General features: G+C 46.8%; 3 protein-coding genes and 1 pseudogene across 3 annotated transcripts; 3 read left to right on the top strand and 1 right to left on the bottom strand.

Annotated features, from left to right (window-relative positions):
• The first annotated feature begins 30,310 nt into the window (after positions 1 to 30,310).
• LOC123068616 (putative disease resistance protein RGA3) lies at positions 30,311 to 34,521 on the top strand. The gene is made up of 4 exons (XM_044491231.1): positions 30,311 to 30,580; positions 30,677 to 30,782; positions 31,082 to 32,878; positions 33,221 to 34,521. Exons 3-4 carry the CDS (start codon positions 31,210 to 31,212, stop codon positions 34,519 to 34,521), a joined length of 2,970 nt encoding a protein of 989 aa, XP_044347166.1. The 5' UTR covers positions 30,311 to 30,580; positions 30,677 to 30,782; positions 31,082 to 31,209.
• Positions 34,522 to 38,293: 3,772 nt separating this feature from the next.
• On the top strand, positions 38,294 to 44,521 carry LOC123068615 (putative disease resistance protein RGA4). The gene is made up of 4 exons (XM_044491230.1): positions 38,294 to 39,368; positions 39,466 to 39,565; positions 39,939 to 43,037; positions 43,159 to 44,521. The coding sequence occupies exon 3, from the start codon at positions 40,067 to 40,069 to the stop codon at positions 43,031 to 43,033; it is 2,967 nt and encodes a 988-aa protein (XP_044347165.1). The 5' UTR covers positions 38,294 to 39,368; positions 39,466 to 39,565; positions 39,939 to 40,066; the 3' UTR covers positions 43,034 to 43,037; positions 43,159 to 44,521.
• A 1,004-nt stretch (positions 44,522 to 45,525) lies between these two features.
• Positions 45,526 to 48,337, top strand: LOC123067324 (ubiquinol oxidase 1c, mitochondrial-like; annotated as a pseudogene).
• Positions 48,338 to 53,159: 4,822 nt separating this feature from the next.
• On the bottom strand, positions 53,160 to 55,012 carry LOC123064807 (WUSCHEL-related homeobox 10-like). Its single transcript, XM_044488213.1, has 3 exons — positions 54,396 to 55,012; positions 54,024 to 54,211; positions 53,160 to 53,545 (listed from the first exon to the last, which is right to left on the bottom strand). The coding sequence occupies exons 1-3, from the start codon at positions 54,973 to 54,975 to the stop codon at positions 53,528 to 53,530; spliced, it is 786 nt and encodes a 261-aa protein (XP_044344148.1). The 5' UTR covers positions 54,976 to 55,012; the 3' UTR covers positions 53,160 to 53,527.
• Between the last annotated feature and the right edge of the window lie 17,077 nt (positions 55,013 to 72,089).

The raw sequence follows: 72,089 nt of genomic DNA, 5'->3' as shown, positions 1-72,089 counted from the left end.
GATCCTTGTACGCACCGCGGAAGAGGATGCAGTCATTAGGGCATGCATGTATCTTCTGCACCTCCAATCCTAGAGGGCATACGACCTTCTTTGCTGCGTATGTACTGTCGGGCAATTCGTTATCCTTTGGAAGCTTCTTCTTCAATATTTTCAGTAGCTTCTCAAATCCTTTGTCAGGCACATCATTCTCTGCCTTCCACTGCAGCAATTCCAGTACGGTACCGAGCTTTGTGTTGCCATCTTCGCAATTGGGGTACAACCCTTTTTTGTGGTCCTCTAACATGCGATCGAACTTCAGCTTCTCCTTTTGACTTTCGCATTGCGTCCTTGCATCGACAATGACCCGGCGGAGATCATCATCATCGGGCACATCGTCTGGTTCCTCTTGATCTTCAGCAGCTTCGCCCGTTGCAGCATCATCGTGCACATCGTCTGGTTCCTCTTGATCTTCAGTAGCATCACCGTATTCAGGGGGCACATAGTTGTCATCGTACTCTTCTTCTTCGCCGTCTTCCATCATAACCCCTATTTCTCCGTGCCTCGTCCAAACATTATAGTGTGGCATGAAACCCTTGTAAAGCAGGTGGGTGTGGAGGATTTTCCGGTCAGAGTAAGACTTCGTATTCCCACATATAGGGCATGGACAACACATAAAACCATTCTGCTTGTTTGCCTCAGCCACTTCGAGAAAATCATGCACGCCCTTAATGTACTCGGAGGTGTGTCTTGAACCGTACATCCATTGCCGGTTCATCTGCGTGCATTATATATAATTAAGTGTGTCAAAAATCATTACAGAACATCATGAATAGATAATTAAGTGACCAAATTAATAGAAGTTCATCATCACATTAAAACCAAAGTACATACATAGTTCTCATCTAACAACATAAAGCTCTGCAGAGCATCTAAATTAATTAAACCATACACTGAAACTATGTAAAACATTTCAATGCGAAAACAAATGCGATCATAATCGCAACCAATGTAACAACTGATCCAACGGCATAATGATACCAAGCCTCGGTATGAATGGCATATTTTCTAATCTTTCTAATCTTCAAGCGCATTGCATCCATCTTGATCTTGTGATCATCGACGACATCCGCAACATGCAACTCCAATATCATCTTCTCCTCCTCAATTTTTCTAATTTTTTCCTTCAACAAATTGTTTTCTTCTTCAACTAAATTTAACCTCTCGACAATAGGGTCGGTTGGAATTTCCGGTTCAACAACCTCCTAGATAAATAAAATCTATGTCACGTTGGTCGGCATAATTGTCATAAACAATAAATGAACCAATAGTTATGAAAAGATAATATATACCACATCTGAATCATAGACAGGACGAGGGCCGACGGGGGCGGATACCAAAACCATCGCACTATATAAGATGCAATAATAAAAGTAAGAAAATTATACAAGTATCTATATAAACATACAAGTAAGAGTTTTTTTTCCTTTCAGAAAGAAGATAAGAACAAGAGGCTCACCACGGTGGTGCCGGCGACGAGATCGGCGCGGGCGATCGACGGCGGTGAAGACGGGGACGGGACGTGACAGACCGCTAAACCTAGACAAATATTGAGAAAAATGGAGCTTGGAGGTGGAGCTTGGAGAGGAGAAAGCTTAAGTAGTGTGGCTCGGGCATTCCATCGAACACCTCGTGTGCATAGGAGGTGAGCTAGAGCACCACAAAGCTCTCTCCTCGCCGGCCACGAAAAACAGAGCAGTGAGAGTGCTCTGCTCGCGGGGTATATATAGGCAATTAATTGGTCCCGGTTCGTGGCTTGAACCGGGACTAAAGGGAAGCCTTTGGTGCCGGTTCAGGCCACCAACCGGGACAAATGGTGGTGGGCCAGGAGCAAGGCACATTGGTCCCGGTTCGTCCCACCAACCGGGACCAAAAGGTCCAGACGAACCGGGACCAATGGCCCACGTGGCCCGGCCGGCCCCCGGGGCTAACGAACCGGGTCCAATGCCCCCATTGGTCCCGGTTCTGGATTGAACCGGGACTAATGGGCTGACCCGGCCTGGACCAATGCCCCCTTTTCTACGAGTGTATACTGCCCTTCAGCCCAGTTTCTTCATGCGTCGGTTTATCATACTAACCTTTGTTTGATATTGAAGTGCGAAAGCCCGACTGAGCAAGAAGGCCAAAACTAGTATCCCTATTGATGAAGTTGAACCGGAGAGGACCCTAGAAGGCCGTGGTGGAGATACTGACTTTGTCATGGATGATTCTGCCCCACAAGGTCCAAACACTGATGCTGATCCGCCGGAAGCTGACCCGGTTACTCATGTTGATCCATCGAGCCCACGTGCTACTCCTCCAAGTCCAGCTGCTAATCCGCCGAGCCCAGCTGCTGATCCGCTGAGCCCAGCCAGGGATGTTGCCAATCCACCGAGCCCGTCAAAAGGTGGCGATGATGATGTTATTATTACTGGTACTGGCCACACTGACCCAGGCAATCCGGTTGCCCTGTCAAAGCATACTGCCAAGGAAGAATTTGTTGCTATGGGCAAAACAAAAGAGAAAACAGATTTATCCAGCTATATTAACCTTACTACCCAGGAGCTTCATTCCGGATTCCTAAATCGCCTATACACAAGCCGAGATTATGAGGCCGGTTTGGTGAATATGATGAAGGAGCGCTATGAGGTAATTTTCCAAACACTTTAATCTTGTCTTGTTCTGTATATCAACTCCATTGTAGCCCCCAAGGGCCGGTTTGTCTCTTGAAGATAAACCGGGACTTTTGGAATGAGGAACATTTCAACTAAGTAGCCCCCAAGGGTCGGTTTATCTTATCAAGATGAACCGGGACTTCATGCTCCAAACTACATATTGTCAATGCATTTGCCTTTTTACTTTCTGATCAAATACACATTAGCCCCCAAGTGCCAAGATTAATACTTGTATTGAGCCTTGGGACTTTAAATAATCAGCAGTAAAGAAGTAATCCGCATTAGCCCCCAAGTGCCAAGTATATAACTAGTTATATGCTTGGAACTTTGAGAAAATATTAACATCTGACTGTTTGCAGGCTGATATAAACAACAAAGATTCGCAAATTTTCGATCTTCAAGAGAATATCAAGTCCCAGCAATCAGAGACCTCCAAGGGCAAAGATGAACTAAAAGGTGCTTTGACAACCATGGAACAACTGAAGGAAGGGTTCAAGAATGAACGTGCCAGCTGGGAAACTGAAAAAACTGCGCTGTTCAAGCGGGCTAAAGACGCCGAGTCAGCTCTTAAACCGGTGGCGGAAGAGCTAACTGGGTTAAAGCGTCAAGTAAATGCCATGACTTCTAGAATATTTGGTAAATACTCTTTGTCAAAATTTCTTGAATAACCATCTTTGAATTGTCGGTTTAACATCAAATTCTTAAACCATTATAGGTAGTCGTGTTGCTCATCGGGGTGCTGACATGCGGATGAAGCTGAAGGCAGCGTATACGTTGATAGAGCAACTGTATACTGGAGCCCAACGAGTTATCTGTGCAGCCTCATACAACAAACCGGCACCAACGCTGATCAAAGATACACTAGCCGAATTGTCAATGACGCCGGCGCAGATAGAAGAAATGAAGCAATCTGCTGCCAGGGCTGGCGCTTTGTTAGCATTGACTCGGGCCAAAGCGTGGATAGATGACCTAGATCCAGTTGATATCGCTAAGGGCTTTCCGGATGAACAAGAAGATGGGTCAGCATTTGATAATGAAGCCCTAAAAGCCCTGATAAAGGAGATGTGTCCGCTGTCAAGCCAATTGGCTGAAGAGGCTAACTTGACTGTTCATCGGTCCTTTTATGATGAAAAGAACCAACGGGTTGACACTACTGTGAAAGAAGTGCAGAATCTTATCCCGCCAATCCGTAAGCACACTTATGCCCCTGACGTTGAACCGTCCAATCTTATAAGTGAAGAGGCTGTCTTTCAAGCTTTAACCCGGATTGACTGGACCATCGTTGACTTCCAGCCACTGGGTGGGGAGGAGGAGGTTGAACCAGCGCCAGAAGATCCATCAACCTCTCGTCAACCCGGCGATGAGTCTTAATCCGGCGACCGGGTTGATTTTCACAGATTGTGTTCTGTGTAAAGAACAATCACTTATTTTGGGCCTTAAAGCGCCTTGTAATAGGATAGTTGGCATACTTTGATCTGCTGCCATCATGTACTAATATATGACTTTGTTTAATCCGTCATGATATTTGTGGTGTTGGCTTATATATCTTCATACTATTATGCAATCCTTGTGTCTGCATAAAAAAGATTCGTCCGGGCGGTTTACCGCCGGACGGGTCATAATATCCAATACAAGACCTGGCAGGTAACCAAGGTTGCAAAAATAGCAAAAATAGATCATACCTGTGATATGAAATTATGATGTTGGTTTACCAACTTGATTGCAGTAAGGGTGAACACCCAACTCTTTGAATGTTCATAACTTCCACCATGCAGTGTTGGTGTGTATTAAGTCACACCGGGTTGTGATGAACACCGGATGATCATACTGGCGTCATGTAGTCAAAGCCAGACCGGATTATGAAATATCGGTTTAATAATGAATATGAGCTGACAACTTGTAATTGACAGCCAAGCTGGGTTAACAAACACCGGGCTATTTAGAATGACTGATAGCCATACCGGGTTAATAAACACCGGTTCAACATAAAATATTATCAAAGAAAAAATCTTGACAAAAGCAAATAAAATCGTGTAGTCGAGGCTTTTCAAGGGCTGCCAGACCCAAATTCGAGGCTTTTCATGGGCTGACGGGCCGCTGAGTTAAACCATTTGACAAAGCCTTTTAAGATGAACCTCCAACTAACCAATCGTCGTTTTAACTTTGACAAGTTCAGGGTCTATATAAGATTGACTTGTCAAACGTTCGGCGGGTCATGCCAGGATTACCTCGATAGGAGTGGCTTACTTGATGAAGGCAAGTTAACCCGGGGTTTTAGGTGAATACACCAGGCTTCCAAGCCATGCTTGATAGCATATTACAAGGGTCCTTTCAAACTCTTTGTTGCAGTGCACAAAGAGCCCCCAAGTAACTTTTGTGAGCTGTGCTCAATGGGTGCCTATGTTTGAGCTGGGCATAGCATCCAAACTCTCTTTGGCCCCTTGGGTGTGAAACTCCCAACCTGTATTGTGGCGTGATAGCCGGTTTAACAGGTATAACTCTGCTTTGTCAGTTGAAGCCCCCATGTAATCAAAATATATTGGAAAAAACGGCAGAGGCCCTGCTTATAGCAAGGATGCCGGTTTATTATATTGATCATAATATATACATTGTCGAAATATGTACATAAGAGGAGCCTATAGCTTAGGTGTAGTAAGGCCGACGGAGAGCTATGTTCCATGGCCGTCGGGTCTCCTCCTCAGAACTGTGTGAGTCTTCTCGAACGTCAATGAGGTAGTATGATCCGTTGTGTAGATTCTTGCTGACCACAAAGGGCCCTTCCCAAGGTGGGGATAACTTGTGCATATCAGTCTGATCCTGGATGAGCCGGAGTACTAAATCGCCTTCTTGAAAGGTTCTTGTTTTAACCCGACGACTGTGATAACGCCACAGGTCTTGCTGATAAACCACCGAACGAGCCAAAGCCATGTCCCGCTTCTCATCTAACAGGTCCAGTGCCTCTTGGAGTGCTTGCTCATTGTCCGCTTCAACATAATTGGCAACCCGGGGCGAATCATGATGAATATCACTTGGGAGGACTGCCTCTGCCCTGTAAACCATGAAGAAAGGTGTATAACCCGTAGATCGGTTTGGGGTGGTATTTATGCTCCATAACACAGATGGTAATTCTTCCACCCAACAACCCGACGTCCGCTTCAAAGGGACCATAAGCTGGGGCTTGATACCCCTCAAGATTTCTTGATTAGCTCTCTCAGCTTGACCATTAGACTGGGGGTGAGCCACGGATGCTACATCAAGCCGGATGTGCTCTTGTTGACAAAATTCCTCCATCTCACCTTTAGAAAGGTTCGTGCCATTATCTATGATGATGCTATGTGGAAAACCAAAACGGAAGATCACCTTCTTGATGAATTGAACCGCCGTGGCTGTGTCACATTTGCTTACTGGCTCCGCTTCAACCCACTTAGTAAATTTGTCAACCGCCACCAAGAGGTGGGTCTTCTTATCCTTGGACTGCTTAAAAGGACCGACCATATCAAGCCCCCAAGTAGCAAACGGCCAAGTTATTGGAATCATCCGTAGCTCTTGAGCTGGAACATGAGCTCGGCGTGAAAACTTCTGACAAGCATCACACCGCTTTACCAGGTCCTCAGCATTGGCATGAGCTGTCAACCAGTAAAAACCATGACGAAAAGCTTTAGCAACCAGGGATTTTGAACCAGCATGGTGACCACAATCGCCTTCATTGATTTCACGCAAGATGTCTTGGCCCTCCTCAGGAGAAATACAACGTTGGAATACGCCTGAAACACTGCAGCGGTGTAACTCGCCATTGTGAATAATCATGGACTTGGATCGCCGGACTATCTATCTGGCCAAAACTTCATCTTCTGGTAACTCGCCCCGGTTCATATACGCCAGATATGGAACCGTCCAATCCAGAATTATATGTAAAGCGGCAACTAACGGTGCCTCTGGATCAGGAATAGCCAAACCCTCCTCTGTGGGCAACTTTACAGACGGGTTATGTAGGATATCTAGAAAGGTATTGGGCGGCACCGGTTTACGTTGAGACCCCGTCCGGCTTAAAGCATCTGCTGCTTTTTTGCGCCGATCAATGTGCTCAACCTGAAACCTTTGAAGTGACCAGCCACAACATCCACCTCTCGCCTGTAAGCCGCCATGAGGGGATCCTTAGAATCCCAAGTGCCAGAAACTTGCTGAGCCACCAGATCAGAATCTCCAAAGCATCGAACCGGCTTAAGTTCATTTCCTTGGCCACACGGAGACCGTGGAGTAAAGCTTCGTACTCAGCTACATTGTTAGTACAAGGAAACATTAAGCGGAGAACATAACAAATTTTATCACCTCGAGGGGAAGTAAGGGCAACTCTAGCCCCCAAGCCCTCCAACTGTCTGGACCCATCAAAGTGGATAGTCCAGTATGTGTTGTCCGATTTGTCTTCTGGTGCCTGCAACTCGGTCCAGTCATTGATGAAATCCACAAGAGCCTGGGACTTGATGGTTGTGCGAGGCATGTACTTCAAATCATGTGGTCCAAGCTCAATAGCCCACTTAGCAACCCGGCCAGTTGCCTCCCTGTTCTGGATTATATCCCCCAAAGGAGCAGAACTGACCACTGTGATGGGATGGCCTTGAAAGTACTGTTTAAGCTTCCGACTTGCCATAAAAAACCCATACACTAGCTTCTGCCAATGCGGATACCTTTTTTTGGACTCAATTAACACCTCACTGATATAATAAACCGGCCTTTGAACCGGATACTCCTTCCCAGCCTCCTTGCGTTCCACCACAATGGCTACACTGACAGCCCGAGCATTAGCAACCACATATAATAACAGGGGCTCCTTATCAACCGGAGCAGCAAGGACTGGCGGTTCAACCAACTGCCGCTTCAAGTCCTTAAACGCCGCATTAGCTGCGTCACTCCAGACAAAATTGTCTGTTTTCTTCAACATCTGATACAGAGGGATCGCCTTCTCTCCCAAACGGCTGATAAACCAACTTAGGGCTGCAATTCGACCTGCTAGTCGCTGAACATCATTGATACACTTCGATTTAGCCAAGGATGTAATCGCTTTGATCTTTTCCGGATTGGCCTCAATGCCTCTGTTAGACACTAGAAAGCCTAAGAGCTTGCCTGTCGGAACACCAAAAACGCACTTGTCCGGATTGGGCATCATTTTATAAACCCGAAGATTGTTAAAGGTCTCCTTGAGGTCATCTATCAATGTCTCCTTCTTCCTGGACTTTACCACAATGTCATCCACGTAAGCATGAATGTTGCGCGCAATCTGAGTATGAAGACAATTCTGCACGCAGCGCTGATAAGTTGCCTGGGCACTCTTGAGTCCAAAAGGCATGGACACATAGCAGAAGGCTCCAAAGGGAGTGATGAAGGTTGTCTTCTCCTGGTCCTTAACTGCCATTTTGATCTGGTGATAACCGGAATAAGCATCCAAAAAACTCAAACGCTCACAACCCGCCGTAGCATCGATGATCTAATCAATACGTTGGAGAGCAAAAGGATCAGCTGGACAAGCTTTGTTCAAGTCTGTGTAATCCACACACATACGCCAAGTGCCGTTCTTATTAAGCACTAGCACCGGATTGGTCAGCCACTCCGGATGAAAAACTTCAATGATACACCCAGCAGCCAACAGCCGGGCTACTTCTTCCCCAATGGCCTTGCGTCGTTCCTTGTTGAAGCGGCGAAGAAACTGCTTGACCGGTTTAAACTTGGGATCAATATTGAGAGTGTGCTCAGCGAGTTCCCTCGGTACACCTGGCATGTCAGAAGGCTTCCATGCAAAAATGTCCCGGTTCTCACGGATGAACTCGATGAGCGCGCTTTCCTATTTTGGATCCAGATTTGTGCTGATACTAAACTGTTTGGATGAATCGCTAGGAACAAAATCAACAGGTTTAGTTTCATCAGCCGGTTTGAACTTCAGGGTTGGGTCATGCTCTGTGGTGGGCTTCTTTAGAGGAGTCATATCTGCCGGATCAACATTGTCTTTGTAGAACTTCAACTCCTCTGTTGCACAAACCGACTCAGCATAAGCCGCATCACCCTCTTCACATTCCAAAGCAATCTTACAACTTCCATGCACCGTGATGGTCCCCTTATGACCCGACATTTTGAGCTGCAAATAAATATAACAGGGTCTTGCCATGAACTTTGCATAAGTCGGCCGTCCAAACAAGGCATGATATGGGCTCTGGATTTTCACCACTTCAAAGGTCAATGTTTCGGACCTGGAATCATGCTCATCACCAAACACAACCTCCAAAGCTATCTTGCCAACAGGATATGCCGATTTACCTGGCACCACACCGTGAAAAACAATGTTCGACGGTTTAAGATTCTTATCCGTTAACCCCATGCGGCAAAAGGTTTCATAATACAGGATGTTGATACTACTTCCTCCATCCATAAGCACCTTAGTAAATTTATAACCTCCCACCTGAGGTGCCACCACTAGAGCCAGCTGACCTGGATTGTCAACCCGGGGCAGATGATCCTCTCTGCTCCACACAATGGGCTGGTCGGACCAACTTAAGTAACGGGGCACTGCCGGTTCAACAACATTAACTACCCTCTTCTGAAGCTTTTGATCGCGCTTACATAAGCTAGTGGTGAAAACATGATACTGCCCGCCATTCAACTGCTTTGGGTGACTTTGAAAACCTGATTGCTGCTGATTCCCCTGATTATTCTATTGGTTGTTACCACCTTGGTTGTTACCCTGATTATTCTGAAATCCAGAGTTTGAACCGCCGCCACCGTGAAAACCTAGACCTGAACCCCCCGACGGACCCTGATCATACCGGAAGAGATCCGAATTTTTGAACTCCCTCATAATGAAACAATCCTTCCAGAGATGTGTTGCTGGAACCTCCTTGGTCCCGTGCTTTGGACAGTGTTGGTTTAACAGTCGCTCCAGATTCATATTTCCACCGTGCTGAGGCGGTTTACCTTTACGACGTTGCATATTGCCCTGCACATTGGTGTTAGCCACAAAATCTGAATTATCTGCTTTGCGCTTACCATTGTTCCCATGGCTCCCTTGGTTGTGCTGCTGTCCCTTCGCACCGCCATTCTTCTTTCCGTTCTCCAGTTTCTCTCATTAGAATCGGGATCCTTGGTACTATCAGAATCGGCATACTTAACCAAGGCTGCCATGAGTGTTCCCATGTCATTGCAGTGACGCTTAAGCCATCCCAACTTCATCTTCAATGACTTAAACCGGCAATTACGCTCCAATGTTAGGATCGCCGTGCCAGCCGTAATGCGGTCCGACGAATGTAAAACTTCTGAAACCCGGCGTACCCAATGGGTTGTTGACTCGTTCTCTCCTTGGACACAGGCATCTAGATTCACAATGGACATGGGTTGTTTGCATGTGTCCTTGAAGTTTGCTATAAACCGGGCCTTCAATTGGTCCCATGATCCGATGGAGTTGGCAGGCAAGCTCTTTAACCAGGTGCGGGTTGTTCCTTCCAACATCATGGTGAAGTATTTTGCACATGTCGCTTCATCCACATCCAGCATCTCCATTGCCATCTCATAACTTTCAACCCATGCCCAGGAGGTTGATCAGCATATAATTAGGCACCTTACGCGGACCCTTGAAATCCTTGGGCAATCGCACATTACAGAGAGCCGGGATGAGACACGGCACTCCCCAGGAGCTGAAGGCAAGTCCGGTCCCTCGTTCTACTGACGCCGCTGGCTGAACCGGGGCGGGTTGGTGATGACCCGCGTGCTGCGCTGCTAATGCGGCCTCCCTTCATGCTCTGCCATTATCCACTATATCCTGAGCATTCGTCCCACCGTGCGCCGAATTGGGCCTTTGAGGAACATTACGGCGCTGCGCACTGCTGGATACCTCCGGTTCATCTATGTGTCTGCTATAACTTTTGCTCGGACGGGGGGGTGAATGAATTCTATCATGGCTATAGGAATAAGCCTGCTGTTGCACAACATCAGTCTGAAGAAGATCCCTGGCCCGCCGCGTCTCAACCGCCGCCAGCGAATCGCCCTCCATCGGTATAGCCGCCAGGCGAGATGCCGCAGCAATCATGTTATCCAAAGGGCTAGAAAAATGACCCGGTGGTGTTGATACGTATTGCGGCGGGTTGTCCGTTCGTCGAGGTGGGTCTGTCATCCGTGGTTGATCTGGAGCTGCCTCAGGTGCCACGGTCCGGTTTGCTGCTGCCGGATTACTTGGTCCAACCCCCGGCGTATTGAAGAGGTTCAGTCCTTCGTAGACCGGCGGTAGACGAGACCGGTACTTCCTTCGCAGTACTTCGTTCGACGCATTCTGGTCCAACATAAGCCAGTAATTTTGCGCCTGGATCTGCTGTGACTGGGCATCTAAAGCGGCCCATTCTTTAGTCATCCTTACTTCCTCAGCTACCAGGTCTTCCTTGGCCTGTGTTATCTGGTCCTTAAGCTTGGTAACCTCCACATTATGTTGATCCTGCGTCTCCGGGGTAACTGCCGTGGTTAACAAGGTCGCCCAGGCATCCAACAAAACGGAGAGAACTTGAGCCGGTCGGCGCGCCGGGCCTCCTGCCACGGCTGCTGATCCGGACATCATTGCTGCTGTAGATGAAGATTGCGAGGTGGGTTGTGTTCCGGCCATGAAGACTGCAACCCGGTTCGGTGGTTCAAAGGGGTCCGGAATACTATTGCCATCGGAATAGCCCCCAATCCGGCCATCTTGCAATTGGTACAGCGATTCGGTTTCACCAGTGGACGACTCGCCATCTGAGTAGATGGCCATCTCACCATCGGACACCGGTTCATATTCCGTACCATGGATGAATCCTACGAACGCACGCTTTATGGCATGCTGAACCCGGGCAGGACTCGCACGCTGAGCCGTTTCGACGAGGTCGGTGGAGATGTCCGTCTCAGGGCCCGGTTCGCCGATCTTGCCGATGAAAACGTGAATTCCGCCAAAGGGGACCCGGTATCCGTACTCGATTGAGCCGGTCTCGGGGCCCCATCCCGCGTCGTTGATGTAGAGCTTGCCGCGATGACTCTTGGTCATCCGGCCAACCGCGTACCCTTTGAGTCCTTCAAGTTGCCCTTCAAGAACTCGAAACCATCATGCGGTAGCCCCACGGTGGGCGCCAACTGTCGTCGAAATATCACGTCAGATGTCCTAATGGAAGGACTTAGTCATGGAGCCATCGCAACGAGATTAGCTTGAAGGGGTTAAACCGGACAAGGGACACGAGAGTTTTATACTAGTTCGGCCCCTTACGATGAAGGTAAAGCCTACGTCTAGTTGTGATGGAATTGATTGGGTTTCGATGACCAGGGAGCGAATACGCTTTGCCTGAGTCTTGAGTTGTTGTTTCTGTTGGAAATATGCCCTAGAGGCAATAATAAAAGTATTATTATTATATTTCCTTGTTCATGATAGTTGTCTTTTATTCATGCTATAACTGTATTATCCGGAAATCGTAATACACGTGTGAATACATAGACCACAATATGTCCCTAGTGAGCCTCTAGTTGACTAGCTCGTTGTGATCAACAGATAGTCATGGTTTCCTGGCTATGGACATTGGATGTCGTTGATAATGGGATCACATCATTAGGAGAATGATGTGATGGACAAGACCCAATCCTAAGACTAGCACAAAAGATCGTGTAGTTCATTTGCTAGAGCTTTGCCAATGTCAAGTATCTCTTCCTTCGACCATGAGAGCGTGTAACTCCTGGATACCGTAGGAGTGCTTTGGGTGTATCAAATGTCACAACGTAACTGGGTGACTATAAAGGTGCACTACAGGTATCTCCAAAAGTATCTATTGTTTTATGCGGATCGAGACTGGGATTTGTCACTCCGTGTAAACGGAGAGGTATCTCTGGGCCCACTCGGTAGGACATCATCATATGCGCAATGTGACCAAGGAGTTGATCACGGGATGATGTGTTACGGAACGAGTAAAGTGACTTGCCGGTAACGAGATTGAACAAGGTATTGGATACCGACGATCGAATCTCGGGCAAGTAACATACCGATAGACAAAGGGAATTGAATACGGGATTGATTAAGTCCTTGACATCGTGGTTCATCCGATGAGATCATCGTGGAACATGTGGGAGCCATCATGGGTATCCAGATCCCGCTGTTGGTTATTGACCGGAGAACGTCTCGGTCATGTCTACATGTCTCCCGAACCCGTAGGGTCTACACACTTAAGGTTCGATGACGCTAGGGTTATAAAGGAAGTTTGTATGTGGTTACCGAATGTTGTTCGGAGTCCCGGATGAGATCCCGGACGTCACGAGGAGTTCCGAAATGGTCCGGAGGTAAAGATTTATATATGGGAAGTCCTATTTCGGCCACCGGAAAATGTTCGGGATTTTTCGGTATTGTAGCGGGAAGGTTCTAGAAGGTTCCGGAGTGGGGCCCACCTGCATGGGGGGACCCACATGGACGTGGGTAGTGGGGGCAAGGCCCCACACCCCTGGTCAAGGCGCACCAAGATCCCCCCTTAGAAGGAATAAGATCATATCCCGAAGGGATAAGATCAAGATCCCTAAAAAGGGGGGATAACAATCGGTGGGGAAGGAAATAATGAGATTTCTTTCCTCCCACCTTGGCCAACGCCCCAATGGACTTGGAGGGCAAGAAACCAGCCCCTCCACCCCTATATATAGTGGGGAGGCGCATGGGAGCTATACACGAAGTTCTGGCACAGCCCTACCTCTCTTCCTACTCCTCCTCTCCCATGGTGCTTGGCGAAGCCCTGCTGGATTGCCACGCTCTTCCACCACCACCACGCCGTTGTGCTGCTGTTGGATGGAGTCTTCCTCAACCTCTCCCTCTCTCCTTGCTGGATCAAGGCGTGGGAGACGTCACCGGGCTGTACGTGTGTTGAACGCGGAGGTGCCGTCCGTTCGGCACTAGGATCATCGGTGATTTGAATCACGACGAGTACGACTCCATCAACCTCGTTCACTTGAACGCTTCCGCTTAGCGATCTACAAGGGTATGTAGATGCACTCTCTTTCTACTCGTTGCTGGTCTCTCCATAGATAGATCTTGGTGACACGTAGGAAAATTTTGAATTTATGCTACGTTCCCCAACAGTGGCATCATGAGCTAGGTCTATTGCGTAGATTCTTTGCACGAGTAGAACACAAAGTAGTTGTGGGCGTTGATGTTGTACAATATGCTTACCGTTACTAGTCCAATCTTGTTTCGACGGTATTGTGGGATGAAGCGGCCCGGACCGACCTTACACGTACTCTTACGTGAGACAGGTTCCACCGATTGACATGCACTTGGTGCATAAGGTGGCTAGCGGGTGCCAGTCTCTCCCACTTTAGTCGGAACGGATTCGATGAAAAGGGTCCTTATGAAGGGTAAATAGCAATTGGCATATCACGTTGTGGTTTTGCGTAGGTAAGAAACGTTCTTGCTAGAAACCCATAGCAGCCACGTAAAACATGCAAACAACAATTAGAGGACGTCTAACTTGTTTTTGCAGGGTATGCTTTGTGATGTGATATTGCCAAGAAGAATGTGATGAATGATATGTGATGTATGAGATTGATCACGTTCTTGTAATAGGATTCACGACTTGCATGTCGATGAGTATGACAACCGGCAGGAGCCATAGGAGTTGTCTTTATTTATTGTATGACCTGCGTGTCATTTAACAATGCCATGTAAATTACTTTACTTTATTGCTAAACGCGTTAGCCATAGAAGTAGAAGTAGTCGTTGGCGTGACAACTTCATGAAGACACGATGATGGAGATCATGATGATGGAGATCATGGTGTCATGCCGGTGACGATGATGATCATGGAGCCCCGAAGATGAAGATCAAAAGGAGCAAAAATGATATTGGCCATATCATGTCACTATTTGATTGCATGTGATGTTTATCATGTTTATGCATCTTGTTTACTTAGGACGACGGTAGTAAATAAGATGATCCCTTACAAAATTTCAAGAAGTGTTCTCCCCTAACTGTGCACCGTTGCTACAGTTCGTCGCTTCTAAGCACCACGTGATGATCGGGTGTGATGGATTCTTACGTTCACATACAACGGGTGTAAGACAGTTTTACACAGCGAAAACACTTAGGGTTAACTTGACGAGCCTAGCATGTGCAGACATGGCCTCGGAACACAGAGACCGAAAGGTCGAGCATGAGTCGTATAGTAGATACGATCAACATGAAGATGTTCACCGATGATGACTAGTCCGTCTCACGTGATGATCGGACACGGCCTAGTTGACTCGGATCATGTAATCACTTAGATGACTAAAGGGATGTCTATCTGAGTGGGAGTTCATAAGATGAACTTAATTATCTTGAACATAGTCAAAAGACCTTTTTGCAAATTATGTCGTAAGCTCGCGCTTTAGTTCCACTGTTTAGATATGTTCCTAGAGAAAATATAGTTGAAAGTTGACAGTAGCGATTATGCGGATAGTAGAACGCTTATGTCCTTAATGCACTGCTCAGTGTGCTGAACCCCAAACGTCGTTTGTGGATGTTTCGAACATCGAACATACACGTTTTGGTAACTATGTGATAGTTCAGTTAAATGGTTTAAGTAGAGGCACCAAAGACATTTTCGAAACATCGCGGAACATATGAGATGTTTCGAGGGCTGAAATTGGGATTTCAGGCTCGTGCCCACGTCAAGAGGTATGAGACCTCCGGCGATTTTCTTAGCCTGCAAACTAAGGGAGAAAAGCTCAATCGTTGAGCTTGTGCTCAGATTGTCTGAGTGCAACAATCACTTGAATCAAGTGGGAGTTAATCTTCCAGATGAGATAGTGATGTTTCCCCAAAGTCATTGCCACCAAGCTGCTAGAGCTTCGTGATGAACTATAACATATCAGGGATAGATATGATGATCCTTGAGGTATTCGCGATGTTTGACACCGCGAAAGTAGAAATCAAGAAGGAGCATCAATTGTTGATGGTTGGTGAAACCACTAGTTTCAAGAAGGGCAAGTGCAAGAAGGGATACTTCATGAAATGGCAAATCAGCTGCTGCACCAGTGAAGAAACCCGAGATTGAACCCAAACCCGAGACTAAGTGCTTCTGTGATAAGGGGAATAGCCGCTGGAGCAGAATTACCCTAGATACTTGGTAGATAAGAAGGCTGGCAAGGTCGATAGAAGTATATTGGATATACATTATGTTAATGTGTACTTTACTAGTACTCCTAGTAGCACCAGGGTATTAGATACCGGTTCGGTTGCTAAGTGTTAGTAACTCGAAATAAAAGCTACGGAATAAACGAAGACTAGCTAAAGGTGAGCTGACAATATATGTTGGAAGTGTTTCCAAGTTTGATGTGATCAAACATCGCACGCTCCCTCTACCATCAAGATTAGTATTAAACCTGAATGGTTTATTAAATCTCGATCGTAGTGATACACATTTTCATGCCAAAAGATATAAGATAGTAATGATAGTACCACTTACTTGTGGCACTGCCATGTAAGTCACAATGGTATAAAACGCATGAAGAAGCTCCATGTTGATGGATCTTTGGACTCACTCGTTTTTGAAAAGTTTGAGACATGCGAACCATGTCTATTGGTGTATATGCATGAAGAAACTCCATGCAAATGGATCGTTCGGACTCACTTGATTTTGAATCACTTGAGATATGCAAATCATACCACATGGGCAAGATGACTGAAAAGCCTCATTTTCAGTAAGATGGAACAAGATAGCAACTTGTTGGAAGTAACACATTTTGATGTGTGCAGTCGAATGAGTGCTGAGGCATGCAGTGAATATCATTATGTTCTTACTTCACAGATGATTCGAGTAAATGTTGAGTATATTTACTTGATGAAACACAAGTCTGAATTATTGAATGGTTCAAGTAATTTTAGAGTGAAGTAGCAGATCATTGTGACAAGAGGATAAAATGTCTATGATATGATCATAGAGATGAATATCTGAGTTACGAGTTTTGGCGCACAATTAAGACATTGTGGAAATTGTTTCGCAATTAATACCGCCTGGAACACCATAATGTGATGGTGTGTCCGAACATCATAGTTGCACCCTATTGGATATGGTGCGTACCATGATGTCTCTTATCGAATTACCACTATCGTTCATGGGTTAGGCATTAGAGACAACCACATTCACTTTAAATAGGGAACCACGTAATTCCGATGAGATTACACCGTATGAATTATGGTTTAGAGAAACCTAAGTTGTCGTTTCTTAAAAGTTTGGGGCTGCGACGCTTATATGAAAAAGTTTTAGGTTGATAAGCTCGAACCCAAAGCGGATAAAATGCATCTTCATAGGAAACCCAAAACAGTTGGGTATACCTCCTAATTCAGATCCGAAAGCAATATGGATTGTTTCTAGAATCGGGTCCTTTCTCGAGGAAAAGTTTCTCTCGAAAGAATTGAGTGGAAGGATGGTGGAGACTTGATGAGGTTATTGAACCGTCTCTTCAACTAGTGTGTGACAGGGCACAGGGAGTTGTTCCTGTGGCACCTACACCAATTGAAGTGGAAGCTTATGATATTGATCATGAAACTTCGGATCAAGTCACTCCCAAACCTCGTAGGATGACAAGGATGCGTACTACTTCAGAGTGGTACATAATCCTGTCTTGAAGGTCATGTTGCTAGACAACAATGAACCTACGAGCTATGGAGAAGCGATGGTGGGCCCGGATTCCGATAAATGGCTTGAGGCCATAAAATCCGAGAGAGAATCCATGTATGAAAACAAAGTGTAGACTTTGGCAGAACGGCTCGATGGTCGTAAGGCTAATGAGTACAGATGGATTTCAAAAGGAAGACGGACAATGATGGTAAATGTCACCATTAAGAAAGCTCGACTTGTCGTTAAGATGTTTTCCGACAAGTTCAAGGAGTTGACTACGATGAGATTTTCTCACTCGTAGCGATGCTAAGAGTCTGTTGGAATTATATTAGCGATTACTGCATTATTTATGAAATCTTGCAGATAGGATGTCAAAACATTGTTTCCTCGACGATTTTAATGAGGAAAGGTTGTATGTGATACAACCGGAAGGTTTTGTCAATCCCGAAAGATGCTAATAAGTATGCAAAGCTCCAGCAATCCTTCTAAGGACTGGAGTGAGCATCTCGGAGTTGGAATGTATGCTTTGATGATGATCAAAAATTTTGGGTTTGTACAAAGTTTATGAGAAACTTGTATTTCCAAAGAAGTGAGTGGGAGCACTATAGAATTTCTGATGAGTATATGTTGTTGACATATTGTTGATCAGAAATGACGTAGAATTTCTGGAAAGCATATAGGGTTATTTTGAAAGTGTTTTTCAATGGAAAGCCTGGATTAAGCTACTTGAACATTGAGCATCAAGATCTATAAGGATAGATCAAAATGCTTAATAATACTTTCAAATGAGCACATACCTTGACATGATCTTGAAGGTGTTCAAGATGGACCAGTCAAAGAAGGAGTTCTTGCCTGAGTTGTAAGGTACGAAGTTAAGACTTAAAGCTCGACCACAGCAGAATAGAGAGAAAGGACGAAGGTCGTCCCCTATGCTTAAGACGTAGGCTCTTCAGTATGCTATGCTATGTACCGCACCTGAAGTGTGCCTTGCCATGAGTCAGTCAAGGGGTACAAGAGTGATCCAAGAATGGCTCACAGGACAGCGGTCAAAGTTATCCTTAGTAACTAGTGGACTAAGGAATTTTCTCGATTATGGAGGTGGTAAAAGAGTTCGTCGTAAAGGTTACGACGATGCAAGCTTCACACCTATCCGGATAGCTCTGAGTAGAGAGACCGGATACATATAATGGAGCAATAATTTAGAATAGCTCCAAGTAGAACAGTTGTTTGGAATAGCTCCAAATAGAGCGTGGTAGCTGCATCTAGGAGATGACATAGAGATTTGTAAAGCACACACGGATCTGAAAGGTTCAGACCCGTTGACTAAAACCTCTCTCACAAGCAACATGATCAAACATAAAACTCATTGAGTGTTAATCACATAGTGATGTGAACTAGACTACTGACTCTAGTAAACTCTTGGGTATTAGTCACATGGCGATGTGACCTGTGAGTGTTAATCACATGGCGATGTGAACTAGATTATTGACTCTAGTGCAAGTGGGAGACTGTTGGAAATATGCCCTAGAGGCAATAATAAAAGTATTATTATTATATTTCCTTGTTCATGATAATTGTCTTTTATTCATGCTATAACTTTATTATCCGGAAATCGTAATACACGTTTGAATACATAGACCACAATATGTCCCTAGTGAGCCTCTAGTTGACTAGCTCGTTGTGATCAACAGATAGTCATGGTTTCCTGGCTATGGACATTGGATGTCGTTGATAACGGGATCACATCATTAGGAGAATGATGTGATGGACAAGACCCAATCCTAAGACTAGCACAAAAGATCGTGTAGTTCATTTGCTAGAGCTTTGCCAATGTCAAGTATCTCTTCCTTCGACCATGAGAGCGTGTAACTCCTGGATACCGTAGGAGTGCTTTGGGTGTATCAAACGTCACAACATAACTGGGTGACTATAAAGGTGCACTACAGGTATCTCCGAAAGTATCTATTGTTTTATGCGGATCGAGACTGGGATTTGTCACTCCGTGTAAACGGAGAGGTATCTCTGGGCCCACTCGGTAGGACATCATCATATGCGCAATGTGACCAAGGAGTTGATCACGGGATGATGTGTTACGGAACGAGTAAAGTGACTTGCCGGTAACGAGATTGAACAAGGTATTGGATACCGACGATCGAATGTCGGGCAAGTAACATACCGATAGACAAAGGGAATTGAATACGGGATTGATTAAGTCCTTGACATCGTGGTTCATCCGATGAGATCATCGTGGAACATGTGGGAGCCATCATGGGTATCCAGATCCCGCTGTTGGTTATTGACCGGAGAACGTCTCGGTCATGTCTACATGTCTCCCGAACCCGTAGGGTCTACACACTTAAGGTTCAATGACGCTAGGGTTATAAAGGAAGTTTTATGTGGTTACCGAATGTTGTTCGGAGTCCCGGATGAGATCCCGGACGTCACGAGGAGTTCCGGAATGGTCCGGAGGTAAAGATTTATATATGGGAAGTCCTATTTTGGCCACCGGAAAATGTTCGGGATTTTTCGGTATTGTAGCGGGAAGGTTCTAGAAGGTTCCGGAGTGGGGCCCACCTGCATGGGGGGACCCACATGGACGTGGGTAGTGGGGGAAAGGCCCCACACCCCTGGTCAAGGCGCACCAAGATCCCCCCTTAGAAGGAATAAGATCATATCCCGAAGGGATAAGATCAAGATCCCTAAAAAGGGGGGATAACAATCGGTGGGGAAGGAAATAATGAGATTTCTTTCCTCCCACCTTGGCCAACGCCCCAATGGACTTGGAGGGCAAGAAACCAGCCCCTCCACCCCTATATATAGTGGGGAGGCGCATGGGAGCTATACACGAAGTTCTGGCACAGCCCTACCTCTCTTCCTACTCCTCCTCTCCCATGGTGCTTGGCGAAGCCCTGCTGGATTGCCACGCTCCTCCACCACCACCACGCCGTTATGCTGCTGTTGGATGGAGTCTTGCTCAACCTCTCCCTCTCTCCTTGCTGGATCAAGGCGTGGGAGACGTCACCGGGCTGTACGTGTGTTGAACGCGGAGGTGCCGTCCGTTCGGCACTAGGATCATCGGTGATTTGAATCACGACGAGTACGACTCCATCAACCCCGTTCACTTGAACGCTTCCGCTTAGCGATCTACAAGGGTATGTAGATGCACTCTCTTTCTACTCGTTGCTGGTCTCTCCATAGATAGATCTTGGTGACACGTAGGAAAATTTTGAATTTATGCTACGTTCCCCAACAGTTTCTTGTCCCTGAACCGCCGCCGGGTCGTCCCTTTATATACACAGGTTGACGCTCGTCCGGTTTACAGAGTCCCAATGCCGGCTCATACAAGTGTCCGGCTCGGTCTCTCCCTTTCCTAACTTACAATACAAGTTATACAGTTATGGCGGTTTACCACTATGGGCCCTAATCCGTCTCTGGGCTCTGGGCCTCTAAGACTTATCCCTAAAGCGCCATCTTCTTTGTCTTCATGGGCTTCAGTATAGTTGAGCGTGAACGGGCCCCTCCTGGGCGGTTTACACTCAGTAGTTATATCCTCAACACCCCTCCTTACCCATTCATGCCTTGGACCTATATATAGCCTCCTTCCTCCTCCATTTAGGGATAGCTAAGATTAGAACTAGACATTAGAGCTTAGCTCATGTATCTCCCCTTTGTGGGATTCCTCTTGAGAGAGAAGACTCCACTTGAGTGCAAGGCCTTCTATGGAGAAGATCCCTAGTGGATGCAAGACCTCCACATGTGGAGAGGATTCCCAAGTGAATCATCAAGACCCATCTCTCCTACAGATTTGAATGAACTACACTTGTATCTTTATTTCGCTTGTTGTTCTTGGATCTTGATGCACCTCTTGTATTTGCTTGTGATTTGAGGAGTATTTGTAGTGAACCTTATCCATTAGAGTGTTCTTCTTGTGTTTTCCCCTTGTGTTCTTCCTTAAATCCACCTCCAATTCGTAAACATCGGGCCACCTAGGGTTTTGCCCTACATCAGCTATGGTTTGTGAATGACTTCTGGTGGTGTTCAGCGATCTTTTCCGGACTCCTCCTCCTTCTCCTTCACGAATTAGGCCTGGCCCTTTTTATAAAGTGTATCTGGTAGACGTTAAGGAGCTCATGTATGACCACTGGTATGAGCGGGCACGGTCGTGCCATGCGCCATCTTCTGCTCTATTGGTCTTGTGACGCCTCCATTTGGCTTGGCTTGACCCCCACACTTGTTTTCTTTCTATATGAAGATTTTCATGTTTGGCTCCATTTTCTACATTTTTTAGAAAAGGAGGAAGACGCCTGGCCTCTGCATATGTCGATGCATGCAGCCACTTTATTAATTATTCACAAAAGCCTTACAATGTAATACATCAGTACGTCTGAAGTCACCATCTTGGCAATATCAGTCGCTACTCCTATCCGGTTGATGAAGGAGTGCCGATAGTCCGAGCCGAATACCAAACAGACCTTGCATCACAACCTAACATCTAAAACCTGAGGCCCCAACCAAGCCACTATGGGGTCTGGGGCGCACCGGTCCGACACACTCTCAAAGGCCGCCGCCGCCGTCTTCCACTGATCCATCTTCAGAGTTGTACTGACATATCGACCTTGCCAGGTCTATCTGTCGTCGATGCCACCACGACGCCAGGCAACGCCACCATCCCGCGCTTGTCCATCATCACGCGCCCACCGCCGAGACCCGACGTTGTCAACGTGCCAGATGCCACGCCGCTCCTCCTTCGGAAACATCACATGCTGCCACTGGGCCCATCACCTTCGCCTACCGTTCCTCTAACCGAGCAGGCGGCGCCTCCAAGAAGGGCACGACACGCAGTGCCGCCGCCCAATCTGAGGAGATTTTGGTCTTACCCGGGCATGGGGTCAGGGTGGAGGGCAGGGACCTCGACGGCGCTTGCAAGGAGGAGAACGGCGACCTTGGTTGTCGCCACCGCCGGGATGAGCGAGTCATCCAGAGTTTCCTCCGATCCGATGTCAACTCAACCAGCCCCCGCGAACGCACCGAGGCCGATGACCGGGATCGCAAGCCACCAAGTGCTACGAGGAGAAGGACCACCGGCAATTCGCCGACCATGCGGTCAAGACGTCGTCCATCCACCACCCACGAGCGCCGCCAGCCGAGGGCGCCGTCGCCATGCCTACCGAGGCCGCCACCCCAGTTCCAGATTCCTCTGCGATGACCGGACCGACGAGACCCGTCGCCCTAGCCTGCCGCCGCCGGAAGCCGCCACGCTGCCGGAAGACCCACACCCCATGGATCTAGGCGCCCGTGCACCACCTCAAGCCTGCCATCGCCGGGAATCGTCGCGCCGTCAGTAGGGTTGTACCCCGCCGGTCTGGATGCCCGTGCCATCCGCGGATCTGGGGGAGGGAGGAGAGGCCCACCACCGCCGCCATCGCACACATGGGCTTTAAATTTGCTCGGCGCCGACCACCGGCACCGGCTGAGACCTCCCGTGTCGCCCGTGATGGGGGCGACGCGAGAGGCGGTCCTGCTCCTATTACTTCTCGAAAACAAAAAGACTTGTCTTTTTTTCTACATAAACATATTAAACAAAGGATTTCACAATTTCTTATATTCATTAGTCATTAATGATAATATCAAAGTAATCCTCATAAATATTTCAGAATTATCCGGTTTAACCAATGGTGGGATGAGTTCAAAAACAAAAATGCTACACTTACGGCATTCTAGTACGGACTGGCTTCACGGACTGCTCTCTCGCCAATCAACCCCCCCTTGATTTTCGCTGGTGGGACCTCTCCTCCTTAATCTTCTCCAACCACAACTCTTCCGTGCGTCCGTAACCGAAATCCTGCGGGAATACGTCCGTAAGTCTAGCATCTCTGGTTCAAAAATATCACTCATCAACCTCTCTAAGCTTAAACTTTTGATCCTCCTTGAGCAAGAAACAAAAGTCAACCGTAAGAAACTCCGTCGTTTAAGCCAAAATAATAAGAAGATTTTGATTCACTAACGATATAGCCATCCGCGAGAACTTTGTATAGCGGTAGCGTTTCATGTCACACGCGTTCTACTCCTACATGGCAGAAGTTTTTACTGTTTCTCCAAGAAAGTATATAATATATTGCGGTGGCAGGGTTATTGGTCAAGTTTAGTTAATCAACGCAATTTTTTTGGCAGGGTTAAACCTCGCCGTGGTGGGTTGTCGGCGTCGGCATCCCCGGTCCCCGGCTGGCCAGCTCCAAACTGCTATCGCCGCCTCCCATCTGCTCGTGCCGCGTCACCCCGATCTAGTACGAGCAGGTCGCTGCCTCAGACTTGCTGGCTGCCTGGCTCATTGTTCCGGGCCAGCTGTTCTGCTCTGCTCGTTCGTTCTGCGTCCGGTTCATGGGAGAAGGACCAACCGCCATGTGATTGTGGGTGTTTAAGCGGCTGCGGAGGCGGATTTGGAACCCCCTCCTTGGTCGGTGTCGCCGCTCGCCGGCCGGCTTGCCCACCGACTGGTGGTTGCCGCTTTAACACTGTATGTATAAGCCCCTTCTAGCATTCCACTGAATACAAATGTTTGGGAGAACAAATGAGCGGATGCATACGAGCTGTTCGACGAAATGCTCACTTGCGCTTCCTAATCTCACTAGCTAGCTGCTCCTCTGTTTCTTGGTTTAAACGAAATTCGCTGTGCTAATCAAAATCTTGCAGCTTCGTATCGTAGGAAGCCAAGCCAAGTTGGCACTTGCTATATGATATGATCGCACATCGCAATTTCCAATCCTTGACCGGTCTCGCCGGCTTGCTTGCCCACCGCCCCGGTGGTTGCTGACTGTAAACCCCTTCTAGCATACTCCCTCCGTCCGAAAATACTTGTCATCAAAATTGATAAAAAGAGATGTATCTAGAACTAAAATGCATCTAGATACACCCCTTTTTATTCAGTTTGAAGACAAGTATTTCCGGACGGAGGGAGTATAACTTCCATCGTTCTGTTTTCTTATGACTAACTCTGATTGGCTCCCTGATTGCTTCGGTGACTCGTGAGACACAAGGAGAGCAGGAACGGAAATGGTTGGATGCCAGCATTCCGTTGAATATTTGCTTGGGACAACAACTCAGTGGATGCATGCGAGCTGTTCGACGAAATGCTCAGGTGCGTTTCATAATCTCACCCGCGGCTACGTGTTTGCTGCGTTAAAAAGTCATTATCCTAATCAAAATCTTGGAACCTTGCAGGTGACAAGCCAAGTTGGCACTTGCTATATAATGATTCTACACCTAAACTGAGGCCTTGCCAGTGCAAGTAGATGAGGACAACCATACTATATTATGGCTGAATAAAATAAACGGACCGAACGACTTCAAGTGCAGCAATGATTGTCCTTTCCTGGCTAATTTCGTATTAAACGAAACCGGTGCAAATATTATAAGAAATTGATTAGGTGACCGGTTCTGCATTTGACGTTCTGATGAGCAACCAACCAGCAAGAGCTATTTGATCTCACCTAAGCAACAGACCCCCTCTACCATTTCCCAGCTGGAGCAGGGCCACCGCCGCCGCTTGTCTACACCGAGGCCGGATCTTCTTTCTTACCCTGAATTTCATATGCTACATCGTCCTGGGCTCCTGACTTGCAAGAATCCTTTGGTTGTTCATCCCAGCAAGAGACCACCACTGCGCTGCCGCCTTTTCCTCTGCTCCTTCTCACATCTTGTTGTTACAATCGAAAGGTATGATCTTCTTTCATTAAAAATGCAGTACTATATCTGGGTTCCACGCTTTCTATGGCTTTGCTTATGAATTGTTTGCTGAAATGTCCAAGTAAACATGTGTAAATTTTTTGCAACATATTTGCTCCTGGTTGAAGTCTCTGGCGTATGGATCAGAGAAAGAGCTTCAAACTTGCAGATATGGAATCTCAATAAAATCAAGAAAAGGATAGATACTGAAAAGGTGTCATGTGGGGCACGTCCTACAGGCGTGGGCCACGCGGCCAGGAGCAGCAGCCGTCGGCCGCATCAGGCGAGGCGTAGGTTGGGCAGGAGTCCTGGTCCTGATACATTAGTTCCTAGAATAAAAGACTAGTTTGTTACGTATAGGTTTCTAGTTTGTTAGCAGCCCATGGGGCCTTTATATATCGTATAATCAGCACCCTTTGAGGGCAAGCAATAAAGTTATTATCTCCTACCTCTTCCTCCGTCTCCTATCCTCTCCTCCCGCACCATTGAGCAGCCAGGCAAAAACCCTAGCGCTCCTATCCACCGAGACTACGAACTACGTAGTCGAGGCCCCGCTGTCTTGGGCACTGAGGCCCTTGACAACTTGGTATCAGGTTCCAGCCGCTCCTCGGCCTCCTCCACGCTGCACCCGCCGCCCCGCCCACCTCCATCGCCGCCATCCGCCGCCGCCTCGGTTTCTTCCGCCATGTCGGAACCCACCACCGCTGATTTGGCCAAGATGATCGAAGCCCTGACTGCAACCGTGACATCCCTGCAGTCGTCCGTGGCAGCCCTCCAGAAGGAGAAGTCGGCCTCCTCGTCAGCCGCCGATATCAGCCACGACGGACAGCACCACAACGATCGGCCCCCGCGGTTTCAGAAGATGGACTTCCCCAAGTTCGACGGCAAGTCCGACCCGCTCGCTTTCCTCAACAGATGCGAGTCCTTCTTCCATCAACAACGGATCGCCGAGGAGGAGAAAGTCTGGATGGCGTCATACAACCTCGAGGGTTCTGCCCAGCTGTGGTACATGCAGGTCCAGCGTGACGAGGGCACTCCGCCGTGGCGCCGCTTTTCCGAGCTGCTCAACCTCCGCTTCGGGCCTCCTCTGCGCGCGAACCCGCTGGGCGAACTGATGGCGTGCAAGCGCACGACGTCCGTCGTCGACTTCCAGGAGCGGTTTGAGGCGCTCCTTCCCCGGGCAGGCTCCTTGTCGGAAACGCAGAAAGTTCAGATCTTCACCGCAGGCCTCCAGCCACCCCTTAGCCTCGACGTGGAAATCCATAACCCGCAGTCCCTCGCCGTCGCCATGAGCCTCGCCCGCAAATTGGAGCTGCGCGACCAGTGCACGCTTTCCGCCGCGCCACCGGTGCGTTTTCCGCAGAAGGGCATTCTGCCGACGCCAGGACCACGCCTCGCGCCCCCCGCACCGGCCCCACCAGCCGCACCCCAGCATGGCCACAGTCTGCCGGACGGGCGCCCAATCAAACGTCTCTCCCAGACAGAGATGGAGGAACGCCGTCGCCTGGGCCTATGCTTCAACTGTAACGAGAAGTTTGGCAGGGGCCACAACCGCGTGTGCCAGCGCATCTTTCTCCTCGACTTAGCGCCGGACGACGACGACGACGACGCGGCCTCCGCTACTGATGATGCATCGCGGGCCGACCCTCAGATCTCGCTCCACGCAATCTCCGGGGTGCGCACGAGCGAAACCATGCAGATGCATATTACTCTCGGGGGTGTCTCCCTCCTCGCCCTGATCGACTCAGGCTCCACCCACAACTTCATCGCCGAGGAGGCGGCCGCTCGTGCTACGCTGCCATCCCCCACCACCGAGAAGATGCGCGTCACGGTGGCCAACGGCGAGCGCGTTCCGTGCCAGGGCGCGTACCGCGTCGTGCCCTTCCGCATCGGCCAAGAGGAGTTCTCGGAGGATTTCCTCGCCTTGCCGCTCGCGGGCTACGACATCGTCCTGGGCACGCAGTGGCTGGCGACGCTCGGACCGATCCTGTGGGATTTCCGCGCCCTCTCCATGACATTCTGGCGGAGGGGCCATCGGGTGTGCTGGCGCGGCATTGCAGGACCGGACGGGCCAGCCCTGAAATCATGCAGCGGCCGCGACTTCCTCGACGCCATCATCACCGAGTTCGACGGCATCTTCGCCGAACCCTCCGGCGTGCCACCGCCCCGCAGCCGCGACCACGGCATCACCCTGCTGCCCGGTTCCGCCCCGGTGGCCGTCCGTCCGTATCGCTACACGGCCGCGCACAAGGACGAGCTGGAGCGTCAGTGCGCCGCCATGCTCGCTCAGGGCATCATCCGAGCGAGTTGTTCCGCATTCTCGTCCCCGGTACTGCTGGTCCGCAAGGCCGACGGGTCCTGGCGCTTCTGCATCGACTACCGCACCCTAAACGCCATTACTGTCAAGAATGCGTTTCCGATCCCGGTGGTGGACGAACTCCTCGATGAGCTCCGGCACGCTCGTTTCTTCACCAAGCTCGACTTGCGCTCCGGCTACCACCAGGTGCGGATGCGTGCGGAGGACATCCCGAAGACCGCCTTCCGTACTCATGACGGCCTCTACGAGTTCCTGGTGATGCCGTTCGGCCTCTGCAACGCGCCGGCAACGTTCCAGACCCTCATGAACGATCTGCTGCGGCCGTACCTGCGCCGTTTTGTTCTCGTCTTCTTTGACGACATCCTCATTTTCAGCGAGACATGGGCTGACCATCTCCGACATGTGCGCACCGTCTTCACCGTCCTGCACCAGCACCGGCTCTTCGTCAAGCGATCCAAATGCGCATTCGCCGTCGAGTCGATCTCATACCTGGGTCACACCATCTCCGCTGCAGGAGTGGCCATGGATCTGGAAAAGGTGCAGGCAGTGGCCGAATGGCCGCAACCACGCTCGGCGCGCGCGGTTCGGGGGTTTCTCGGCCTTGCGGGGTACTACCGCAAGTTTGTCAAGGAGTTTGGCGTGGTTGCCGCGCCACTAACGGCCCTCCTTCGCAAGGATGGTTTCTCCTGGTCGCCGGAGGCGGCAGCAGCTTTTCACGCCCTCAAGACGACAGTCACCACGGCTCCCGTCCTCGCGTTACCGGATTTCACGCGGCCGTTCATCGTCGAGTGTGACGCCTCGACATACGGCTTCGGGGCCGTCCTTCTTCAGGACCAACACCCGGTGGCTTTCTTTAGCCGGCCAGCCGCGCCACGTCACCGTTCCCTGGCAGCATATGAACGGGAACTCATCGGCCTGGTGCTCGCGATTCGTCACTGGAGACCGTACCTCTGGGGGCGCCAATTTGCGGTAAAACCGGATCACTACAGTCTCAAATTTCTACTTGACCAGCGTTTGGCAACCATCCCGCAGCATCATTGGGTCGGCAAACTACTGGGGTTCGACTTTACCGTGGAGTACAAGGCCGGTAGTACAAACACGGTGGCGGATGCCCTTTCCCGCCGCGACACGGAGGAGACGTCGATCATGGCGATCTCGGGTCCTCGCTTCGACTTCATCGATCGCCTCCGGCAAGCGACGTCCACAGATCCGGCGCTCGTCACGCTGCGTGAGGATATCACGGCGGGTACGCGGCAGCAGTCGTGGGCTCTCTCCGACGGCCTCGTCACTTTCAACGGCCGCCTCTACATTCCGCCGTCGCCCCCGCTACTCCAGGAGATTCTCAGTGCCGTGCACGATGATGGGCATGAAGGCGTCCTGCGCACCTTGCATCGTCTCCGCCGCGACTTCCACGCACCTAACCTTCGCAAGACGGTGCAAGAGTACATCCGCACTTGCAGTACTTGCCAGAGGTACAAGTCCGAGCACTTGCACCCCGCTGGGCTGTTGCTGCCGCTGCCGGTGCCCACGGGCGTGTGGACTGACGTCGGCATCGACTTCGTGGAAGCGCTCCCTCGCGTGGGCGGGAAGTCTGTCATCCTCACCGTGGTGGATCACTTCAGCAAGTATTGCCACTTTGTGGCGCTGGCCCACCCGTACACGGCAGAATCAGTGGCGCAGGTGTTCTTCGCTGAGATTGTTCGTCTCCATGGCGTGCCGCAGTCCATGGTCTCTGACCGCGACCCCGTCTTCACCTCGGCTTTTTGGCGGGAGCTCATGCGCCTCACCGGGACAAAGCTGCACATGACGTCAGCGTTTCATCCACAGTCGGATGGCCAAACGGAGGCTGCTAACAAGATCATTGTGATGTACCTACGTTGTCTCACCGGGGATCGTCCCAGGCAGTGGCTCCGGTGGCTTCCCTGGGCCGAGTACATCTACAACACCGCCTACCAGACAGCGACCCAAGAAACTCCGTTCAAGCTTGTGTATGGTCGTGACCCTCCCACTATTCGCTCTTACGAGCCGGGCGACACGAGGGTAGCCGCAGTGGCCAGGAGCATGGCGGAGCGCGACGAGCTTCTCGAGGACGTCCGCTATCGTCTACAACAGGCACAGGCGGTCTACAAGTCCTACTACGACAAACGCCATCGGGACATTCGGCATGACGTGGGCGATTGGGTCTGGCTTCGCCTTCGCCAGCGCGCCGCGTCCTCTCTCAACTTGCCAACCAGGGGCAAGCTGAAGCCACGCTTCTATGGGCCGTACCGCATTTCAGAGGTCGTCAACGACGTGGCTTACCGCCTTGAGCTTCCGGCACGCTCGCGCCTCCATGACGTGTTCCACGTGGGCCTCCTCAAGAAGTTCTTCGGCACGCCTCCAACTGCACCGCCGGGTTTGCCTCCGATCCACAACGGAGCGGCTGTTCCAGAACCGGAGCGCGTGACTCGTGCGCGCCTAGCACGCGGCGTTCGCCAGCTACTCGTCCACTGGAAGGGTGAAGCAGCATCATCAGCTACATGGGAGGATCTTGACAGTTTCGTCGAGCGCTACCCCGCTTTTCAGCTCGAGGACGAGCTGCTCGTCGAGGGGGGGAGAGATGTCATGTGGGGCACGTCCTACAGGCGTGGGCCACGCGGCCAGGAGCAGCAGCCGTCGGCCGCATCAGGCGAGGCGTAGGTTGGGCAGGAGTCCTGGTCCTGATACATTAGTTCCTAGAATAAAAGACTAGTTTGTTACGTATAGGTTTCTAGTTTGTTAGCAGCCCATGGGGCCTTTATATATCGTATAATCAGCACCCTTTGAGGGCAAGCAATAAAGTTATTATCTCCTACCTCTTCCTCCGTCTCCTATCCTCTCCTCCCGCACCATTGAGCAGCCAGGCAAAAACCCTAGCGCTCCTATCCACCGAGACTACGAACTACGTAGTCGAGGCCCCGCTGTCTTGGGCACTGAGGCCCTTGACAAAAGGTCTTCACCTTGCAAGTGGGACGGTGGGATGGAAAATGAAACAAAGATATGTTTGATTGTGGCTATGACAGGGACGGATCGGTCCTAAGACAAGCTTGACAAGAGACTGACCGGCTGGTCTTCCCACCTTCCATATAAATGAAGCAGCCATGAGGTGGGAGCAGGCAGCCAAGAAGCTAGCGTGTGCAGCCAAGCAAGATCTCAGCTAGGCAGGAGATTCTCCTTCTGGAGCAGGGTCAAAGCTGCTCCTCTATACTGTGGTATGACTGCTTCTTTTATCCCCCGTGCTTGAATTGTACATATGGCCTCTTTTATGGTCCTGGCTTGGGGCAACCATTCACCATTTATTTATTCAGATGTCTCCACAAGACCACAACTGATCGTGGCTTCAACCACAAAATCCTAGGAAGGGCCGCCATCATATGCTGTGCTCCTTTGTTCATCTGTCAATAGAGGAGAAAGGTACAATCTTAAGTTTACCTTCATTTTCTGTCACTGCAAACTTCTGTGTTGCTTCTTTCAAGATCCTGATTTCTCAAAATTTGATATGTTATTCGTTATTGATTTAGAAAATCTGCCACACAAGTTTCACTTTGTCGATTATAAAGGATATTTTTTGAAATGTGACGAGCCTTATTTATTCTACAAAAAGAACTAGAGTATTGCCCATTGTTTTTCTCGTATGAATTTATGTCTTCACTGGGGGGGGGGGGGGTTCTTGAGCATGTTGTGCTGACATAAATTATCACTGACTTATGCAGAGAAGAGCATTGTTTGGACAATAATCCTGTGATGAACGGAGGAGGGTAGAACTTACACAGCACAAGGCCCGCAAAACATCAAAGCAGGCACACTTGCATCAAAGTCAGAAACCACTGGTTTGGGCACCATGGGCACAGTTTTGGATGCTCTCACTTCGAAATTTTTGACAAGGCTGGGTCGGCTTATTGAAGATGAGGTTGTGATGACACTAAGCGTGAAAAAGGACATCAAAAGGCTGAAGAAAAATCTGGAACACTTCAGCGCAGTTCGCGAGGATGCGGAAGCTCTGGCCATGGAAGATAGACGCATAGAGGCGTGGTGGAAGAACATGAGTGATGTTATGTTTGATGTTGATGTCATCATAGACCTTGTTATGGTTCATTCACAAAAAAATTTGCTGCCAGCAAGATCGCTCTGTTTCAATCAGCCTATGGTCTCTTGTTTTGAAAATATTTTATTTGATAACAAGGTGGCTAGAAGAATTAAGGACATAAATGAAAAGCTTGATGAGATTAAAATGAACACAGAGATGTTCAGCTTGGATAGATCCCTTCATCAACAGTTCCAGGTAACAAGTGTGGACAGAAATCAGACATCTCCTATAGATGAACTAGAGGTTGTTGGAAGAGAGATCAAGCAATCGGTTGATGACATGGTACAAATAATTGTCAGTGGCTGCCATGAGAATAATACAAGTGTTCTGGGGATTCAAGGAATGGGAGGCATCGGTAAGACAACGTTAGCTCAGAAGATATATAATCATCAGATGATAAGAGAGAAATTCCAAGTTCATATATGGCTGTGCATTTCGCAGAGCTACACAGAGACCGGGTTGATAAAGCAGGCAATACGAATGGCTGGAGAAAAGTGTGATCAGCTAGAGACCAAGACCGAGCTTCTACCACTTTTAGTGGACACTATCAAAGGAAAGAGTGTTTTTCTTGTGCTGGATGATGTGTGGAAGTCTGATGTCTGGATTGATCTTCTTCTATCACCTTTCATGAGAGCTTCGAACTTCCAGATCCTTGTGACCACAAGAGACCTGTATGTTTTGTCAGAAATGCATGCAACATATATCCACCGAGTAAACAAAATGAATTACAGTGATGGCTTAGAACTGCTTATGAAGAAGTCCTTTCAATCATCCGAGCAAATATGTGAATTCAAGAATGTTGGCTATGACATTGTAAAGAAATGTGATGGTCTTCCTCTTGCCATCAAGGTTGTTGCTGGTGTCCTATCCACCAGAAGAACAGTTGCCGAATGGAAGAGCATCCGAGATAGTAAATGGTCCATTCATGGACTCCCCAAAGAACTTGGAGGTCCCCTGTATTTAAGTTACAGCAACTTACCCCCTCAACTCAAGCAGTGCTTTCTCTGGTGTGCTTTGTTGCCTCCTAATTTTGCAATAGGTCGTGATGATGTTGCTTACTGGTGGGTTGCCGAAGGTTTTGTGAGGAAAGAGCATGACCACTCAATACATGAAATTGCGGAAGAGTATTACCTTGAGCTAATCAGGAGGAATCTTCTGCAACCGATACCTTTTTTTGTAGATAAAGGTGAGTCAACGATGCATGATTTATTGAGGTCACTTGGGAAATATCTGACAAAGGATCACTCCCTATTCATGAATGCGGAAAGTAAAAATTCCATGCCGAATCTGCGCCGCTTAGGTATCAGCCATGCTATAGAAGAAATCCCCCCTCTAGGAGAAAACAAGTGCTTGAGGAGCCTCCTACTTTTTAATAACAAGAATTTCAAGTCAATTCGCAAAGATATTTTCAGAAAGCTTGAGCATATCCGTGTCTTGGATGACCCAAGCTGATGCACAAAGGACTTACATCCGCGACGCTGCTGATCCCTTGGATGACCTGGAAGCATCGCAACGATTGTGTCTTCAATGCAGCCACCCCTTCGACTAGCGTCTTGGTTGCAAAGATCAAAGAAGAAGCTGCGCTCTGGGCGACCGCGGGTGCTCGAGGCCTGCGTGTCATCCTCCCACAGACCTGGGATGTCCACTGAAGTTATTTTGTGTTTCTCGCCTGTAATGGTGCCTCCTAGGAGGATGTAACAAACTATCTCTCTCTTTTCAATATAATGAAACGCAAAAGCCTTTTTGCGTTTTCTCAAAAAAAATAATATCCGTGTCTTGGTTCTCAGTGGGACAGGCATCAAGGACATACCAGACTCAGTGGGAAACTTGGTGTTGTTGTGGTTGCTAGATCTGAGCTATACCGAGGTTAACAAACTTCCGGAGTCCACGGGAAGGCTCATCAGCCTCGAATACCTCTCTTTGCTTGGTTGCAATCAATTAGATAGCCTGCCAGCTGGTCTCATGAGACTGTCCAATATAAGTTTTTTGCAGCTAGAGCAGACTGCAGTTAATCATGTTCCAAAAGGAATTGCAAAGTTTCAACAGCTCTATACCCTAAAAGGAGTTTTCGAGAGTGGGACTGGATTCAGATTAGACGAATTGCGATGCCTCCCCAATATCCACCGTCTGTGGGTCCAGAAGCTAGAGAAAGCGGCACCAGTGGGTGAACTTGTTCTGAAGAACAGTCATAATCTAAGGGAACTGAGACTGGGTTGCACAATGGCCAGTACTAAAGAGAGAACTCGTTACCAGACTGGTGTGGTTGAGAGAATCCAGCAAGTCTATGACATGCTTATTCCATCACCAAGCCTAGTATATATTTATCTTGATGGGTTCCCGGGCGTAAGGCTCCCAGAATGGCTATGCTCAGAACCAGAGCTTAATATGCCAAGTTTGTGTCATATGCACCTCAATGACTGCATATCATGTTCAGAGCTTCCACCAGCAGGTCAGATGCCAGAATTGCTAGTTCTTCAGATTAAAGGAGCAGATACAGTTGTAACTATTGGCACAGAACTCCTGGGGAAAGGTGTGAGAAGTGCAGCGGCTTTCTTCCCAAAACTTGAACTGCTTCACATCATTGGCATGTGTAATTTGGAAAAATGGTCACTGTACATAAGAAATATGTGCGATGACATGGAGGACAACTCTCAGCAGTTCTCTCTGATGCCTTGCCTTAAGCGTGTGCTGCTTCTTGATTGCCCCAAACTGAGAGCTCTGCCTCAAGACATGTACATGATTGTCAATTTGAAGAGAATCCACATTGAAGGTGCTCACAAGCTTCATGAAGTTGTCAATCTTCCCGCTGTTGTGTGGCTCAAGGTGAAGAACAACGCGTGCTTAAGGAGGATTTCTAATCTTTGTAAGCTGCAGGACCTGTTTGCACAGGACTGCCCAACGCTGGATCAGGCAGAGAACCTGTACGCACTGAATAGGGTGTACATGATTGACTGCCAACACGCCCAAGAGTTCAGGAATTGTCTCGCAGTAGAAGAACAAGGCATCCTAGTCCATGTTGCAGCAGATGGGCGTAATATCTTCCCAGATGAAACTCTCTATAACTAGACAGGTCAGTGAAATAACTAAGAAAAACTTGCTCTGTTTCTACTGCTTTATTATTCTGAAATTCATTTCATTATTACCAACCAAAGTGACCTTCAACATGTTGCTCTTCTCACATGCTTACGGTACAAGAGCAGGGCATAATGAAGACATGATGGTTAGCTGAAAATACTCGAAGATTTTGTTGAAGCGCAATGGAGCTCTTTGATCGGAGCAGGGCAATGGGAGGTATCTGTTTGTCAAATGCTGGAGTGTAATGTTGTTGCTTTTTCTACCTTTTTCCTTTTGGTGTGGTTGAGAGCAAAAACGGCATGACAAACTTGAAGCAGATTATAGCCAACTGTCATTGCTGCACTGTTATTACCATAGCAAGTTGTGCTCTGAAGGACAATTTCATTGTTTTTTTTAATTCTTTTGGTTCATTGGTTTCTGGATTGATCGAGTAATAATAATGGTGTAAATATGGTTGGTTCTCGCATGTTTTTTGTACTGTTACTTTGAGGAACGTGAGTATAAAATGTCATGGAAAGTTGGATAGATGTCTGCTTAACCTGTTTGCTTAAGCATGGAGCTGCACCTTTTTAATTCTTGTTTTTGGGCAGGCACTCGTCTGAATTTTGTTCGGGACTTGTGGTTATTATCTTTGGAGTGAAAATTTATCATGATCCAAAATACTACTGGTATTATTTTGATTTTGTAGCTACTTAGACCTCTTCGATTCAAAAAGAAGTTGTATGAATTTTAGTGGATTTGAATTCTAAAGAAAAACAAATTTTACATTGTTTGTCTGTTTTTTTGGATTGAACCTTCTAGAAATTTTTTTCTCAAGATTCGCTTGCACTACATTTTAAAAGTTCTTCCAAGAGGTTCATGTGATAGAAGTTTTATTTTGAAATATAGTCTAAATAACCCCTTGGTAAAAATTCCTACATGATTCAATCGTATAAATCAAATGACTAACATAAGGAAAAAAAATACTATAATCCTTCAATATTTCTATAAATAACACTTTTGTATCAGAGAAAACCTCTTTTCTAGGGATGTTTGTCTCAGTTTCGCGCATATCATGATGATCTTCGTGTTTACACACGAAATATTGGAAATTTGGCTCATACGGAATAGAAAATGAGCTAGATATTGATTATAAAGAAGATGTGCATTCTAATGTTTCATAGAAACAAGTAAACTACTACTACAAAACAGGCTAGCAGTGTCTTTTGTATCGCACTTCCGGCGAGGCTCCTCCAGCGACGTTGTTCTGCGTAATGCATTTCTATTTATTTAATGGACATGAATCAAATCTAGACTTACATTAAAAAAGGCCTAAATTTTGGTGAAATGTGTTGTTAAAGTTCTTGAGTATGTATTTATTAGGTCATATATGCAAGTTTCATAGGTTTTAGACAACATTATTATTTTCTGAAAATTCAAAAATAATTTTACATAATTAAGTATGTGTATTTGAAGTTTCACATATACATATTTGAAAGTACCAGAGTTTTGTTTCATAAGACCTAAATATATGCTAACTAGCTTATTAGGATCTTTTTTCCAGTATTAGAAAATTTTAAACGTATTTATAGTTCAAATTTGAATTTTATTTATTTAAATATAAATTTATTAACTAAAATGTCTAAAGCATAGCAAATAATGAAATCTATAAAGTTCAGACCATTTTCATACAATACCATGATCATAAAAACATAATACACTAAAATATAAAAAGACAGAAAACCAAAATACCAACATAATTGTGGAGTGTCGGGCACCACTAAAGCCCGCCACTATTGTTGTAACCCACGGCTAACCTGTGACCATATAATAGTAAGTCGCGGCTAGTTGTATTGGCCCGCAATGTGGCGGGTTCCTGAGCATGCCTGGTCTCACCTATCAGCAATTTCTTAATAAGTAACACTAAATTCAAACACGATGTGCTAAGTAACTACATCGTATTAGGTGGTTTTGACTTCTCTCGAAGTTCGCCTATCATGAATTCTCTAAATTGGACGCTTATTTTTTTTTATGAATATGACTCTGAATTTATATTAGAAACTTTCAATGATAGAAGACACTTTAAAAACTAGATGATGCTCCGCACGTTGTGGTGGGAAAATTTTGCAATATTTCAATGAGGTTTTGTTTATATGAAACATCAATATTTGAAATAATAGTTTCTGAAAGTATATAAGATTAAATGTAAATAGCATAATAGAATGAAATTTTACATGCATGCATGTTCGCATGTTGAAGTGGATTTCAAAGAGGTTTTGGTTATATGAAACATCAATATTTGAAATAATAGTTTTTGAAAGTATATAAGAATTAAATGTAAATAGCATAATAGAATGGAATTTTACATGCATGCGTGTTTGCATGTTGAAGTGGATTTTTAATATGCATAGTTGCATGTTGAGGTGGGTCTTTTTCTATGCATGTTAAATGATGAGATGGCATGCTTGCATATTGAGAGAAATATGTTAGTGGAGACTAGTTATGTAGATATAAAAGATAAGCCCTTCCATTGATTCCTAGCTCCATCTCTCCGCGTATTACAATCAAAAATATGACCTCCGCTCCAAGCTTACAACGCTATGGTTGATACATATTGCAATTGCAATGTAACCACGATTATCTTTCCTTACGGCTTGCCGCTCATCTGTACTATGTAATCACTATCTTTTAGAAAATACTTTTTAGGTGAAAAACCTCCTGCAATTGCTATTTTTCTTTTAAAATGTGTAAAACCAATAGGTAGTAACGTAAACTAATGTTGTATCATGTACATGATACCCGTCTATATCGTCATCGTACCTTCTGATCCATAGTAGGATACACTGGTATCATATTATCATTTCATTTATTTATTAGCTGAATCTTAATATAAAGTTGTAGCTACTATTTACTTTTATTTGTTTTCTCGTTTAACGTGGTATGATATTGTATTCTAATGTGGTATTAGAATATATTCTAAGGGCCTGTCTAGGGCATATGTGCCCTGGTTATTGCACATCTGAGTGACTCAATCAAATTAGAAAAGAAAAGATAATAGATAATAGAAAATATCTGCACGAATCTCCGTGTAAAATCAATAATATATAATTTAGATGTGCAATACTTTGGACACATCTAGATGTGCTTTAACAAAAATAATATTTTAAATAAAGACATCCAAATGGCATCTTAGATCTATTAATATTAAGGAAAATAAAACATAATACAACAGATAGACAAGCGGACATAAAACGACCAGTAAAAAAGTAAAATTACATCAAAAATCATAGTACTCCATCGAACATAGATTGAAAATTACATCAAACTAACAGTAAAGAAAATGGACACATGCAAACACCCTTGTCATACTATTCTTTGAAGACCATAATAGTCACTCGCCCTTTGAGACGAGATCTATAAAGCGATGACGCATCACCTGTAATCCATCACCACCAGATCAGAGGTTGGAAAAATTGAATCATGCTACAAAACGACCTGAAAGAATATGTCGAAGTCGCTACACCAATTATCAACCAATAGCTCTTCTTAAAAGACACATTAACTTTCAAGATCTGAAGAGAAACAACAGATGTGAGACAAAAACTCTCATAGGCCCTTCGTCAGCGTCGGGCCACACATTGTCGACGCGGACGAGCAAGTCAACGGCGCGGATTGAGTTCACTTGCTTAATTGCATTTCCATGTCATCTTTCTCTTACACTACGACAACAATTGACAGCAAAAAAGCAAGTGAACTCAATCCGGGCCGTTGACTTGCTCGTCCGCTTCCACCTTCGCCGTTCGTCAACTGAACTTTAAATGGCACCTCTCGCTTCAGTGTCGAGTTCTTCAGTCATGAGCCTGCAGCTGATCGTCCTTCTCTTCAGGCAGGGTCCTGACACAGCGGCGGCTCCACACCCTCCTCCCCGTGCTCGCCGCCTAAGCTATTGTCGGATCCCACACCCTCCTCCGCCTCCGTGCACCAGCAGGAGAAGGGGAGGGCTGGGAGATGGCGCACGACGGGTCTGCCGGCGGTGCCCTGCCCCTCGACGGCGTAGCCTACGTGTACCGCACCGACCGAGACCTTGAGCGTCGCGGGCACCGCGAAAAAGAGCGAGCTCCGCGTCGTTCGTCTGCCGCCGGTGGCTGCTGCTTCAACCAACCACGTAAGCACCTTCTCCTGCAACAACAGGCTGCAGTAAGCCTCAACTGTCTGTTTCCATCGTCTAACATTGACTGGCCGAGGAGCAATTATATAGAGTAACTAAAATGATTGGATACTCCTTGGCTGAAATATTCTTGGAGATTTGGCACTATTGCAACAATAAGTGTGTGGATGCATATGAACTGTTTGATGAAATGCCCGGGGAATCATGCGTGTATTGCTATGAGATGTTTTCTCCGAGTTGACTCGTACGGTTCCTGTAGCCGGTTGTCGTAGCCTCGTAGGCAGAAAGAGCTTCCAACTTACAGGTCTGAAAGCAGGATGGAGTCAAGAAAAAGGGGCTCCTTACATTGGTCATATTTTATACTGGCAAATCTGCAGATTGTCCTTTTTCTTTGCTATATAAAAGTAGCGATAATTTACAGCGAGGAAGGTGGGAGGAAAATGTCGCAAAAGTCGTGTTTGATTACAAGAAAGGCGCGTTTGATTAGGTGGCCATGAGTCAGTCTTGATGACAACCAAATTGACTGGTCTTGAGTCAGTCTTGATGACAACCAAATTGACTGGTCTTATTTTCCCACCTTCCAAGTAAATGAAGCAACCTTGAGGTGTGAGCAAGCTTCCAACGAGGCAAGCTAGACACAAGATTCCCCTTCCACTTCGCAGCGAGAACAGACCCCCCAGTGAGGTATGAGGTATGCCATCTTCTTCTCTCCCTCTGTGCCGGAGTTGCACATCTGGCTTCTTACATGGTCCAGGCTTGAGATAACCATTGATTGTTCATTGATCCAGATGCCCCCTTGCTAGCCTCATCGTGCTTCGGCCACTGTCGTAGACCGTTCCGCCACCTCCTACCCAGCTCCTTCGTTCATCTGTCAGGCAGAGTATAAAGGTACAACCTTTACTTTTGCTTTCTTCCCTGTCGTTCCAAGCTCTAGTTTGGATGCTCCAGGTGTTGGGCTGTCAGATCACGACCTGACCTCTGCAAATTTATTCTCTTATTTGTTATCGATTTAGAAACACCTAAAGATGTACTCCCGCCGTCCCATGATGTAAGACGTTTTTTTGACACTATACTAGAGTCAAAAAACGTCTTACATTATGGGACAGAGGGAGTAGATTACAGAGCCTCTGTTTGGAATGCTGATGGTATTTTGTTCTGGAAAAACTATAGAAATTCCCAGTGTTTTTGCTTCTAAGAGTTAATATCTTTAGGAGCTTCTTGAGCTGGTTTTCATGAAATGAACTGTTACTGACTTGTGCAGAGAAATGCATCGTGCTGACGATTAACTTGTGAGGAACAACTGAGAGCAGGCTCACACACCATAACAAGGCCCGCAAACATTAAGCAGGCATACTTGCATCTTAGTCAGATTTCATATGTTTGGGTAATATGGGCACAATTTTGGATGCCCTCACGTTCAAACTCTTGACAAAGCTGGGTCAGGTTATCGAGAATGAGGTTGTGATGACATTAAGTGTGAAGAAGGATATCAGGAGGCTAAAGAATAATCTGGAACATTTTAGCGCCATTCGGGAGGATGCTGAAGCTCTGGCCATGGAAGATAAACGGATAGAGGCATGGTGGAAGAACATGAGCAATGTAATGTTTGATGTTGATGTCATCATCGATCTTGTTATGGTTCATTCAGAAAAGCTTTTGCTGACACCTAGATCAGTATGTTGCAATCAGTCCATGGTCTCTTGTTTTGGAAAGCTTCCATTTGATCACAGGGTGGCTAGAAGAATTAAGGACATAAATGAAAAGCTTGATGAGATTAAAATGAACACAGAGATGTTCAACTTGGACAGAACCACACGTCAACAGTTCCAAGTAACAATTGTGGATAGAAAGCAGACATCTCCTGTAGATGAACTAGAGGTTGTTGGAACAGAAATCAAACAGGCAGTTGAGGACATGGTACAAATGATTGTCAGTGGCTGTCGTGAGAATAGGTCAAGTGTTTTTGGGATTCAAGGGATGGGAGGCATTGGTAAGACAACATTAGCTCAGAAGATTTACAATGAGCCATTGGTAAGGGAGAAATTCCAAGTCCGTATATGGTTGTGCATTTCGCAGAGCTACACAGAGACCGGGTTGATAAAGCAGGCAATACGAATGGCAGGAGAAAAGTGTGATCAATTAGAGACCAAGACCGAGCTTCTACCACTTCTAGTGGACTCTATCAATGGAAAGAGTGTTCTTCTTGTGCTGGATGATGTGTGGAAATCTGATGTCTGGATTGATCTTCTTCTATCGCCTTTCAGGAGAGCCTTGAATTTCCATGTCATTGTCACCACAAGAAACCTGGATGTATTGGCAGAAATGCATGCAACATATACTCACCAAGTAAACACAATGAATTATCATGATGGTTTAGAGCTGCTTCTGAAGAAGTCCCTCCAGCCGCACGAGCAAATAAGTGAATTCGAGAATGTTGGGTATGAAATTGTAAAGAAATGTGACGGTCTTCCTCTAGCCATCAAGATTGTTGCAGGTGTGCTATCTACCAAAAGAACAACTGCGGAATGGAAGAGTATCCGAGATAGCAAATGGTCCATTCATGGACTCCCCAAAGAACTTGGAGGCCCCCTGTATTTAAGTTACAGCAACTTACCCCCTCAACTTAAGGAGTGCTTTCTCTGGTGTGCGTTGCTGCCTCCTAATTTTGAAATCCATCGTGATTCTGTAGCTTACTGGTGGGTTGCTGAAGGTTTAGTGAGGAAAGAGCATGGATTCTCAATACATGAAATTGCTGAAGAGTATTACCTTGAGCTAGTTCGGAGGAATCTTCTTCAACCTGTACCAGAGTATGTAGACAAGGCTGTGTCTACGATGCATGATCTATTGAGGTCACTTGGACAATATTTGACAAAGGATCACTCCCTGTGCATGAATGTGGACAGAATCGATGCTATGTCGAATCTCCGCCGCTTAGGTATCAGTCATGCTGTAGAAGAAATACCCAATCTGGAAGAGCACAAGTGCTTGAGGAGCCTCCTACTTTTTAATAACAAGAATTTCAAATCAATGCACAGGGATATTTTCAGAAAGCTTGAGCATATCCGTGTCTTGGTTCTCCGTGGAACAAGCACCAAGGACATACCAGACTCGGTTGGAAATTTGGTGCTATTGAGGTTGCTAGATCTGAGCTATACAGAGATTAACAAACTTCCTGAATCCATAGGAAGTCTCATCAGCCTTGAATACCTTTCTTTGCTTGGTTGCCATCAATTGGATAGCCTGCCAGCTGGTCTGATGAGATTGTCCAAGATAAGTTTTTTGCACCTAGAGCAGACTTCAATTGATCATGTTCCTAAAGGGATCGCAAAGTTTCAGCAGCTGTACAACCTAAGAGGAGTCTTTGAGAGCGGGACTGGATTCAGATTGGACGAATTGCGATGCCTCCCCAATATCCAACGTCTCTGGGTTAGTAAGCTAGAGGAAGCGATGCCAGGGGGCGAACTTGTACTGAAGAACAGTCGTAATCTTAAAGAACTGGGACTACGCTGCACAATGAACAGAGATACTCATGATAGAACTTGCTATGCGCACGACAAGGTTCAGAAAATTCAGCAAGTCTACGATATGCTCATCCCGTCGCCAAGCCTAGAATACATTTTTCTTGTTGGGTTCCCAGGCACTATGTTCCCAGAATGGCTACGATCGAAACCGGAGCTTAACATGCCTAGTTTGCGTCAGATGCACCTCGATGAGTGCATATCATGTTCAGAGCTTCCACCTGCAGGTCAGATGCCACAACTGCAATTTCTTAAGATTAAAGGTGCAGATGCCATAGAGTCCATTGGCGAAGAACTCCTGGGAAAAGGAGTCAGAATTCCAGCAGCCTTTTTCCCAAAGCTTGAAGTGCTTCAGGTCATTGGCATGTTCAGTTTGAGAAGTTGGTCCCTCAAAACTGGGAATCCCAGCGATAGCGCTCATCATATCTCTCTGATGCCTTGCCTTAAGCGTCTGTTGCTTCTTGATTGCCCAAAACTGAGAGCTCTCCCTCAAGACATGTCCAAGATTGTTAACTTGAAGAGAATCCACATTGAAGGTGCTCACAAGCTGAAAGAAGTCGTCGACCTTCCCGCAGCCGTGTGGCTCAAAGTGAGGAACAACACATGTTTGAAGACAATCTCCAATCTCTGTAAGCTCCAGGACTTGCTTGCGCAGGACTGCCCAGCACTGGATCAGGCAAAGAACCTATGCTCATTGAGGCGCTTGTACATGGTCGACTGCCCACACGAGCAAGAGTTCAGGAAGTGCCTCTCGGAAGAACAAGGCGTCCTAGTCCATGTTGCTACGGTTGGCGCAGATGGCCGGAATATCTTCCCGGATGAATCTCTCTACAATTAGGCAGGTGAGGGAGCAAAATAGCTTAGAAAAAGTTAATCTATTTCTGCTGCATCTGCTCTTTAAATGCTGAAAATGCTTCTGATTTAAAGCTTGCTACTGTTAATATTTCGGTTTGTGCTTCTCAGGAAGACAGTCAGTCACCGCTGCTAGGCTGGCTGTCATCGATGCGTCTGTGCGGGAGCTCCACCTACTTGACGTCTCTACCACCGTCGGCGATGCTTCTCCCTCCGGCTTGGTGCTGCTTTGCTGCAGGCACCTGTGGAAACATAGGAATGCTGCTGTGTTCTGTGGCCTCTCTCCTTCCCTACCCCACGTCCTCAAGTGTTGCCAGGATGACACGCCGTTGTTTCATATATGCATATGCATTTATTGTATACTCCCTCCGTTCTAAAATAGATGACTCAACTTTGTACTAAAGTTAGTATAAAGTTGGGTCATCTATTTTGGAACGGAGGGAGTAATTCAGTTCCGCCACCACATTTTTACTACCTACATGAATTTCCCCTATACCAGATATTAACGTTTGAAATTAGTGACATCTACTCAAATAAATATCCATAGGTTGTGGCATAGACATGTTTACATCAGCAATCTTTTCTTTGAGATATCTGGTGGCCTTTTGTGTAGTTCAATGTATCCATTTGTCATTGCATTGCTTTCTTGATTCAACAGTAACAATCAAGGACTGCTAAATTGTACTTCGTAGAGAAAGGGATGGCGTACACCTACTCCCTCCATTCCAAAATAGATGACCCAACTTTGTACTTCCTCCGTCCGAAAATACTTGTCGGAGAAATGCATAAAAATGGGTGTATCTAGAACTAAAATACGTCTAGATACATCCATTCCTCTGACGAGTATTTTCGGACGGAGGGAGTACTAACTTTAGTACAAAGTTGGGTCATCTATTCTGGAACGGAGGGAGTAGGTTATATAGGCTAAAGAGTATCCACATCACTTTTTTTACACTTAGCAATCTTTAATGGTTTATTAACACTAGCTAATCCGAAGTAGATGTTTGTTATTTGTTCCCTTTTCCTTACTTATCCACAGGATAATGTTCTTTATTTGTATCTGTTTTGTAGAACCATCGAATTCAAGTCATCTTTGAGTACACGACAGCTTCTGAAGTTCGTGCCATCATGCTTTAGTTTCCCACATGGGCTGAGACGATCCAAATAAAAAGACGGTCTCGGGCACAAGAGCATAATGTGCTTGCGCCATTTGCTTTCACACCAAGGCCACGCGGTTGATCATCTAAGTGCACCTATGAAGTTGATCGACAAGGCAGTTGGACGGAGCTACTAATTAGTATGCCTAATAGCTATGGCTTTAGTTTGACCGCCTCTACCGTCATTATGCCTGGCTTTTGCTTTCTTATTATGTTCCTGATATTAGTACTTCCTCTCTCGTGTTCGTGCTCTTAGTAATGAACTTAATGTCGTAGTTATTAGCTTTTGTGGTCTAATGAACTCACTGAGTGTTCATAATCTCATGAGGATGTTGAACTCGATAATATCTTGCTTTGTTGTCTTGTTGAATACGTGTGTTAAACTATGCTTCTTACAAAATGATCATTGGATGTTGAACTTACTCCAATGTAGAGGGAATTCATACGCTAAACATAGATTTATCAACTTAGCACTACTTGCTTCACCAAAACATGGGGACTGGCACCCTCGCGCCAAGGCTTGGCGCGGTCTCTAGTGCCCCAATGATGGCGAGTGCGTCCCACTTTGGCATGCATCCAACTAGTGTGAACGCAACTGTGCAACTAATATTCCATTCCGCTTGTTCGTTTTTTTTATGTTCATGTTGCAGATGGACTTCACCATACCAGTACTGCAGTACAAAACCTTATAAAAGAAATATATAATTCGCCCGGAGTGCTCTTACAATTGTCATTGCGGATGTCAGCCGCATCGGACGGGAGACAATAGGATTAGGCAAATCATTCCGTACGAGATGCATTCCACGCAATAACAGCATCGCAAGCTATATCTCGGATCTGCTAAGAAAAAAGAAACCACGTCTCATTTTCCTTTAAGAGAGATTCTTGGCGTGTTTGCCATGGCCATTTTCTTGCCAACTAATTAAGCTGGCGATGTAACTCAATTTTATCTCAAATTTTCATCGCAACTCAGAGCACCATTCGATCCCATGCAGCTTGCCACTGTGACGAGCTGGTACACGAAGTAACATCGCACAATCTCTGGTCCACAGAGGATCCGAGCACATGCATGCATGCATGCATGCTCTTCAAGTTGCCAACTTGGCTCCCCTCAAAAAAAAAAAAAAAACTTGCCAACTTGGCATGCACTGCATGCAAGCGCAAGTGCCTACGTCTCTTCTCTCCCCTCTCCGCGTATGTATATAAGACCCATCACCGTACACACCGTTTCTCATCCTCATCTACACCAACACCCATACCCATAGGCCCCAAATATACACCAACACTAGTGTCCTTGTCCAGGTTCGGCAAGAAAATGGCCATGGTGCAGTCGGTAGCGCGGCGCGGCGCGAGGTCGGTGGCGACGGCCCAGCTAGGGATGCACCTCTTCTCCGTGTCCTGCTGCTCACCGGCGGCGCTCGGCGTCGGCACCGCGCGCACGGCTGCCACGTTAAAGAAAGGGGAGAAGGAGGCGGCAAGCTACTGGGGCGTGGCTCCGGCGAGGCTCGTCAAGGAGGACGGCACCGAGTGGAAGTGGCCGTGCTTCAGGGTACGTACTTGCCCGTGAGCTTGTCACCTGATTGTTCATGACGTCACTTATTATGGCTTTGAGCTCAAAATGCAAGTGTTTTTTTTTGCGCTGTCAAACTGCAAGTGTTGACCGAGCTGCATGCATGCATGCATGGGTGAATGGCACATCTGCAGCCGTGGGATGCGTACGAGGCGGACGTGTCCATCGATCTGAAGAAGCAGTGGCGTACCCAAGGGGTGTGCCAGGTGTGCCGTGTCACACCCAGGTTTTTGGAAAACATTTTTTTACCATGTAAACATTTGCTTATTTTTAAAGCCCATGCAAGTGAATTGAAACAGACTTTAAATTTTTTAAAGTGTGCACACCCTCTATTTTATTTTTAGGTCCGCCACTGTGAAGAAGCACCACCGGCCGGCCACGTTGGGGGACAAGGTGGCCTTGTGGACTGTCAAGGCGATGCGCTGGCCCACCGACCTCTTCTTCCAGGTACTACTTCCTCGTCGCCATTTCTTTTCTCATTCTTCTATTTGAGCGAAAACGTGATGTAAAGAACTGAGAGAATCAAGTGTTATTTTCATTGATGAATAAGGGGTATTTATACCCCTGGAACAGGCGCCTATCAAAGGCGGTTTACAAGTTCGCACCCTTTCAAAGGGACGCGGCGTTTGGACACACTAACTGCCTAGTTAGCTTAGGATCTATTTCTAACATCTTCGTTGTGATGAGCACAGTTTTGTGTCCTAAATAAATGTATTTTCATTTGGTTATTATATACTGACAAGTCAGAGCTGTGTTCCCTGAATCCGTGGGCGCTTGGCAGCCGACGATCTGGAGCGTCCACTGAGTTCAGCTCACCTCGTCAAACGACCAAACATGCAAGCCGACCTGTTCAGCCCGTGTTTTTTTTGTTTCTTCTTCAGTTTTTCTTGTTCAATAATGCCTTTGTGACGTTTTATGTTTTTTTTCCTTTTCCTTTTCAGTTTCTGCAGATCCTCTATCTTTTTTTCTTTGCTATTTTTCTTCCATTATTCTTATTCTTATTTGTTTTTTTTATCCTTTTGTGTTTCTCTCTTTAAGTATTTTTTCCTTTGATTTATAAAAAGTTGGCTAAACTTTTTTTAGCATATGAATATAAATTTTTGCATGCATGAAATATTTCTAAATATGTGTTTAAACATTCTATTTCACATACTTAATCATTTTTCTAAATTATTAATGTTTCTAAAATTTCATAAAAATTTATACATGATATAGAATATGCGTGATATCTTAACGTAACATGATTTTTCTAAAAACTAATATGTAATTGTTTTCTATTGAATCTAATTTTTTTTATACATGAATAATTTGGTGCTATGTAATAACATTTTATTCATATATATGAACATTTTTTAGCCGATGATTTTGTTGGAATTTTCTAACTAATTTAATACAAGAATATTATTGTTTGTATACTTTTTAAAGTATGAAATGAATAATTTTAATCATACTCCCTCCGAAAGAAATATAAGAGCATTTAGATCTCCACTTTAGTGATCTAAACGCTCATATATTTCTTTACGGAGGGAGACATATTAACATTTTTATCTGAATATGTGAACATTTTTATTTTACGCAATATAATTTGCCCCATTTTTGAAACTGGTTTTTTGACAACTTTATTTAAATGATTATTTTTCCTTTTTGCAAATATATAGTACTTCGATTATTTAATCTTTTATTAATATATTTTTCATAAATTTGTAACTATAAATAATTAAAATTAAGTGCTAAGTGCGTTGGTCTTGTGATGCGTGGAGTGGGTTTGACCACCTATTTGATGCAACTCTCCGCCGACCAACCTGAATTGTCATATCAAATTTGAAGTGAGACGATTAGTACTCATGTTTGTTATGCTACTTGCAGTGGATCAATGCAAAAAATAGAAATTATGTTCAATTGAAACAATTTGTGTACATTTTTCATCGACGAGGACTAGGCTGTAGCCTAGTGGCAAGGGGCGCGGTGGCAAACCCTGCGGCCACGGTTCGACTCCTGACGGGAGCGAATTTGTGGCGCCTCACCCGGGTGTGCTTTTCCTATAAAAATATGTCCAGATCCAGGGTGCTAGTGCCCATGGATAGTCGCTCCGGCGCTTCGAGCAGAGCGGCGGGTGGATCCGTCCACTGCTAGAGGAGGCCGAGAACGAGCGCATGCACCTCATGACCTTCATGGAGGTGTCCCAGCCGCGGTGGTACGAGCGCGCGCTCGTGGTCGCCGTCCAGGGCGTCTTCTTCCACGCCTACCTCGCCACCTACCTCGCCTCCCCAAAGGTCGCGCACCGCATGGTGGGGTACCTGGAGGAGGAGGCCGTGCACTCCTACACCGAGTTCCTTCGTGACCTCGAGGCCGGCAAGATCGACGACGTGCCCGCGCCGACGAGGCGCACCACCGGGACGTCAAACCACTACGCCTCCGTAAGCGTCGCCTCCGTCAAATTTGCCAAGCTGATATCAATTGCAGTCTTCTTTGCACTTAAAATGCGTGCATCACATGTGTGCAGGACATACATTGCCAGGGGCATGCACTGCGAGAGGTAGCTGCGCCGATCGGCTACCACTGAGGAAAGGGACTACTACTCCGTACGCAATAAATTTGGAGCTTGTTTGGATGCAATTATCGTTGCTGTCTCCGAACTTTAAAAAAATAATGTGCTGTCTCCGAACTTGTAAATGAAGGATCTAGTGTGTAGTTTACATATCCGTTCAATTGTATGTGTTTCCGTTGTGTTGATTAATTGTATCGCTGGTTGATTACATCTTGCTTACGTTTTAATGATGTGACCCATTGATTAAAACTGAATGGGTAATATGATGCCAAAGTCATCTCTAGCATTTTGGACTCACAAGAATGTGGCGTTCCATGTACTCCCTTCGTTTCTAAATATAAGTCTTTTTAGATATTTTGATATGAACTACATACGGATATATATAGACATACTTTAAAGTACAGATTCACTCATTGTGCTCCGCAACCGTATGTAGTCCATATAATAGGATCTCTAAAAATACTTATATTTAGAAATAGAGGGAGTACTTGCTTTGCTTGTCACCGAGTATACCAAATTTAAGTCACATCATTGGGTTCGTCTGCTCCACAAAGTTTTTCGAGAAAAGGATACAACATGCATGCATGGCTCTACCATTCTCCATCCCACCTCCCATGGAAAACACTAGCATTCTTTTCTTAGTGTTTTTCTTAGATGCTTCATATCTTCTAAACCAGAATTTCATTTTTATTTATTTTTATATATTTGAAATTCTAATGATAAGACCTTTCAAACAAGACCTATATTATGGAATTGAAATGAGCGTAACAAATTAATTTTTTTCAAAGTTAAAATGAAATCCATATATCACTTTATGTCATACATTTCAATAACACAATTACCAGATGCATTTAGTTATCAAAGCACTTTGTTACCAGATGCTTTACAATTTTATATATCATATATTTCAATAATAACATCCCTACTAATTTGACATAATACTCCCTCCGACCAGAAATACTTGTCCTAAAAATGAAGAAAATGAATGTATCTATAACTAAAATAAGTCTAGATACATCCATTTATAGGACAAGTATTTCCGGACGAAGGGAGTACCATATACTTCAGTAGTGAGATGCATTTCAATATTAGATGCTTGATTATCACACTACTAGAGAAAAGCTTACCAGTAGCGCTTGTTTTTGTGCTACCAGTAGCGCGGGTACCAGCGCTACTGCTACGGCGCTACAGCTATTTTGTAGCAGTAGCGCGTTTGTAGTCCAGCGCTACTGGTAAGTTCAACTACTAGTAGCGCGTTTTTAGGCCAGCGCTACTGCTAACATTTATATATTTTTCTAATATTTTGGCGTTGTACATGTTTAAACAGATATATCTTTTATACAATAACAACTCATCATGAACTAGTCTGTTTAAATAGCATATTCATTACCAGTAGTCATCACCACCAAACAATATTCGTCAATGAGACATCATATATATAACAATGTTCGTCAATGACACATTATAGCATATAATAACACATTCTACCTAGGACCTACTCCTCTCATAGGACTTATTCTACCCTCTCTTAGGTAAAATATCATAAAACAAGATAGGCATTGACTCTTCATTAAGGAAACTGAACTCTCTATAATGAAGAACGAAGATCATTCTGTCTCCAAGTCTTGGCCTACGCATAATGTTGCTTCCAAGTAGCTCTTTACGATGGTTGAAACATTTTTTCCAATCATTTATTATCATTGCTTCCTCGCTTTTAGAAATCCGGTATGGATAGGAGTGATGTGGATACTGTGGCTGACCTGGCCGTGGTGGCCGTAAGCTCATAACTTCAACGCGACCTCTTGGCAACATCAGATGAGGCACACAATCCATCGGGATTTTCTGTTCAAAAACATAGTAATAACTTTGTAGTTAGCAATGTTCAAAGATGCACGGATGTTGTAATAGTAGAAAATTTTACCATGATATCTCCATTGATTTTATCGTAGCACACCGCGTGCACTAGTGGCACATATGGACCATAATTTTGAGGAATTCGATAATAGCTATTGTAATTCTCAAGATCAGTAAAAAATGTGATAAGACCATCTTTCTCCTTATAACTTAATTGTGCTTCATCATTGTAGTAGTAGGTTCTGTCTACCATCTTTCATACATTTTTTGAAGAATGAAAATAAGGTGTTAATGGGAATAAGTTCTCAAATATTTTGAAATAAACAATATAAATTATTTAGTAAATATGTTTAAGAAACTCACACAGCAGTAGAACTGGAAGCGTGTCAACAAGGACCCAAATGGTCATATCATTTTTGTCGATGTCAGGATCACCAAGATCGAAGGTGAGAAGCATACCCTCATGAAAATCATACGCCTTGGAAAGAGCTTCCCAATTCGGGCAACCAAAATTGGATGAGTTCACAGAATTGTATAGTTTTACAGCAAAATCATAACCATGATGGGTCCTTAGTTGAATTATCTTTGTCTCCGTGCTTTCATGATCTTCAAAACTCATCTTCTCCAAGACATAGCGTCTTGCATGGCATGGGATAAGCTAGTCGAATTGTAAAAGACGGAAATTACACGTTGAAGAAGCAGAGAAGTGCAAAAATAACAAAAAACACTTGTCATCATTGCGTACCGTATCAACATCGAAGGTCTCTTGGAGCTTGATGCTGAAGCGCCAACCTTCTACCAGGTGAGGCCTGTCGCACATACCGCGCTTATTTTCGCAGTAATCGCACATAGCGAATTCCCTTTCGTCGTCAGACATTTCCTAGTAGGTAATTAATAATCCATCATGAATACATATGTAGTAGTTTGTAGCACAAACTGCGCTCATCTTTTGCATTCAATAAGCAAATAACTAATAGGTAATTAATAATCCATCATCGAATACATATATAGTAGTTTGTAGCAAAGATTATCATATAATATCACTAATACATCTCGAATAATAGCTCCTCTAGGTTTAGTGGGCCGCGGTGGACACCCAAAGAGAAGGAACCATCACCGGATCATAGCTCCGGTGAGATCCCCAAATAATCTGCCAGGTATTGGAGAACCGGCCGTTCGCCAACGCAACCAAGTAGCGCTGGACGTGCGTGTTCTCTTCCATGACACGGTGTTGAACCACCTGCGCGGGGGACTGAAGCCTCTCCACCGATGCAGGCCCACGTGACCGCCACCAAAGAAGCTTCGGGTCGACGACGGGCTGGCTCCTCACTAAGCTGCGCTCACCAGAAGGTAGCACAACCCAGTACCATCCCGGCGGAGCCCAGTCCCGGACATGGCCCCTCGGCTCAAGCAGGAGTCCTCCGCCGAGTCGAGGACGAGGATGCGGGATAGGCATCGTCGACATCGAGAACAAAATGCTTAATTATGAAAACAAAATTAATAAACACTTAGCAAAATTTGACATGACCTTTGCTAAAAACAAGACCAATCGAGCGCCCGAAATTTGCCAGAACGTAAACGAATTGACATTTCTGGCAAAACATAGGCCACTCCGAAAAATATGACATGTCCAAAATGTGACATGTTCAAAATATGACATGTCCACTGCAAATTTGCATATAACAGGAAAACTTGCTTTAACTAAAAAAATAACAATTGCTTTAACTAAAAAAATACCTAGAATTCTGTTAACTACACCTAAAACAACTAAAACACCTAAAATTCTATTAACTACACCTAAAACAACTAAAACACCTAAAATTCTGTTAACCACACCTAAAACAACTAAACCACCTAAAATTCTGTTAACTACACCTAAAACAACTAAAACACCTAAAACTCTTTTAAATACACTTAAAACAAATTCAACATTATTCTAAGAACACCTACATTATTCTAAGAACCTACCTTTTTAACTAAAACACCTACAAATTTAACTAAAACACCTAAAAATTCAACTAAAACACCTACATTATTTAACTAAAACACCTACAAATTCAACTAAAACACCTAAAAATTAACTACTCTCTAATAACTATAACTAGGGAGGGAGGGAGGAGGAGGAAGGAGGGAGGAGTATACCTCTCGGTGGAGGAGGGCCGGTGCGGGGGGGGGGGACAGGAGGGGGAGGATGGCCGGTGCGGGGGGCGGCCGGCGGGGGAGGAGGGCCGGTACGGGGGGGGGGGGGGAGGCAGGGGAGGAGGGCCGGCGCCGGGGAGGGCGGCCGGAGTAGGACGTGGGGGCGGCGGCCGGATCGGGGGACGACTGAGGGATTCGATCTGGTGTGAGCGTGTGAGTGTGAGTGAGGGGAGGGGTGGTGCGCGGGCCAGCGTGGGAGGAAGCAGAGAGGTGGGCTTAGCGGCAGCGCGGGGTAGGCGGCCCAGCGCTATAGCTAAAGCTGCAACGGGGGCCCGAGAGCGTGGCCCATTAGCAGTAGCGCTGGCTGTGAAAACCAGCGCTACTGCTAACGTGCACCTGTAGCGCTTGTGCTGGCCGGCGCTACTGCTAAATAGCAGTAGCGATGGGTATCTAACCAACGCTACTGCTAAATGTCTACCTATAAGCATTTTCCTAGTAGTGTCATATCACTTTGCCGGTCGACTGGAAGATGAGGGATGGCAGATCCGGCGATGGGGCGATGCGGCGGTGACAGTGGTGGCTGGATTCAGTCGCCGTGACACGGTGGTGGTGGTTGCCGAATGGGGTGCTGCGGCTGCGGGGCGGTGGCGTTGTGGTGGTTGCAGTCGATTGGAAAGACGCGGGACGGCAGATCCAACAACAGTGGAGGTGGTGGCCGGATCCGGTGGCGGGGCGACGCGGGAGGGGAAGCGGCTAGGGGTGGCTGAGTTTTGGATTTCCAGCAGTCGCGCGTGTGCTATGTATTTGCAGCCACAGCTGCCTTTTTTTGGGCTGCCCAAAAAAAATTGCGACAAAATTTACATATAGGGCTGTTGTTGGGTATGTATTTTTTGGGGTCAAAATGCCCCAAAAAACAGGTCTTTTGGCTGCTGCCCTATTATAGGTCTACTGTCGCAGAACTATTTGGTAACTTATTTCCCCTAGTAATTTTAAGCTGCTACAACATCGCCAACACTGAAAGAATGAATTCTCAAGGGGACGATTCCTCCAGAGATAGTAACATACATTGATATGCGAGAACAACATTAGTACACACCCTGATACGATCTTGACAACAAGATCACTCTCATTCAAGCTTGATTACAGCATCTTCCTTGCGTACATATACCGCGGCCCTGATTCTTCTAATCCGCCAGATTTGGAGCTGATTAATCAGATCGATCTGAATACCTACAAACACATATAGGAACGCGAGTTAATAGCCCTGTTGATTATTTAATGAAATGCTGCATGTGTACATAAATACTCCCTCCTTTCCGGTTTATAGGGCTCAATTTAAAAATCTCACCAACCAAGGTAGATGGTGAGTGGTGGAATATTTTGTGTAGTTTACAAAAACACCCAATTAATGCTTTTGTTTTCCTCAAAATTTTATGTTTACCAATGTACTAATTGTAATACATGCATGCATAAAGTACATGCATTGATCAATTTTTTCTTAATACTTGCATGCAATGATTTAATGCACCTTGAAATTTGAACATGTGATGGGGAACAACCAAATTGAGCCTTATAAAATGGAAAAACTAAAATTTTGAGATAAGCCCTATAAACCGAAAAAGAGGGAGTATAAGAGGTTTTAGAGACTTGGAGAGGGGTAGAAGATTAGAACCAATTGACATTGGCTAGACAAGAAGTGAATAATTACCAGGTAATAACATTCCCCCATCTGCAGGCTCTTCATGAGCACGCCGCGCTCGTTCACCGGGAGGATCTCGCCGGAGGAGTGCACCAGAATCACATCACTCCCGAATGTGCCTGCCACGTCCAACACGCCGGTGCTCGGCACCTCATACACACTGCCATTGATGAACACCGGCATCGTCGTCCCAGGAACTGGAAGCCATACCCACACATCATTTTCATAAGCAATTTAGCACCCATATGATCATCGCTTATATGTATTTGCTTATGGCTACGGGCTATACTAGCAAAGTAGCAATGCATGGTTTTGCTTGATGGATACGGGCTATACTAGCTAGCAAAGTAGCAATGTACAATAACTAAAACTACTACTAACCAGTTGCTTGGTAGCTTAGTTGCGATGCGTCGGTAGCCGTGTAGCCATACTGGTCTTCGCCACCGCGTGACATGAGGCCCATTTGCCGGGGGATGGCGAAAAGATCGTCTCCGCTGTCGGCGTCGTCTACCGAGAAACGGGGAGGCCCGGTGACCGCGGCCGCGGCCGCCGACACGCCGCCGCACAGCTGCCCGTACTGCATGGTGTTGTAGGGAGAGGTGCCGATGCCGTGGCAGCCGTGGCCGGCCGCGGCTGCGTTGGAGGAGAGCTGGTCCGCGTCCCCAGTGCCGCCGCAAGACTGCTGGAGCTGGCGTGCACGGCGGCGGGAGCGGGAGCGGCGGTTCTGGAACCAGTAGAACACGTTGGCGTCACGGACGGCGCCGAAGCGCTCGAGGAGGAGCCGGATGCGCGCCGTCTCGTCCTTGGCCGGGTTCACCATACCGCTGTTGAAGATGGACTCCAGGATCAGGATCTGCTCCGGCTTGGGCGCCCACCGGGACCGTGTCGTGGTCGGCTCGCCCCCCTCGCTGCTGCGGCCGCCGCGGTGTGCGGGAGCTTGGCCGTGGTTGTGCTGGTCCATGGAGAACCTAGCTTGTTGGCTAGCTGGGAGATGCTCTCAAAGCCAAGAGGGGGGGGGGGGGGGGGGGGGGGGGGGGGGGGGGGGGAAGGGGCATAAATGGAGTGTCCCGTATACTTATAGTTAGAGGCTACTTTTTTTTTTTGCAAGTTAGAGAGGCTATTCTTTTTTCTTTTAAATAAATACAGGATGCAGAGCTCACAAACACGCTTATACAGAGCACTCACCCTATGAACCCATAGACGCACACCCTACTACTATAAGCTGCACGAAGAGACTGAAACAGTAAGTTTTGAGATTGACGAATTTATTACAGGCACCTCGCTTACAATTGAAAGCATAAAGGCATTAAATACTAAAATAAATCCACCACAAGCAACTTGACCAACTGAGCTACGCTTCGCTAGAGGACACTCTCTTTCATTGATTCACGCCTTTATTTGCTAATGTTATCATTGGGTCACCAAGCAACCAGTGGGAAAAAAGTGACTAGATAAAGATAAGTGCAATTTGCTAATAGTCTTAAACATATTTTGCTCTACGTGATGGAATGTATTGTTAGTTACTTAGTTTGCTACTGCTCTACTGGATACACTCACTAAACCAAGAATGTAACAATTGGCTCCAATTCTACAATAATGCTTTGTGAATGGTTACCACATGTGATAGTGTCACGCATGTTTGGTCCATATTTATTTTTCTTATATTTAGTGTTTCCTTTGTCTATGCAAGTGGTGAGCTTAAGACATGGTAAAACAGAGAAATTAATGCATTATCTTTTTTAATTGATTTCATAAAAGATGCGCTCTATTTCTTATTATTAACTGAATCTTCATTTCTCATTGTATCTGTACATCGTTCTAGCTAGCTATAAACTTCCTGAAGAAAGTTATCGGTCCATAATTGTCCTTAATCTCCCTATGTCATTATGTTGATTTGTTCACTATTTACTCAAGAACAACATATCATCTGTGTTTGTATTATTATCGCTATAAAAGTTCTTCAAAGGATTTCGGGAGAGTGGTAAATTTTGGAAATTACAACATGGGTTATAATCCATAAGAACTTTTCAATGTCTTCGTTCTTTGCTTATTTTTGCAACGATATGCTTCTATTCTTTACGTGCTCTGCACTGGATGAGAAAAATTCTCGCCATAACTCAAATCTTTAGTGTGATTACTAGGTTTATAAGGACACACTTAGTTTCCCGTACAAATAATCATAGTTACCTTAGGGGAATTACAGAAAAACATAACATTCCTACACTTTTTAGAATTTATGAGATCCATATATGCCTGCCTAACTTTTCAGTGTGTGTAGAACAGGGGGTGGGGAGAGAGGAACAGGTGGGGCCATGAAATTCGGCGTGATCAATCTTTGGGGAGCTGGTGGGTGCCCTTAGTTTTTTTTTTCTAAAGGTGGTGGTTGCCCTTAGGTTTTCTGTTTTGTTGGGCAGGTAGGTGGGCTCTTCATGTGACCGTAAAGGACAAGGTCTATTCATCTTCAATATTTTCCAGTAAAATATGATTCCATGTGACGTGCAGATCTGGAGGGACATATACATTTACATACAGAGGATGCTTCCTAGTTCCTACATATACTTTTCAATAAACCTTAATTTGTACATGCGTCAGCTTGCTATAGGATCCACACAACAGAACCAATGGTGGACTATATACTAATTAATTTGTGATGACTCACCGGATTTGTGACTCATGAGAGCAAAGTTTAATCCACAAGTCGGTGTGTCGTTTTGTATCCATACTCTCTGTAGCACTTATGCTCCCCGATATGCATGAACGTGCCTAAGTTGTTCGTAGAGTCGTAGTCATACATGCTATACAAACAAATCACCCGTAAATTAGGAGTGGACAAGGGCAATGATTGAGGAAGAAATTTATTTTGATCGGTGTGTGTAATCATATGTAAAACATATTTTCTCGACGGCGGCGGCGAGGGGAGATGAACCGCAGAAGTGAGGAACATGGGATCGCCGCTCGTGTGTTTATACGCTAGTATATTATGCGCGTATGGATCTGTTAGATGTCAATCAAGCTTTGCAAATATATGAAAACCATATGCATGCCAACCTGTAGCAGTATATGTATAGAGTAGTATTACTCTTACCACGTCCACATGATGCATGCTTGGAAGCATTCTGTTTCTTGGACATTCCATTGTCACCTTGTATGTACTACTGTTTGCACGCACGCACTATATACCAGAGCCTCGCGGACAGTAGGTTTTAACATGCATGACATGTACACAGTGCTGCTAGGGTTCTAGCTGCACATGCAAACAAATTAGGGCATTGTGCTTGTACAGGATTGTAAGATGCTTTTATCATGCATGGCATGGCATGGCAGCCTGCCCACATATGCAACCTGCTGCTGAAAAGTTCTCGCCAAGCAAGGTACTGGTTGGTCCGAAGATCGGCCAGATTTGTGCCTTTCCTCCTATGCATAGACGTTGTTGCAAATGTTCTCTTTCTGGCACATGTGCCATATGATCATTGCATGGTCCTCACGGCGCGAACGCTAACCTATCGACGGGTGGGTCTGTCCTGCCAAACGACGTGGCATATGGATCGACGATGATCACGCAGATGCAGGGATGCTAGCTACAGGCACAAAGGGACAATGGTATATAGTATGTTGCAGGTCATATACGTGTTTGCTCTCTGTCCACCTCTTGCTGCTTGCTTTTGCCTGCATGCATATGTGCTGATAGATTCCCTCCTAATCATGCAGTGCACACCTCGGTCCAACAAGATCACGAATCGTGTTCAGAAATCGAGTCTCGTGCCGAAGCATGTATGTTTCAACTTTCAAAACAAGCTACTCTCTCTAAAGAAATATAAAATCGTTTAGGGCATCTTCAACGGCAACCCACTAGTAGAAAACAGGGTTATGGTCCCGGTTTTAGAGGGCCTTTAGTCCCGGTTTTGCAACCAGGACAAAACGAATGGGACTAATACCCAGCACTTTTAGTCCCGGTTGGCTTACGAACCAGGACTAAATGAGCTCTACATGGCCACTGTGGAGCGTCCAGGAAGGATGACCTTTATGTTAGATGGGAGAGAGGGATTTGGTGGAATAGTTGTTGTATTGCTTGAGCCTCGTGGGCATATATATAGGAGTACAATGATCAACTTGGAGTACAAGACAAGCCAGAACTAATCCTAGTCTATCTAGTCTTTTCTAATAATCAATATACTCAACATCCCCCCGCAGTCACAACGGGAGCGACGCAGACGGTGAGACTGGAGAAGAATCCGAAGGCAAGCCGACGGACACCCCCCACAGTCGTAACGGCCGATGCATCGCGGAGTTGTGGCTGGAGTGAAAACCAACGAGGTTGCTCAAGCAGGCGGTAGCCCTTTGTGCCGTTTGTCGATGTAGCCGAGAGTGCGGGTGGTGGATCTGTGGTCGAGGTAGCAGTGCAAAGAATGCCGTGGTCGATGTCGAGTCGGGGTAGCCGGTGTCGAGGAAGTCGCCGTGGAGCCGCGGGCGCAAGGAGACGCCGAGTTAGTCGTGGGCGCAGTGGTCTCGAAGTAGTGGTGCGCCAGGAAGGAGATGATGTTGACGACGCGTTGCGTCGGGGTTGCCAACCCCGGGAACACATCATAGAAGAAGGCACGCGTCGGTGTTGCCAGCACCAGGCATGCGTAGACGGACGAAGACAAAGTTGACGAAGCGCCGCACCAGACTTGCCAGGCCCGGGGACACATCGTGGACGAAGGCATGCGGCGGTGTTGCCAGCACCGGGCATGCGTAGACTGGGACCTGCACGAGCTGTACGCCATGTCGAGGAAGTTTGAGAGGCCAGCAGAGAAGGACTCGACGACGTTTGCGGCGCCAATCGGCGCGGGGCCAATGTCGCCCGCGGTTGTCGGAGTAGATGAAGCGGTCGGGGTAGATGATGGCGACGCTGGCGACGGGCTGGTGCTGGACGGAGATGAAGGGGGTGGACGGGCGGCTGCGGCGGCTATAGAGGTAGCGGCGGCGATGGCCAAAGAAGAGCGGCGGCGGCGGCTAGGTTAAAAGTGCGGCGGCGGTGCTCGAAGTAGGCGAAGAACCCTGACAGCGTGATGAAGACCGACGCGGACGATGGCGTTCCCGCGCCAAGGGAGACGACGCGGCGCATACCACTGGAGGTCGACGCGCGGTGACGGCCGAGTGGACCGCGGGCCGCGGCGCTATGGCCCGAAGGGGCAACGCAGCGACGACAGGCGGGTCGGGGCGACGGCGGGAAGATCTCGGGCGGTGGCAGGGACCGCAGGCTGCGTCGCTGCGGCCCGAAGGGGCGACGCAATGGCGGTTCGTGAGTCGGTGCAACTGCGGGGATGGCCTCGAGGTGGCAGCGGGGACCGCGTATCGCGGCACTACGGCCCGAAGGGGCGACGTAGTGGCGACGCACGAGTCGATGCAGCCGCGAGGAGAAGCACGGGGCGACGGCACTGCGGCCCGACGGGGCGACACAGGGGCAGCCCGATGCTCGATCGGTGGAGAGGCGCACGGTACTCAGGACGATCTTCACGGGACCTGTGGAGGCACGCGTCACCAACATGCCAGGTTGGTCGCGCGGCGTAGATGAGGCGGATCGCGGCAGCAAGCGGGTGATCAAGCCGATCGCGTGCGAGGACGGGGACGCCGATCGATGGAGGCGTGGTGGCGGCGGAGTCCTGGATGAGGCCGGCGATGACGGACGGCGTGGGATGTCAGCACCGGCACCCGGGCTGCCAAAGCAGCAGCGGTGCCCGGGCAGCGATGCCCGAGCGACCAACGGAGCAGCGGCGCCCGAGTTTGAGGCAGCCGACGAGCCTGACAGCCGAGGACAAGGCTGGCGAGGTAGACCGCCGAGCCGCCGAGCAGACGCGGCGGAGGCGGGTGACGTGGATCGATTGGCGGGCCGGCGCGCGAGCGACGGCTATGATTGGCCATCGCATGGGGCGAAGCCGCCGGGTCGGTGCGGTGACGGCCGGCGCAGGGCGACGGGCAGACCGACGCGCAGAAGGCGGCTGGCCCTGACGGGCCGCCTCGGTGCGCGTGGCCGTCGGGTCAGAGGAGAGGCCGTCTGTTCGCGCCGGGGTCGGAGTAGAGGCGCTCGGGGTCGACGGCTGCGGTGGGCGACGCAAACTGATCAAGAATAGATCGGAAAACCAAAAAGTAGACACCGATCAAAGCGACCGACGAAAGAGAGAAAACCCGGATCAAAGGATCGGGAAAAAGACTCTCTAGGGCAGCCGACCAACATGGCTGGCGAACAAACCCTAGGTACGTGCGGCGCGGCCCCCGATGGCGGTCATGGAGACCGGCCGCCCCGGGGGCGGCGCGCGGGTGCGGAAGCGGCGAGGGCTAGGGTTGAGAACCCGGAAACTGATACCATGTTAGAAGGGAGAGGGGGATTTGGTGGAATAGTTGGTGTATTGCTTGAGCCTCGTGGGCATATATATAGGAGTACAATGATCAACTTGGAGTACAAGACAAGCCAGAACTAATCCTAGTCTATCTAGTCTTTCCTAATAATCAATGTGGGACTAAAAGACATCCACGCGTCAGCAGCTGCCAGGCGCTGTTTTTTTTGAAAGTAGGGGTTTAGGGGTTTTGGAGGGTTTAGGGGTTTTCATATTGAGTTTCCCCTTTTTATTTTTGTGTTTACCCTTCACTTCTTTTACATATAGGGTTTCATGTTTATTTTATGTTTTTCATTCTACTCGACGCTAGCTACTACATATAGCAATGAAGAAACTATTACACAAGATCGTCATGCATGAACATATATAGAGAGAAATGACCTCTCTTTCTCCGTGCTTGGTCGAACAACAAGCTTTCGTATATCTATCCGGTGGTACTGCATATATAAAATATAACGTCTCTTTCGATCCCTGACATCATCTACCCAATTCATGTAATTCCGCATGGTATTCTCCGTCTTTAGGTAGGACGTGGTCAACAAAGAATCCCACAATCCTCTTGAATTGGCGATCATGTGGTAGGAGTTTGTCCCACTTCTCCCAGATCTAATTTAAAGAAGGGGGTCAATATATATTTATGAATGAAACTCAACACAATTGATGGTAATAAAATAAATATGTGAATATTGTTTACGTACTTCAAATTGTTTGTCAGATAAGCCCCGCTCAGAGGTCGAGTGGCGAATGAACTCGCAAACGTAGTATCCACATAAATTATTTCCGGCTGTCCGCCACAAGCACTTTACCAGAATAGAATTCAATCAAATTGATAAGCAAGCATGATAATGGTATTGATGAAACTAGAACCAATGGGAGATGCGCGGAACTAGCTAGTACTACTTACTTTGGGGCATGTAAATCGCAACTCCTTCTTCTCTAGAACCGGAACCATTCCGGTGAACCTTTTCCAAACCCTGCCCGGCAAAGAAAATGATTACTTGAAATCAGGAAATGAACGAAAGTTGCCGATATGGTGCGATAATGATTGAACATACTTCTGGAGCATTTCACTCATGTCCGCCCACTGCTTTTGCTCTTTACGTCTCGAGTCCAAGATAATTAGTATCCCACGTCAAGCTTAATGGATAGCAGAATAAAGTGGAACCTGTGCATGCATAACTCATCAATTATACTTAACCTCAAGTAAGTGAAACAGAATATGCACAAAACAGTAACACTCACTTGAAGTTGTAAGGAAAGAGTATTTCCCTTTTGTTTTGATGTCGAAGGAACGCTTTTAGCAAGTTTTCCTCAGTATCTTCGGCTCTATTCTGTACCGCCCATTCATTTACGGTATTTGGGGTAATGAACCCAATGTCATAGATTTGTCCTTTTTTTGCATTCGACGATTTTCAATCTGCACAATATAGTGAGGATATATATATATATATATATATATATATATATATATATATATATATATATCCAATGAACAAGCTGAGCTAGAGACTTAATTATAGAAATAATACTTACAGACAGTAGCAACTCACGACAGTTTTGTCGATGGCATCTTCATTGAATAACTGAAACAATTCCACAAATTCTACGTACATCATGTCGACTCCAATGAAGTCGTGCTCAGGTTTAATTCCCAGCAAAATACTGTCGGTCCCATCCTTGTTGTAGCTTTCCAAGTACCAGTTATGTAATCTTTGCATCATTGTTGGTAGATGCAGGAGCAGATCATGTTTGATGAGAGGCTTCATGTGCTCGTATATAAGGGGCGCTACTACCTCAGCCATTTCAAACTGTACATCATCGCTCACGTAATCACCAAGACTGGTACCTGGCGCTAGCCCCGGATGATTAGCGTCATTGGTAAACACCTTGAGCGGGGGGCACGATTGCTTCTCCTGTTCGCCGAGTTGGGGAATTGTTTTCTCACTTCATCTTGCAACACCTGTAGTACTTCTCGACCACCACGCTTCATCATATGTCTTTCCAATACAGTGGTCATAGTGTGATTGCGGCGGAGGCGGTGGTGGTTGCTTAAGAGCATCCAGAGTGCGCTTCGCTTTTACCAGATCTATTATTTCCTTCAGAGGTGGAAGTTTTTGTTCAAACTGGGCCTGCACTTCGGAAGCCATGATGTCCTTGTTTTCCTCGCCAGTCCTCTCATATGGTAACTTTGGAGGAGCCCTGAGGCTTGGACCAACTCTAAATTTCTTGCCTGTTGTACTGCTAACCGCCATAGTGGCGGCACCTCTCTTCCGCTGTTGCTGAGGCGGCGGAGTCCGCTGACGCGCCGGAGGAGGCGTAGTCTGCTGATGCGCTAGAGGAGGCGGAGTCCGCTGACGCGCCGGAGGCAGCTGAGGCGGAAGAGCACTCTGCTGAGGGGCCTCTTCCGTCGAAGACGGCTAAGGCGGCGGAGACAGCTCACGCACCGGAGACGAGTCAGGCAGCTGAGACGGATTGTGAGGAGTCTGCTGAGGGGCCTCCTCTGGCTGAGTCTGCTCAGACGGCGTCCAGTTTAGAAGCTTGATGTTCTCCTTTATCCATAGACAGGTAGTCCTTAAGGCATTTTCCAGAAGAATCTCCCCTTCACCTGTATGGTACTCAAGCTCCAGCCCCTCAAATCCATCAATTATTTCATCCACCCCGACAATAGCAAAGCCATGTGGAATCAGACGGCAATGGAAAGTTCCCTCAGCTCGAGAAGGTAAGACATAGCCGACCGCCACCTTCAAGGTCAGGTTATGGCATTTCGCCATTAGCACAGAATGTTCATTCTCCATGATACGATCCACGGGGTAGCGAGGAGTCGTGATATCAGTGTGAATGAGCTCCGTGAAAGCCATGCTCCTTCTCCGCTGAGATGGTGGGGTAGCTTTGGGAGCAGTGTCGAATGAAGGATCTTCGTGCCACTGAGATGGTTGGCCAGGTTGGCTCATCATATGATGTATTCGCTTCCTTATCTTTTCTTTTTCTCGGTTTAGTAGACATGTCCTTCATATAGAAAACCTGTGCCACATCATTGGCTAGGACGAATGGTTCATCTGTGTACCCAAGATTGTTGAGATCCACTGCTGTCATTCCGTACCGTGGGTCTACTTGTACCCGTCCTCCTGACAGATTGACCCATTTGCACCGAAACAATGAGACCTTAAAATCATGTTCATAGTCAAGTTCCCATATGTCCACTATGTAACAATAATATGTGTCCTTTCCTTGTTGGTTGCTGCATCAAAGCAGACACCACTTTTTTGGTTGGTGCTCTTTTTATCTTGGGCGATCGTGTAAAATGTATTCCCATCTATCTCGTACCCTTGGTAAGTCAATACAGTCGAAGATGGTGTCCTGGCCAATGAGTACAACTCATCTCCAACAATGTTGTTACCCATGAGATGTGTTTGCAACCAACTGCCGAAAGTCCTAATGTGTTCACATGTAATCCTATCGTCAAACTGCTCCGGGTGTTTGGAGCGCAGAATATTCTTGTGTTCATTGACATGCGAGGTCACCAAGGTAGAATTCTGTAGAACTGTGTAGTGTGCTTGAGCCCAAGAATGTCCTTCCCTACATATTATTGAATCCGCTCCTAGCGTGCCTTTTCCAGTCAGTCTCCCCTCATACCGCGATTGAGGGAGACCAATCGGCTTAAGGTCAGGAATAAAGTCAAGACAAAACCCAATGACCTCCTCTATTTGATGGACCATGGAGATTCTTCCTTCTAGCCTAGCATGGTTACAAACATATTTCTTGAAGACTCCCATGAACCTCTCAAAGGGGAACATATTGTGTAGAAATACAGGACCCAGAATGGCAATCTCATCGACTAGATGGACTAGGACATGTGTCATGATATTGAGGAAGGATGGTGGGAACACCAACTCGAAACTAACAAGACATTGCACCAAATCATTCTTTAACCTTGGTAGGATTTCTGGATCGATTACCTTCTGAGAGATTGCATTAAGGAATGCACATAGCTTCACAATCGCTAATTGAACATTTTCTGGTAGAAGCCCCCTCAATGCAACCGGAAGCAGTTGCGTCATAATCACGTGGCAGTCATGAGACTTTAGGTTATGGAACATTTTCTCTGCCATATTTATTATTCCAATTATATTCGACGAGAAGACAGACGGGACATTCATATTGAGCAGGCATTCAAAGAAGATTTCCTTCTCTTCTTTGGTAAGAGCGTAGCTGGCAGGACCTTGATACTGCTTTGGATGCATGCCGTCTTTTTGTGCACTTGTTGCTGGTCCTCCCGTGCCTCCGGTGTATCTTTTGTATTTCCATGAACGCCCAATAAGCCTAGCAGGTTCACACCAAGATTCTTCATCTCGTGCATCACGTTGATTGCAGAGCAGACCTCTAGGTCTTTTCAATAGGGTAGGTCCCGAAACATAGATTCCTTCTTCCACATGGATGTGCATCCCTCAGTGTCATTCGGAACAGAATGTCCGCCAGGACCCTTTCAAAGATTATTTGTAAATCCTTGACCATATCAAGTATGTCATCACCAGTACGGAGCACGGACTTCTTCCGGTGATCTACCTCACCTTTAAAATGCTTGCCTTTCTTTCTTAAGAGATGGTTGGTCCCAAGAAATCAACGATGTCCCATGTACACATTCTTCCTGCATTTGTCCAAATATATACTTTCAGTATCATCCAAACAATGCGTGCATGCATGGTATCCCTTTTTTGTCTGTCCTGAAAGGTTAATAAGAGCAGGCCAATCATTTATGGTTACAAACAGCAACGTATGTAGATCAAATTCCTGTTGTTTGTGCTCATCCCACACACATACACTTTTTCCATTTCCACAACTGTAAAAGTTCTTCAACTAATGGCCTTAGGTACACATCAATGTCGTTGCGAGGTTGCTTAGGGCCTTGGATGAGCACTGGCATCATAATGAACTTCTGCTTCATGCACAACCAAGGAGGAAGGTTATAGATACATAGAGTCACGAGCCAGGTGATATGATTGTTGTTCTGCTCTCCAAAAGGATTAATGCCATCTGCACTTAAACACTACTAGGGAAAAGCTTATAGGCATACACTTACTTGTAGTGCGGGTTTATACCCCTCGCTACTGCTACTTACTAGTAGCGCGGGTTTTTACTCCTCGCTACTACTAAGTTGATAGTAGTAGCGCGGGCTTTTACCATTGCTACTACTAAGTGATTTCCACCATGCCTCCCGGGACCAGCCGTAGTAGTAGCGCGGGTTATGAACCCACGCTACTACTAAGTTGATAGTAGTAGCGTGGGTTATAAACCCAACACTACTACTAAGTGGTCTCCACCGTGCACCCCGGGACATGCCATAGTAGTAGCATGGGTATAAACCCAACGCTACTATTATCAACCCACCGACACATGTATAAACATAGCGCACAGAGGCCCAATCCCAGACCCACACACTCTCTCGATTTCACTTCTCCCTCCCACCTACAATGCCCTTCCTCGCCCACCGCAACTGCCGGCCTCACACCTCGACGACTCCCTCGAATTCGGTGACCTCCTCTTCCACCGTAGCCCCTCATTACTCCTCCTCCGCTGCCCCTCCTTCCTCCTCCTCCTCCTCCTCTGTTGCTGGAAGGAGAGGAAGATCCAACAGAGCGCTGCCCATGACGATGGCTAGATCTCTGATGAACGCAACCCATGGCGTCATCTAGGGTTTCGGCTCCAACTCCCGCGGCCACCGGTGAGTTGCTGCACCTACTCCTATCTATCTCTCTCTTCCTCTTCTAATCCTTATTTCTTTTTTTGTAGCATCAGCAAAGGAGAGGTGTGGAGAAGAGGTGGATAGGCAAGCACCATCACCATGGACGACTTCATCCCCTCCGGGATCAGCATCGACCATGGATGAAGAGGACGATGACGCCTAGCTAGCAGCAGTAGCCATGGCTGAAATTTATTTTTTAATTCCTAATTAGTTAGCAGTAGCGAGGGTCCAGACCCGCGCTACTATTAGTTAGTAGTAGCGCGGGTAGTATCCATGCTACTACTACCATTTAGCTGTAGCACCGTATCAGTAGTGTGGCCACCCGCGCTACTGATATACCTAAAACCTGCGCTACTGCTAGGCTTTTCCCTAGTAGTGAAACCAAACCATATGTTCCTTGCATCACCTACAAAGTCCCCCCACTTTCTCTCGAATTTTCTCCACTGCGACCCATCGGCGGGTGCTCTCAACTTCCCGTCTTTCTTACGGTCTTCCTTGTGCCATCGCATCAACTTGGCATGCTCTTTGTTTCTGAACAAACGTTTCAACCATGGTATTATAGGAGCATACCACATCACCTTGGTAGGAACCCTCTTCTTGTGGCGCTTGCCCTCAACATCACCAGGGATATCTCGTCTGATCTTATACCGCAATGCACCACATGTCAGGCATGTGTTTTGAATCCTCGTACTCACCGCGGTGGAGGATGCAGTCATTAGGGCATGCGTGTATCTTCTGCACCTCTAATCCTAGAGGGAATACATCATTCTTTGCTTCGTATGTACTGTCGGGCAATTCATTGTCCTTTGGAAGCATCTTCTTTAACATTTTCAGCAACTTTTCAAATCCGTTGTCAGATACACCATTGTCTGCCTTCCATTGCAGCAATTCCAGTGTGGTACCGAGATTTGTGTTTCCATCTTTGCAATTTGGGTACAACCCTTTTTTTGTGATCGTCTAACATGTGATCGAACTTCAACTTCTTCCTTTCACTTTCGCATTCTCTCTGTGCATCAACAATGACCTAGTGAAGATCATCATCGGGCACATCATTCGGTGCCTCTTGATCTTTAGCTTCCCCCGTTGTAGTATCACTGTATTCACGGAACATAGGATAGTTGTCATCATTCTCTTCTTCTTTGTTGTCTTCCATCATAACCCATCTTTCTCCGTGCTAGGTTCAAACATTATAGTGTGGCATGAAACCCTTCTCAAGCAGGTGTGAAGGGTTTTCGAGTTAGAGTAATCCTTCGTATTATCACAGATAGTACATGGACAATACATAAAACCATTCTGCTTGTTTTCCTCAACCACTTAGAGAAAATTATGCAGGCCCTCAATGTACCCGGAGGTGCGTCGGTCACCGTACATCCATTGTCGGTTCATCTGCGTGCATTATATAATTAAGTGTATCAAAAACCATTACAGAACATCATGAATAGAGAAGTGTCCAGATTAAGACAAGTTCATCATCACATTAAAACCAAAGTACATTAGTGATCAAATGTTATTACTGAAAAAATAGATACATAAAGTTCATACATAGTTCTCATAGAACAACACATAGCTCTCTAGAGCATCGAATTAAAACATACATTGAAACTAACATACCACTATGTAAAACATTTAAATGCAACAACAAATGCAATCATAATCGCAACTAAGGTAACAGTTGATCCAACAGGATAATGATACCAAACCTCACTATCAATGGCATATTTTCTAATCTTTCTAATCTTCCAGCGCATTGCATCCATGTGGATCTTGTGATCATCGACGACATCAGCAACGTGCAACTCCAATTCCATCTTCTCCTCCTCAATGCTTTTAAATTTTTCTTCAAGTAATTGTTTTCTTTTTCAACTAAATTTTAACCTCTCGACAAGAGGATCAGTTGGAATTTTCAGTTCACATACCTCCTATATAAAAACATCTACGTCACGTTGGTCGGCCTAATTGTCATAAACACTAAATGAAACAAATAGTAATAAAATATAATATACCACATCCGAATCATATATCGGGCGAGGGCTGACAGGGGTGGATACCAAAACCATGGCACTATATAATAACAAATAATAATAAAGGTAAGAAAATTATACAAGTATCTATCTAAATCATACAAGCAATATTTTATTTTATTTTAAAAAGAAGATAGGAACAAGAGGTTCACCACGGTGGTGCCGACAACGAGATCGGTGCGGGCGATCGACGGCGGTGAGGACGGGGACGGGGACGGCACCCTACACATGTGCAAACTCTAATAAGTTAATTTCAGCTCAAATTGTGCATCTAAATCAAAAGAACTCCCACATAAACTCCTCCACTAAAACCCACAAACGACTCTACTTCTAGAGCATTTGAAATGAGCTAAACTAGCAGTAAGAGATGAAATTATGAAGTTGCTAACCTTTTAGAACACTTGTGTAGTTGGTGAACCGCTAAATCTAGACAAATCTTGGGGAAAATGTAGCTTGGAGGTCAAGCTTGGAGAGGAGAAAGCTTAAATGTGGCTCCGGCATTTCATCGAACACCTCATGTGCATAGGAGGTGAAAACAGAGAGCAGCACACCTCCTACACATCGGTCGGCCAAAAAACAGAGGAGTGAGCGGGCAGGGGCATATATATAGGCATCTCTTTATTCCCGGTTCCAGCCACAAATCGGGACTAAAGGGGCTGCGCCAGGAGCAAGGCCCTTTAGTCCCGATTCGTGTCTGGAACCGGGACTAAAGGGGTCATACGAACCAGGACTGGTTCCTGCCAAGGCCCGGCCGGCGTCCTGGCCGCTCGAACCGGGACTAATGCACCCATTGGTCCCGGTTTGTAATAGAACCGGGACTAATGCTCTAATATGGCTAGGACCAAAGCCCTGTTTTCTACTAGTGACCCGCAAAAAACCTTCCGCATCCGTCTGCAGATAGGAGGGGTAGTCCGTGGACACGAATGCGGGAGGCATCCATCCAACACTAGCCACATACATTTCAAACCGCATTTTAACTAACCAAAAAAATTCATGCAAACCGGCCTACATTCATCAAATTTCAGATAAAAAATAGCACAAATCATCCACACATAGCATGCAAATTAAGTCTAGTACAACAAGGTCTCAAATTCGACTAGATCCCGGATGTCCAACAATTTTCAGGAACGGATCATGTCCTCCCACACATACTTCCCCTTCAGCTTCATCTACCTATGTGTGCACGTAAATGGTCATCCCTCTGACCTATGGTACAACACGGTGGCGTGTGCGGGCTACATATAATTTGTAGACCAACATTGAGCCAATGGATCAATCAATAACTTTAGCAAGAGGAAGTAAAACTTACTGTATCCTCCATGCCCGCGTGCAATGGTCACCTTGCCTCAAGCTGACTAACCAAGTTGCAGAACTTGATGACACAGACCTGGATAGCGTGCCAGCGATATGAGAACGACCTCATGTTGCGTGGTCGCATGATGTACACGTCGTAGTGCGCAATGTGCTTTCCTGCGTGGAACTTTTTGTGCACTTGCTCCCAGAAGGGTGGCCCTCTGGTCCTGCCTATGAAATCCGCAGATATGGCCAGTCACACATCACACAACAACTCATCCTCTATGGTAGAGTAGCTCACCATCCTTCGTACTCTAAAAAAATACATAGCATTTGAAAATAAGGTCAATGACATTTGACTGAACACCTACCAGGCGTGATGCCCGCCATGGAGGTTGTTGGCAGGGGCAGAGTGTACCTGGGTACAAAAGGATCCAGGGCTGAAAGCTCCGTCTGATTGGTGAGCGAGCGTGTCGGTGCTAGTTGCAGATGTCCGGCAATGCCTCTATGGCGGCCGGAGACAAACATCAGTTACGACAGAGGTGGAGGGTGCGAATGCAAAGTAAGGGAAAGAAGGGGCAGGCACTACAAAAAAAAGACACATCCGTGACATTTTGGGCCGAACGAATTTTTTTCTGTTATACATATGACACTTCTATGACGATAATTGTGACAGAACCCGGTATCATCATAGATGTGGTGGGCTCCTACTTCTATGACAAAAAATCATGACAGAAAATGGGCTTTTCGTCCTGGGCGGGCCGGAGACGCAGCTGCATGACATTCTTTGGGCCGTCCATGACGGAAAAAACCGTGGTAGAAGCGAGGGGGAGGAAAATTTCGGGGAGTTGCCGGTTACGGTGGGAGGTCGGGGGCCGAGCGATGCGCATTTCTCTCGTACACGTACGCGCGTGTGTGCGAGGCATTGCTCTAACTGAACCCGAGCGATTGCACTGCAGGCTACGCGTTACTGAACCCGAGCGATTGATCAATGGCTGTTAACTGAACCCGATGGAGCGATTCCTTCGCTACTACTGCTAACTGAAGCCGATCGATTGGATGAACAGTGAGCGTTGCGGGGGGGGGGGGGGGTCTAGATGAACAGTGAGCGGTGGCGTTGCCTCTGGATGAACATGACCCCATGGTGTGGAGGGCTGGATGAACAATAGACGGTGGAGGGGTGGCCGTGGAGGGGTGGTTGAACAGGACCCCGTGGTGTGGAGGGCTAGATGGACAGTAGATGGTGGAGGGCTGGATGAGCAGTAGATGGTGGAGGGGTGGTTGAATAGTAGCCGGTGGAGTAGTGCACGGTGGAGGCTGGATGAACAGGAGCCCGTGGAGGCTGGAGGAGGTCGACGGTAGCCCGTGGAGGCTGGAGGAGGTCGACGGTAGCCCGTGGAGGCTGGAGGAGGTCGACGGTGGAGATGAACAGTATCCCGTGGACTCCCGTTTTGCGGTACACCACACCCCACCCGATGAATAGGACCCCCGTTTCGACCGTAGGAGGTCCGTTTCCTCCGTTTTGCGGTACGCCACACCCCTCCCGATCAATAGGACCCCCGATTCGATAGTAGCGCTCCAATACAAGTCTGTTTCATCCGTTTTGCGGTACGCCACACCCCTCCCGATCAACAGGACCCCCGTTTTGACCGTAGGAGGTCTATTTCATCCGTTTTGCGGTACGCCACACCCCTCCCGATCAATAGGACCCCGTTCCGAATAGGAGGTCCGTTTCCTCCGTTGTGCGGTACGCCAGGCCTCGTTTCCATCGCCTATTCTGTCCAAGCCCTCCCGATGAACACGACCATGCATTCCGTTCCGACCCAGCCGGTTGGCCCCCCATGAACACGACGACGACACTGTTTCTCCGTTCCGACCCAGCCATGTACGTATGCGTGACTAGGCGTTCGAGACCCTACCTGTATGTACGTATGTGACCGTATATTCTTTCTTGCACCCTCGCCGCTATACGTACATGTACATGCTACGTGGCCTCTACTACGACACGTGCGCGCCTCTACATCGACCAGTATGTACGTACACGTTCGCGACCAGAATGAAAACGCTACGTATGCTTCGACCAGGTGGGTCTCGACTGTTAGGCACTTCCTTGCCTGCAAAGATGTAGCTGGTGGGTCCCAGCAGTCAGGGGGGCGAATCGTGTTTTTTTTGCCCGGACGCACTTCCTTGCATGCGAAGATTTAGCTGGTGGGTCCCAATAGTCAGGGGGCAAATCGTTTTTTTTCCGGACGCACTTCCTTGTGTGCGAAGATGTAGCTGGTGGGTCCCAGCAGTCAGGAGGGCGAATCGTTTTTTTCCGGACGCACTTCCTTGTGTGTGAAGATGTAGCTGGTGGGTCCTAGCAGATAGGGTGGAACTTTTTTTTCGCGAAATACGGTGGCCCGTTCGGTGGGTCCCCGCTGTCAGGTGGAGGAATAATTATTTTGTGTGTAATAAGGAGGAACTTCCTTGCTGCGGCCGTGGACCCAGCTGTCAGCCTCTCCACGTACAGTCCACGTCCGATAGAAGCCATTTCTTGATCATGTTTACCATGCTGCGCCGAGAGCACCAGAGCGGTGGATGACAGCGAGGCCTAGGAAGGGGACGACGCGGAGCTGGGGAAGACGCGACAGTGGATGCCCATGCG

This window comes from Triticum aestivum, chromosome 3B, assembly GCF_018294505.1.
Source record: "Triticum aestivum cultivar Chinese Spring chromosome 3B, IWGSC CS RefSeq v2.1, whole genome shotgun sequence".
NCBI lineage: Eukaryota > Viridiplantae > Streptophyta > Magnoliopsida > Poales > Poaceae > Triticum > Triticum aestivum.
Note: the sequence above shows the minus strand (reverse complement) of the source record. Positions and strands in the feature narration are given on the sequence as shown.

Excerpts from the sequence above, each read along its gene's own strand:
- LOC123068615 (XM_044491230.1), top strand. The coding sequence starts at position 40,067 with ATGGGCACAATTTTGGATGCCCTCACGTTCAAACTCTTGACAAAGCTG.
- LOC123068616 (XM_044491231.1), top strand. The coding sequence starts at position 31,210 with ATGGGCACAGTTTTGGATGCTCTCACTTCGAAATTTTTGACAAGGCTG. Across the intron at positions 32,879-33,220 it reads TATTTTCAGAAAGCTTGAGC|ATATCCGTGTCTTGGTTCTC; the intron begins ATATCCGTGTCT and ends TCAAAAAAAATA.
- LOC123064807 (XM_044488213.1), bottom strand. The coding sequence starts at position 54,975 with ATGGACCAGCACAACCACGGCCAAGCTCCCGCACACCGCGGCGGCCGC. Across the intron at positions 54,212-54,395 it reads ACTAAGCTACCAAGCAACTG|TTCCTGGGACGACGATGCCG; the intron begins GTTAGTAGTAGT and ends TATGGCTTCCAG.